The sequence below is a fragment of the Leptonotus elevatus genome, chromosome 17 (assembly GCF_054856555.1).
Source record: "Leptonotus elevatus isolate MCC_2025b chromosome 17, RoL_Lele_1.0, whole genome shotgun sequence".
NCBI classification, from domain to species: Eukaryota; Metazoa; Chordata; class Actinopteri; order Syngnathiformes; family Syngnathidae; genus Leptonotus; species Leptonotus elevatus.
Window position 1 is genome coordinate 11,353,186 of NC_141255.1, and position 71,422 is coordinate 11,424,607.

Below are 71,422 nucleotides of genomic sequence, written 5' to 3' on the forward strand. Positions count from 1 at the left end.
AAACTGGTTACACGTGCTTCATTCCAAGTCAACCTTCCCAAGCAAAGAGTCGGTACTGTCAAAACTGCAAAGATCAATTGTTTTGACTCATTTGCATTCACTTGGTGCTTTTGCCAAAAATAACTTGGATGATTTTGCACAACACCATGGATCATCTGCAAAAGCTCATATATTTCCCAAAAGAAATTTCTATGTCATACAAGTAGTCAGTGCCCCCACAATGCATCGTTCCTTTGGCATTGTGTGAGCACTGCAAGTCAAAATGATTAAATGTTGTTGTTGTTGTTTTTACAACAGCAGAGGTGCCACTAACAAAATACAATTACTTTATATATAAAAAATGAGGGGGGGAAAGGATTTCACAAGAGCAGTTTTCAAAGTTTGCGGTTTGACATACTCCGCTCACAGTCAAGGAAATTGCAACAGTTTTTATTCTCACAAAGTTATGTCCACATTAGAGTGCAACAAAAGAAAGTGTATGCCGAATTCTGTATATTCCTGAAAATTAAAAACTTGTAAATAAAGAACCAAATACTGTAAGACTTTCACTACACAGTACATTTTGTAGAGAACATTTGACTCTTAGAGTGGGACCAAATAGACTCCGTTTTAGAGTAATATTTACACTTGGAAGAGAGCAAAATAAAGAATTTTAAAAAATGAATAAAAGTCACTCATGAGGAACAAACCCACAACCTTCAGGTTGAGAGACCTACTCCCTGAGCCACACAATAATCTGTGTGAAGGGGGAAAATGGAAAGAAAGGGGGAAGAAGGGGGAAGAAAGGAAGGAGGAGAAGAAGGAGAAAATGGTTATTTTGACCACAGAACTTTCCTCCAGAAGGTCTTATCTTTGTCCATATGATCAGCAGCAACCTTCAGTTGCACTTTATTCTTGCAAACAATTGCTTGCACTGTTGGTCTTGGGACCTGCAGCTGCTTTGAAATGGCTCCAAGCAACTTTCCTCACTTGTTCAAGTCAATGATTTGCGTTTTCAGATCAGTTTTGACACTGTTGAGCTCCTTTGACTGTCCATTGTAGTGTTTGTGGGCATTGGTATGCGGCTATCTCTCTGCATGAAATTATACGGTGAAATACTGAACTGTATGGAATGCTTATGAAATAAGATGTAAACAATAAATGAAGCAAAATTGCAAAAAGGCAAGTTTGCTGGGGGTCAAAATGAGTTTTGAGGACCAAAATAAAAAACTATTTATCACTATACTGTATGCCATTTTGGTTGTTTACTTTTGCCTCAAACGCTTTCAGGTCGGAACTGGGAAAAACCAACTCGGATATATTCAACTTTCGACCATCCTCGAATGCAGCATAAGTATGGTACTGTCGAACATCCATTAACAGCACACAGTATCAAACCACAGTTTATACTTTCAACTCTTTAATTTAATTAATTAATTTATTTTTATTATGTGCAATGAAATGCAATGTATATTTGGTCAAACAAAACTTACTAAAAGTAGAACATTTGAAATATACTGTATCTAATTTAGTTTTACCTTTACGTTTGCACAGGGGGTCGCGAGGCCGCCATATTACCACTCCCAAGAAACGTTTCTCGGCATACGATCCTATTCATTTACAGTAACGAAATTGGAGAACATTTGAGACAGTACTTAGTAGAAACAGCAGGATTTATATACTAAGAGGCTACAAGCTGTATATGTCTAATCTTTACGTATACGTATAGTTTATACAGTAGTCTGCTCGCGAGATGGGAAAGGTAAGATGGCCGCCCTGTGGCTGATGCCTTTGATTGGCGAATGACAATGTAGCGCAATGGAAAGAACGCATTTTGGTTGGCTAATGACAATGGGCGAAGAGGCAGTTTGATTGGCTATTGACAATGGAGGAGGCAATTTGACTGGCTAATGACAATGGAACGAAATTGATCTAATTAGCTGAACGCAGGCAGTCTTGCGGCGGACAGCCGCTGAGCAGTTTGATTGGCTATTGACAATTGAACGAGGAGGCACTTTGATTGGCTAATGACAATGGTACAAAATGGATCTAATTGGCTGAATGTAGACAACCATTCAGTTGACACCAATTGTAAGGTGGTTCAGTTATATTTAAATCCACTGATTAAATAAAAATCAACATACATTCATCATATCAGTCACAACTACATTACAACTACATTACCCACAATTCATCGGTTCGAAAAGTCAATGTTTCTGCTTGTGCTTGGTTTAGGTTTATCCACAGTAAGCCTGATTTTTGAGGAGTTGTTGACTTTAATACAATCATGGACGAAGACGGTCTCAAAAAGCTAGTGAAACTAACCCAGGACGGACAGTTTTGCTCTCTGAAAAAACAGATGAAGACATGCGGACTAATGGAGGCTAGCCGAGACAAACACTTCGGCCGGTCCGGAGATACTCTTGTACACTACGCCGCCCGACATGGACACTTGGATATTTTAGATTATCTCATAAAAGAAGTTGGCACTGAAGTGGAAGTTTATAACAACGACTACAAGCGGCCGCTGCACGAATCTGCTTCCATGGGCCACCTAGCATGTGTTAGCTATCTGCTGCAAGAGGGAGCCAAAGTGGACAGTTTAAAGAAGGCGGATTGGTGAGACACAATAGTAGCCTATTAATATTCTTTGAAATATTAATATATTGTTTTTGCCTCACGGTTCCGACGGATGAATAATTATATAAAGTCGTGGTTAAACACATTCCTTCCAGCTCCCTTCGATAGCTCAGTTGGTAGAGCGGAGGACTGTAGAGGTGATTTCAGTGATCCTTAGGTCGCTGGTTCGAATCCGGCTCGAAGGAGTGAATTTTTATTTAAAAAAAACAATCATTTACATTTTAATTTGTATTATATAAAACTAAAAACCATAACTTCATTAAGACTGAGAGGATCGTAAAAATGAAAAGAAAAAGTTGACGTTAGTGTACACAAATTACATTACGGAAAACGGCAGCGATTGTGGAAAAAACTTTTATAAACTTCATGGGTATATCGTAGGCCTACAAGTAAATAATTTAGTTTTATGACTTATTTGTGTATATATTGTGTATTCAACCAAACAGCTCAACTTTTCTTTACAAAATCCTGCTGGCTTATAGACGCAAATCACAAACAACTACAAGTAATATTTCCAGAGCTCACTGAGCTGTTGTGACTGTTTCCTTCATGTATTTATGTATGTATTTGTATTCATTTCATGTATTCATTCACGTTTTTATTTATGTATTGTAGAATACATATGTATCCTACTGCCCCCTGGTGGCCAAGGGCCTCACGCCAAAAGGAGCAGCACAATGTCCACTGAATCATCATGAGCCATGAGGCACAAACTGTTGAATTCTTTGCAGTCTTTTTGTTGTTGTTTTTATAGGAATAGATGACCTGTTTAACTAAGTAGTAAAATACTCATTTCTTATTGGCATCTTTAGGTGTAAAAAGTAATCACTGTACTTTTTGGTGATATTTTGTATGCAATTGTCCCTCCCAGGACCCCTCTGATGATGGCCTGTACTAGGAGGAACCTGGACGTGATCCGAGAGCTGATGAAGTTCTCTGCGGACCCGCTCCTGAAAAACAAAGATGGCTGGAATGCCTTCCACATCGCCTGCAGGGAGGGCGATCCCTTGGTGGTCGGTTACCTCCTCGACGTCACTCCGGATGTGTGGAGAAGTGAAGGTAAGACGCGCAGGACACCTCTGCACACTGCGGGTGAGCTGTTTTCATGTCCCCTAATCGAGTTGCATTACATATGTATTTCATAATTTGATTCGTTTGCTTATTGTCTAGCCATGCATGGTTGTGAGGAGGTTGTTGGCATCTTGCTTGAGAGGTAAGTTGAGCACAATCCATTCATCCAAGATCCTAATACTGTAGCATTGGATCATCTTTAATTCGTCTTTCAATGTTACATTTAGCGGCTGCACAAGCTATGCGATAGATAGACAATACGTGTAGTTGTGATACTGTCAGAGAAGTATTAGTATAATACTGTATGTTTATTATTGTGGTTGTAGTTTGCAGTGGTGTAATGATTGGCAATAATGTTGTGTCAGTATTTTTTTTTTAAGTGTATTTATACAATATGAAGTTGGGTCATCCTTGACAGAGTTTTTTTTTTTTCAAGAAGAATGCATGAAAGATATAGAATCTCCAGTTTGTGATAATTCCATACTTATAACAGTACGTAAAACAGTCTCTCTAGTACATCTAAGATTACCAGAACAAGGCTAATTCAATATAGCCTACCGCCACTATTTAGACAGCAGTTCAAGTCTAATTGAACATGACTCAAAGTAAGTACAGATTTTGCTGGCAACATTCTATGGCTTGAAATGTCTGCCACAAATGCTGTCATAGTGTCATTTTGAGCTTAATGTGTTGCCCAGATGCGACTATACCCCAGATGACAAAGACAGCTGCGGGGTCACACCTTTCATGGATGCGGTGAGGAACGGACACATTTCATTGGCCAGGCTTCTTTTGGACAAACATCAGGTAGAATCAGTAGTTGCTTGCTCACATATACTGTTTGGCATATATATCACATATTTATATTTGAGTCAACTTGTATGTGAGTATGTACTGTGCTGTAGGCATCTCCAACTACAGCTGACATACTTGGGGTTCAGCCAGTGCACCAGGTGGCCGTCACTGGCCAGGAGGAGGCGCTGCGGTTCCTAGTAAGGGAGCTTCATGTTGACGTCCACCAGAGGGCCACTGGCTTGCAGCTCACCTCCTTGCATTATGCTGCCAAGGTAGGATTACAGTTCACATTTATAATTAGTCTGAAAATAGACATTTTTGCTCTTTTTTTTCATTGCTTCCAAATAGGATTAAATAAAGATTGTGCCGAAATAAATAAAGATGGCATGCAAATGTATTCAAGTCCAACGTTAAAGACATCTTAACTGAACATAGGCTGTGATACTGTCACATACAGCTAGAGGGAGCCGCGTGCCATACTTTGAGAATCACTGGTTTAGCGAATTCGCCAAACACAAATATCCCACGCCCGCCGGGTCGACACCTTGCCTAGCAATTCTGTATGCGCTGTTTATCAGAAGATATTGTTTAGCGGTTGTGTTTCTATGTGGGTTTTTAGGAAGGCCACGTTTCCACTATAAAGACGCTATTAGATCTGGGAGCAGATCTTCACGTTCGGGACAAAAAGGGAAGAACAGGTAAACAATTTATCAGACTCCATCCCCACATCCATTCATTTTTTTTTATTGCACTTGTCCTCACACGGAAGGCCTGAATGAGAACATCAAAAATGTGTGGCGGACATGCTAGCCACTTGACATGCTGCCATACCGTCCATTATCAGAATCCTCCATTCTAAAAAAATTTATTGTCTTGTAAATCTATTTAATTTCATATATAATTTTTCTCAGTTTTGTATTTTTTTTATTTTATATAAAAATTATTTATATGAAAATTAACTTCATAATGACTACAATGAACCTTAAAATTCATCCATCCATACGCTCCCAAAAAGTGGTATAATTTGGAGTTTAACAAAGTTTCTTGGAAAATCTTAATTTGATTTCAATACCATGATTGTGTGTGACAACCCGACTTACTTAGGGAAGAAAAGGATGCTGCTGTACTGCTCAGTACAATGCGATCAATATAATTTTTTTGCTAATATTACATACACATTTTCATTTTAGCAAGTAAATGCTAACAAAAAGGCTATATGACTAGGATGAAATGACCAACAAGGGTTGTTGTGACCAACAGAATTTTACTCCATCTTACTAGGGTTACAAAATTCTAGGAATTTGTAAAGTTGGAAATGTATGTGAGTGGTAGTTTAATGGAAAGGCATACATTCAAGCATAAATATTTCCCATCTTAAATTCCCACGGAAATTTACCAGAAATGTTCTATCCATGCTCCCTTGATAACGTATATCTTATTAGTTTTACTTAGTTTTAGTCTAATTGGTATAATAGAGTGGCTAACTTTTCTTTATATTTCAGTGGATTTACTTTAAGTTTTTTTGTCTACCACAAGCTCTCCACATGGCTTCCATCGGACAGCATGCGGAAGCTGCCAGGACGTTGCTGCAGCTCGGGCTCGAAGATTCCCAGGATGCATCTGGCACTATGGCATGGCAGCTTGCCCAAAAGTCTGACATAATGCAAGTCTTTGACTGCAGGTTATGAAATCTGCTTAAGGGCATTCTTATTCTAAGAGAATAAAGAAAGAAACACCAATATTTGTCTTATTTCCCCTAACCCCCCGTCATTATTTTTTCTCTTTTGAATCTTAAGTAGCTGAAACCCCCTTTCCAGGAACTTTTCGTTATTTGCACTTGTAGTTCATTGTTCCAGGTCATTTATATCAGTAATTCTTCCAGTGTGGTAGTGGTAATCAGGCCTTCCCTGGTAGCATGTGAAAAAAACATCTCTGGAAAATTATTTTGTGCATAAACTGTGCATAACTTTATAGTGAAACTTATTTTTAATCCAGTAGAGTGCTTTTTAAAATTACAGTTTGGTTGTACGGAATTTATATGTACAATACTTATGCTTATAATCTTTTAGAACGTTGTTTTCAAACCATTTATTCAGGCAAATTTCAATGAAAATGTGAAATTAAATGTAAGTCATTGATTTAATGCTTTCCTTCAGGGAACAAAAAATGAATTATTTTATTTATGATTTAATCGGTTATTTTACGTAGTCCTTGCTTGTACTGTAACTTATTTCTCAAGTCAAAATAAATGCTCAGTTTATTATTTCAACCGAAACAATGTTGAAACGATGGCCGAGATGATAAGAATAATGTTAGCCCGTGTGTTAACTTTGCTAACGTATTGTTGTCAACAAGTGATCGACAGTCACCAGGCCACGCCCACTCCGTTGTCACCTGACGCCACTGAGCTCTGCTGCGCCCTGAGCCCAGCCCCTTGCCACTTCAGCCCCGGGATCTCCATTTTCTTCTTTCCCTGCCAAGGAGCTCCGCCATCCAAATTTATTCGAGATGAATGACGAATACGACGTTATCGTCCTCGGCACTGGACTGACGGTGAGGAAATTCTTCAACGAGTTTCGAAGCGCTTTGCAACCTGTTAACCCTTCGGTTAGCTCTTTAGGCTAACGGGGCCTAATTAGCAACGGCTAGCGCTAAGTAACTCATTTAGCATTAGAAGCTGGCTAACTAAACCGTCACCAATAGTCAATAAACAAAATAGAAACGTCCTATTAACTATTCATTTCGAGTTAAAACGTTGTTGAAAGGCTTGTAAGACTCGAAAGTGTCGCAGGAAACCGGTTAGTTGGCAGTTTAGTGCTAGCACTGACTGATCACGTTAGTCGGGAGAAGATTAATCGTAGATTATTGGTGTGCTAACATTAGCCCATCTAATTTAGGGTAACTACAGCTGATAAACGACGATCAAACGTCTAGTTTAACTTGTGTGGTGTCATTGTAACATGTTTTCCTAATACTATTTCATATTCATTTATCATGAATGACAGCCAATGAAATAGAATGTAACCACTAAACTCAGCGGTAAAGTTTTAAACGTGTAGCCCACATAGCCGTAATCAAGTGGAAGCAGGTCAGTGACATTTCAAGTTTGATCACCATTTCCAAATTATTGCGTAACTAACTGTTGGTAGTGTAGAGTTGTTTCTAATGTCGAATCATGTAAATGCATGAATACCATTTGAATGGACTAGGACTACAAAATGCAGTGTAATAATTTCTGATTTCAATGTCCACCATTTCCAAAGTAGTATATTTTGGCTGGTTACTTGTATTTATATTGTCATTTTATTGAAGTTGATAATTGACAGCCAGAATGTAACAACAACACTAGTCACTATACAAATAATATACTCATAACAGAACAGATATGACATTTTTAGTTTGATTGCCAACTGTTTATTAGACCTTGAATAATTATTGATACATTAAATGGGTGCACTCATCTACTGACTTAACTTAAGCCCTTTCACGGTTAACTATAGGCATATTAAATCTTACCTTTGACACCATGGTGATGTAATAAAAAAAAAAGAAGGTAATATTAGGTATTTTGCTGGATATTTTTCCTAATGCCCGGTTCAGTATAACCCCGTCTCTCCCCGTGTGGTTGCTGCGCCCCTCTCGTTCTAAGACGTCTGCTGCGCGCGCCGCCCCTACAAAACTCTAGAGAACTGCGTTCAAGCACTCCTCCGCCACGTAAGACCTTGTAGTACAACATTCTAAAGATGTGGAAATTGGATGGATGTTCAATTTTTCATTAAACATTTGAAACAAAACAGATCCTTTGCCGCAAGAAATCGTAGTGGAGGAGGAGGGGTAGGGGCAAGAAAAAAAAATCCCTGAGTGGGACGCAAACCCGGGACCTTCTGCTTACAGGGTGAGCACAGGTTCAACAGTGCAGAAATTTTACTTGTAGTTAGACTAGTTTACACAAGTGTCAGCCAAAACCTATCTGGGAATTTAAGATGGACAATTGTCATTACAAATGTGAAGGATAATTGATTGCTCTGAATTCATTTGGACAGAATTTGTGCGAGCATGGAGGTCTCAGAAAAAGTGGGCGTGTGCTTAGTCCGCGGGGGTGGGTCCACACTTGATGATGTCATAGAGTTGCGCACCCGCTTGTTTTTTTGGGTTGGGAGGGGCTGGTGCTTGGAGAGCAAAATGACCTAGAATTTTTCATAAAGGGGTGAATGGAGGAAAACACCACTTTGCTGATGTTTTTGGTGAGGAATTATCATTTTACCTTGGCTAAAAGTTCCAAAAAGTTGATTTTTTTACGTCACTGTCCCTTTAAAGGCAGTGGTTATTTTGCTATGACAGTTAACTCTCCTGCTGGCGTTATTTTGCCGTGAGCGGTTCTGATTGGTCAATCGCTGGAGCAATATAGCCTTAGCCTGGCATAAACGTGTATTTTACCGTGATTACAGAAGGTTGGCCGTGATAGGTTATTTTAGCGTGACGCGGGGAACCGGTTATTTTGCTGTGGGTCGTGCACTGTGCGTGCTTACTGCCTGCTTCACCCCCTTCGGTCTCTTTTCACGAAGTTTTCATTTTGTCTTGCCACCAAACACAGGCTGCTTTCGGCATTACCATCCTAACCATAACCCTCACAATAACTTAAATTCCTCAATAAACATGTGAAACAAAACGTTTACAACTCCTGACTGGCTGCAAGAAATTGTAAACACAGTAAAAATAACAACAAAATTAATTAAAATGTATTTGAACCCGCAATCTAGCACCTTCAATGCGATCGCTCTACCCAGTATCCACTACTCCGCAAGCACACATTCACTGGCACAGAATTTGTACCTGTAGTTAGGGCTGGGCTATATGACAATATTTATCAGGAAGACGATTGGAAACAAATTATCGTGTCTTTTTCTTCCAATCATGTTTATCGTCATTTGTCACTTACAGCAAAAAGCAAACAAAACAAAAAAAGTGACAGAGAACGCTTGTTTGACAGACAAAGGCATTCGTTCTGCATGTTTGTTTCACACAGCTGTCACCAGGTGCCAGCCGGAGCAAGTTGACATGGCAGTGAATGATACATAGCCGTCATACATTGCAAGCTTATGGTGCCGAAGTAAACCTAACATCCATCCATTATCTGAACCGCTTGTAATCAATGAAAATTATTAGAATATGAGGCGGGTAGATTTAAATAGATAAATAGCAAACCCGTAATTATTAAATAACTTTTTTATTTTACATTTTTTTAAGCCCACTTCAAAGCATGCTGGGTACTCCTTTTGGCTCATTGAAATAGTGACAGCTGTGTGAAGCAGTTTGCGGGTCTAAATGTGCAGTTTTAGCATAATTAAAACACAGATTTTTAAGTTTTTCTGAAAATTGAACGGCGGAGAAAGCACCCGAAAGTAGGGGTTTATCTGCCCCGGTTTCCTTAGTTTTGGGGGATCGGCCGATTCCTTAAATATAAACCGATCTTTTCCACCGATCTCATCTCCCTCCTCAGAGGTCTGAAAAAGTCAGCCACTGTCCTCTTCTGCTGAGATGACTAGAAAAATACAACATTTGCAGTTAAAACAACCCGTTTATATTATTTCACAGATATTGTTCAATGTTTTCCAATTAAATAAGATTGGAACTCTTATGCTGCTTGTTATGAAAAAAACACGTTGCGCTTTCGCTCCTAAGTTAGTAAGCACAGCCTCCGTGGCGGCGTATAAGAAGCACTTCTTCAGTATCAAAGTTCTCACGAAGAGATTACAAGGCGTGATTGGCGAGGAAAAAACGTAGAAGCCTTGCTATGCTAACCAGCTAACATTATCGTGAAACAGACATTAATTTAAGTGCATAGGTGATACGCTTTTTATAAAGTTCTCGCTGATACCGCGTTAAGCAGAGCGTGTCAAACTTTTTAATAGAAAAACTTTTAGTAATTCTCTGGAGAGAAAACGCTACAAACTTAGCTAAACAGGAAGTGATGGGATGGGATTGTTACGGCGTCCCATATACGTCAAGCGGGAGAAGGAAGATTCAACAGGCTTGATAAGCACAATAGATGTTTTCAAAGCAACATTACAGTAGATCTCATCATTTTTTTTTTTAAACAATTTCTGTCTGAAACATTTTTTGTATCCCCTATTTAGATTCATAAATACATTTGTAAAATATATGTCAGTGGTTAATGTGCCTCTTTTGTGAACATTTGATAATTTTATTTAGCATTTCTCTTTTGATACAGATCTGTTTAATGTCACTTCAAAATAAAATAAAATAAACGGTCATAGTGTATTTTTTTTTTATAGAAAAATTGAAAAAATATTGTCGTATATCGTTATCGTGATATAACATAGTCTATTGACCTTTTGCACGTGACGTTACGGGACGCTGGACGGCAAAAGAGCCACTTGCCTCTATTGTAACCATTGAATCTCGTACAGCGTAAAGTCTTTTATCTAATAGATTATCTTATAAAATGGTAATATCTTGCTGTGCGGTCGGTTGTACAGACAGAATAACGAGTAAACCAAATGTTGCTTTTTATGGCACTAATGAAGTCGAATGACGTCGATTGATAGCAGCAATCAACAGAAAGGACTGGCAGCCCACAAAGTATTCACGGATTTGCAGCGATCATTTTTTGCGACGTTAGTAGATAAATGTTCATACATTTTACTCGTAAACGTACACTCTAACAAAGATTGTGACAGAGGTGTCGAATTGCGTGTTTCAAATCACATTAAGATGTAAATCAGCCCCGGTGTAAGGAGGAGAGACGGCATTGACTACATAATGATACAGGTCGTGCGCTGTGAATTCCGGCAAAGTCGGCGATTTGATTAACTTGGTAAAAACAGCAGGCAACAGAAGGTAAAGGGCTGTTTTCAAACTAGCGATCTCCAACTTAAGTAAATATCGCGCTCTGAGTCCCGACTAAATGCGCAAAGTCGACTAACAGTCGACCTTCGGTTGAAGTAATAGATTCCGTGGCTCTATGGGCAAAAATAACTTTTAATTTGTAAAATAACAGTCGCTAAGTCGCTCCGGGTCACGTCCACTTCCATTCAACAATCATTTTGTTCCGCCGTTTGCATAGGTCAGTCACGTGATCACGTGACTTCGGTGCAAATGGTCAATATCGTGATAGAAGTTTTTTTTCCCATATTGCCCAGCACTACCTGTAGTCTCGCCCGATTCTTGGCAAAATAACGTTGGGTAGCAGGTTGCTGGTCACAAGTGTTCCATGTAGTAAAAACTGTATTCAGTTTCTGTTCAAAGGTTGAAACATTCTTTTAAAATAGCAGAAAGGCCCAATTAGCTACTAAGAGCAGCATGTATTCGGCCTACAGTAACAGTATTCTATAACCAAATGAAATAGCTTGGTTTCTGTTAATGGGTGACACATGACAGGGCTAATCCCGTGATGACCGTGAGACCGGAGCAGTCTGAAGGGGCAGTTTTCTGTTGGAAAGGAGCAGTTGCTGGAGAATTGTCGGAAGAACAAAGAGCAGATTGCAACGCGGGTGTCAGCAGCTTGAAATCTGAACATGCCACAATTGTAGTCCCATTTGAAGGGTTTGCAGTGTAGGTTGTGTCCGACAGAAGAGTTTATTGCAGCATGCATTAGAAAACACGTTGGATAATCTGGAGGGTGAAGGCGGAGCAACACGTCACAAGTTAGTATTTGAAGAAAAAAAGCACACACAAACAAAATCGGCTTGGAGCCAGGAAGGTACTCTCAGCAAGTTTGACCTTCCTAAGCATTCACTAAACCTTACTGAAAGGAAGTGAAAGCATGCCGCGCTTCCTCTCTCACTGCAATGCATCGGGTGTGGCTGGTTTGAAGTGATCCCACGCAAGTGACAGTGCCGTAACTTAATACAAAGTGACATGGGTCATAGAGCAAAAGTTACATGGTGTAATGTGCTTTTTATTGGAGGGCAGTTGCTTTCCAGCCAGTTTGCTGCCGGTTTGTTAGTCTAATAACTGAAACTGAACATTTCCGGTGGTCTCAATGTTTCCACTGAAGCTACATTTGTGGCAGATTGTGTCACTCCTATCAGAATGGCCTAAAGGAGGGAAAAGTCGATGGCCGTTTCTCAATATGCATTCTTGTTTGTACTTGCGTCCTTGTGATGTCTTGAAACGTCATCAGTCGCCGCCCAAGTACTGTTCCAATTGCAAGTACGCAAAAAGCCACAGGGGTCGAGCAAAGAACAGACAGAATACCCGGATGTTATTCTCATTGCAAGCTTCCTGGTTCTGACGCATTGACGTAACTGTGTACCACGTAAATCATTATGTGTAATATATTAAACAAGTATTTGAAATTATACATTATATTATATTAGATTATATTGGAACAAAAAGTTCTGGAAAGACACCAATATGAGTTGCATGTTTTGATCTGATTCTCCTGAAATTGTGGTATGCCTATAAAAATGATCTTTGAATATATAGTAAATCATATTTGATATATATTAATATATTCATATATGATATTGTTAATTAATTAATAAAGTTGTACTTTTACATGTTAAATATTTCTTATTATTTACACTCATAAAAGGGGAGGAATACTTCCAAACGTGATGCTGGTGGGGGGCAGCAATGCACATGCCGTGCCTATTCTGACGGAAATTAAAATAGAAGATCAAACGTGATGCTCCTCTGTTGCCTTGAATTACGAAATGCATCTTGGGATATTTTCCCAGCCAAGCCTTCACCAAGCAACAACCGATAGATCCTTGGTTTAAGCTAGCAAAAAATAATGACATTGGAGGAATCCGTGTGGTCTTGGCTTTTGCATACTTCCAATTGGAACAGTACTTGGGCCAACACTGATGACGTCTCACAAAATCACAAGGACTTAAGTAAGGTTTTTAACCAATGCATGTTGTACAAACACATTTTGAAACATCAACATAGTAGTACAAATTGATTGAAAGCTAGTCACATGATAACACTGCGATGAATTACGGAAATACGCCTGAGAGATATGCGTACTTGGAAAGTACGTTCTTGAGACCGGGCTTACCAAGACCCGTTTCGTGACAAGAACGTACTCTGTGTTCTTGATATTGAGAAACGGACAATGTTTTGTTTCGCGATCAAGGAGTATACTCTTTTCGGGCCTGACCCATATGGATTTTTTGAGGCTGATGCCAATTTTTTGACAGACAAAAAAAGTTAGTCGTCTGATTAATAAAAAAATATATATAATGCCAAATTTTTTTGCATTCAATTAATGAAGTACTTCTTGTTTTATGTGTGTGTTTGTGTTACCAGTAGGGATGGGAGAAGACATAAATCCCACAAGATGAGATGTCACATGAGATTGAGTCCACGAGACGAGACGAAATTTGTAATATAAAATGTCTAGTATAAATTCACCAATTTTCAAAATGTTTTATTTTTATTGAGCAAACTGCAAGAAAATTCATGAAATAGCTCTAAATTGCAAATGTAAACATGTATGAACAGGTCTAGCGTTGCGTGCCGCAATATATTTTGGTATTCGTTAGGGCTGGGTATCGATTCTACATGAACGGCAGGACCCACTGTTTTTTAATTGTAAGTTCACATTATTTACATCATGTCTTTTTGTGCTTCCAACAGGAATGTATCTTGTCTGGAATCATGTCGGTGAAGGGGAAGAAGGTGCTGCACATGGACCGCAACTCTTACTATGGAGCTGAGAGCGCCTCCATCACGCCTTTGGACGATGTATGTTTATTTTTATTTTTTGGAGTCATCAGTAAACAATTAATTGAATGGCTTTTGGCTGTGTGTCCTTCCAGCTCTACACACGCTTCAACCTTCCTGGCAAAACTCCCGAGTCCATGGGAAAAGGTCGGGATTGGAACGTGGACCTGGTCCCTAAATTCCTAATGGCTAATGGTATGCGCATTTGTTAAGATAATGGCTTGTCCGATACAATGGTGGTTAAAATGTTTACAATTGTTTGTAGATGCCACAAAATAGTGGCAAAAAAACTAAAACGAGACTTATTATACCGGGTTTGAGTAGCGATGTAACATTGCATTTAGCCACAAATTGCTTTCAAAAGTAAGGTTCCACACAAACCATCAAAATCCCAACTAAGCCAATCCTTACTTCTTACTAGAGCTCATTTGACTTTGTCCTTTGAAAGCCTTTATTTAAATACACGTTGTGGACTTGGAAGTATACATACACACACACACCAAAGGCTGCTTTTCATTATAGACCCCCAGAACGATGTACTTATGATTGACAATGTACAGTATCTGACACCATGTGAAAATAGCCTGACTAATGCATGCTTTTCTCAGGTCAACTGGTCCGCATGCTGCTGATCACCCAGGTGACCCGCTACCTTGATTTCAAAGTGATCGAGGGCAGCTTTGTGTACAAGGGCGGCAAAATCCACAAAGTCCCTTCCACGGAGACTGAGGCTCTGAAGTCAGGTATGTCACGGTGGAATGACATGCATCATCAACCAGTTTTAGCTGTTCATGCCTAAGCTGCTAACCCGAACCCTGTAAATCTGTCAAGGTCTTATGGGGCTATTTGAGAAACGACGCTTCAAGAAATTCCTGGTCTTCATCGGCAACTTCGACGAAAATGACCCCAAAACTATGGAGGGCGTTGACCCCCACAAGACAACCATGAATGCTATTTTCGAGAAGTTTGACTTGGGCAAGGACGTCATCGACTTCACGGGCCACTCCCTCGCTCTCTACCGCACAGATGAGTCAGTAGTCTTTGCAACTGAGCACTCAGGCTTCATACATGTAAAATTATTAACATCATAGGTAGCTCCTTAACTTTTGATAAAGTGCTAAAAACTAACTTGTAAGGTCTACTTGCATTTAAGAAGTTGTGACTGTATACTTGTACTTGTCCTAATAACCATTCTCCCTGTTTAGTTACCTGAATGAGCCCTGCCTTGAAACAATAAATAGGATAAAGCTTTACAGCGAGTCCCTCGCCAGATATGGCAAGAGCCCATACCTCTACCCCCTGTACGGCTTGGGAGAACTGCCACAAGGCTTTGCCAGGTATGAGAGCCACCAATAGTAATAATAATTAAAAAAAAAAAAGCTTGAGCTTTGCACTTGAATGTGTTTTTATGGAAGTTACATACAGAAGATGTTAAGTATGGTTTGGTTATATTAAATGTGCATTACATGTCATGGGCTCTGACAATTCCAGGCTGAGTGCGATCTATGGTGGGACGTATATGTTAAACAAGCCCATTGAGGACATAGTGGTGGAGAACGGAAAGGTGGTTGGAGTAAAGTCGGAGGGGGAGGTAAGCGTGCTTCAGTTTTTGTTTTGTTTTTCTCCTCCATAAAGTGTATCTGAAGATCAATCACACAGCAGTGCAGTGGTGTATTTTTGTGTTGACGTTTTTCTTTAAGGGGGCTGTGGCATAGTGAGTGACGGATGCTAGCTATGGTTGACTGTTTTCCGTGTCTTCAGTTGTTAAGACAAGTGTTTTCATTTTGTATTTGTGTGTTTAACTGCTTGTCCCTTTTTAATAAACACCTGAAAGTGCGTTGTTAGAATGTAATTTGATTGGCATCTGTTTAAATAAATAAATAAATAAATACATAAAATACTGTCCTGAACTCTCATCTCCATGCTTGTTTGTTCCGCAGGTCGCCAGATGCAAGCAGCTGATTTGTGACCCCAGCTACTTTACGAGTCGTACCAACAAGGTGGGCCAGGTGATCAGGGCCATCTGCATCTTGAACCACCCCATCAGCAACACGGGCGACATCAACTCTTGCCAGATCATCATCCCCCAGAACCAGGTCAACAGGAAGCACGGTGTGTACTTAAGGAGTTGAACACACGATAAGATAGCAATATGGAGGCAAGCGGCTGCCGTGAACCCTTTTGTGTGTTTCAGGGTTCGTACGGGTGCTTGAAAACCTTGAGAGTGCTTGAATTTTAATGTAGTGTTTTTAAGGTTTGAAAAATGCTTGTAAATGCTTGAAAGTGTTCATTATATTTCTCGACAGTCTGACTCAATATATGCTAATTATAAAATGGGAAAAAATAATCTACGTTTCCTTAAAAAAAAGGAAAGCTACACGCCAGTGTTGTCACGATACCAACATTTTGACTTCGATACAATACCTACATAAAATATCTCGATACCGGTACTTCGACAAAAAGCAGCAAAATTAAATCTGACAAAAGAACTTCAAATTATTTTTATTTATTACTAATTCAAAATATTGGGATGTATACATGTTAATTTATGTACATACTGTATATATTTATGTTTATACTGTAAGTGCTTTCACATTGCATGCCATATTTTTTAAGTACTGTATTTGACTGCATTTGATGTCATCCGTTTTTAAATATTGGCAATACTTCGGCACGCCAAGGACTCAATGTCACGTTGCTTGAGTGTGCGTGCATGTCTCTGCTCGTCTCCATCTCCGCCAACATGCGTAGGCAATGCCAACGCTGTCGGGTGGCTTCCACTCTGCTTGCGTGCTCCCGTGTGGAGCCTTAATTAGCACGTCATACTAGCGAGCGCTTCAATGCGTGAAGCCATCTTCCTGCGCCGTCTCGCACACACGCTGAAAGAGGCGTGTCGCTTACTTAAGGCGTTTTCCACATATCGGTAGACAGGCGGTCATGCGTGTATGTGTACCTGCCTTTCGAACACAGTTGGCGGGCTGTCTTGTATTTATTTTTCTAAGTACCGGTACGAAGAAAAAATGATACCGAGCCGTTTTTGACGGCAAAACATCAAGGTGTACGGTACTGGTACCGGTATCCCGTGCAACACTACTACACTCTTGATCTGGTGGCTTTGCAAGCGCTTTTAGGCTGTTGTCATGACAGAGCCACAGCTCTGTGTCACATCGCCGCCCCCTAGAGGACAGCGGTCCATCATGCCTGTAGGCTGTCAATTTTAATGAACGTTGGCTCAATAACGAAAAATATAGACTTTGGATAATACGTGGGCCAAATCCACGTATAGCCTTTTGCAAAGTATGCAGAAAGGACATCCAGCTTTTCACAAATGGGAGCGTCTGCTCTCTCGAGCCATATGATAGGTAAGACAAAGCAATTACTAGCCCTACAGCTACAAGCTAACGAACAATGATTTTGGTACATACTAGACCTAAACTGCAATATGTCTATCAGCGCTAGATTACCTGTTAATTACGGACAGTTATCATGTGCTATGAAAGGAAAATAATGATACAATTGCCATAGTTGTGCGCCGACATGGACACGGCGAGATCGGCAATGTATTAGCAACACATCACTCGCTATAACGCACTGAAACAACATCATCGCCCTGTGAATGTCACATTGACCAGGAATAAAAGCAGCTTGTTACAAGCACAGATAGCAACAGCATTTAAATAGCCTTTAGTAAGTGATTCAGTGAACGGGGTTTCTGTAAACAAGATCTGTGCTTTCTGCAGAAAATGTGGATAAGTTCATCTTTCTAGCAAAAAACATTAAACTTGAATAGTGAAATTTATCATAAGTTAAATTAAAACATTTAACAATTAATTGTTCATATATATAAAAAAATATATAATTTCATATACATTTTAAAGTACTGTATTTTTTTCCATTATAAAAAGTGTCATATGTTCAATGATTTTGGTGCCAAATTTAAGATTTTTTTTTTGTTTGTAAGTGTTAATTATAGTGTAATTTATTAGAATATTACCAAAATGGGTCGTGTTTATTTATTTTCTAGAAATATTACTTGTTTACTTGTCATCTTTTCAAAATACACATAAAGAATATATAATTTTTTTGTACTGAAAATATGCCAAACTAAACAAAATGTGACTTGAGCGTGCCGTTACATCCCTAGTAAACAGAGTGCCATGGCTAGCCTACAGTTGCAAGGTTGTGAATGACTATAGAAAAGAAGTTGGCACTTACTATATCACATTACAAGAGGAAATATGTTGCGAATCAATCCGTGCTCTTCAATGTCATTGAGTGTTACAAGAAATTCGATAAAACACCACAAATGAAGACGGTTTGCAAACACCAATGACATTGAGTAGTATACAAAAACACTGCTTCATTTTCATGTAATGATAACACGCTGTTCAATGTGAGGCTTAGGTTTGAGTAGATTTTCTGTATTTTTCCTGTAGACAATATTTGGTGACCTCAAACATGGATGGATTCACACTGGTTTTCTTTATGAAAAAGGTGTTACAAACCCTGGTGTTTTTGCTTCCAGACATCTACGTTTGTATGATCTCCTCTGCTCACAACGTGGCGGCGCTGGGCAAGTACATTGCCATCGCCAGCACCACAGTGGAAACGAACGACCCCGAGAAAGAGATCAGGCCCGCCCTGGACCTAATGGAGCCCATCGAGCAGAAGTTTATCAGCATCAGTGACCAGTACGCTCCTACTGACATGGGCGAGGAAAGCCAGGTATAAACGGACTATTTTGGATACATTTATGTGATCTTCCTAAATTGTGGCATTCATTATCCATAAAAAACATACATCTGTTGTTCAAACGTAATAAAAATACTTAAGTTGCTATCAACGTACGTTATCTGTGCTTTAATGGGTAATTTCAACATCTTATGGCAAAGGAATCTTCTACGACACACCGAGTGTAAAATGTGAAATTTCCCCTATTTCACTTAGCAAGTGAGAAAGGTCATCTTTTGGCCTGAAGAAAAAAAGTTCCCAATTAAAATGCTACTTCCTCTGTTCTCCTCACATAGATCTTCATCTCCCGTTCGTACGACGCCACCACCCACTTTGAGACCACCTGTGACGACATCAAGGACATCTACCGGAGGATGATGGGCACGGACTTTGACTTTGCCGAGATGGAGCGCGGGAAGAAGGACATCTATGGCGACGCCGCCGAGTAGAAACCGTCGCTGTCGCAACACACTCCTCATTATCAAAGATGAACGCTGCCCATAACTGAAATCTTATATTCGATAGAAAGAATACCTACTCAAAAAAAAGCATTGTAATAATATGTGGTGGTCCTTGATCATCTAGAATGATCAAATAGTATTGCTGGATTAAGTTCAGAGAAGAAGCAACCCCCCTTCACACACCCCTCTTTTATTTTAAATCACTCTCAGATGGCTGAGGCACTGCACATTGGTTACTAGTATTTAATGATATCTTGTCGTTTGATGTCAAAAACGATGCAGAATCCAAAGATGCCAAATTAAGATCCAGTACATTATATTGTGTTTGTGTTTGTTGGCAGGGGGATTGTGCAGTCTTAAACTGTATTTGAAAGTGTTTCAGGTATTAGTCATATCAGGTTGGTTTGGTTGTTAAAAAATAGATGTTGTCAACATTGGCTTTAAGGTTTGTTTTTGTATATTCCCCACTGCAGCCATACACTACCATAAACCATAAAACTACCTGGACCTCTTTTCAACACCTTGTAAAATGATGTAATCGTGTTCCCGTTATGTACAAAATGAGGCAAGAACCGCTTAAGAAGGACCAAATGTGAACTGCGGCAGTATTTGATTCGAAAGTTCAGTGATTTGTCATCTTGTTTGAAACGACAAAAAAAAAAAAAAAAAAAACTTGGGCGCCACTGATTTCTGTACTGCAAAGTAAAAAAAACAACAACAAAACAAGTTTGTCAACACGTCTTGATTTCATTTTCAACAATTGGTGTTGGTAAGCATGTTAACAGAGCAGCTAATGCTTTAATGGCTCATAATTTCATCTAAAATTAAAGTTTGACTGATACACCAACCGCATCATGACGACACATGTTGGATTTTGTTATCAATTCAGAGACTTAAATTAATCTTCAAGTATTATACAGTATTGTACTTTTAGTTTTTATGACTCACACTTATAGAACTACAACTCCCATAATCCATCACGCTGCACGGTTCATTAACGCATAAATTACTTATTCCATCAAATTAGTAAAATTGTCGCAAATACATGTAATGTCTATTTTAATCCACGGAAACTTAAACTTGATACATATTTTAAAGTAAAGGTTTGCACATCACCCTGTAAGACTACAATTCCCATGTTTCTACGCGCCGCTCGCTTCGACTGATGGGCTGCCTGACAGATCGGTAAACAAGCAACATGGCGATGACACCAGCGCGAAGTTCATCTTCGCATGATTTAGGTTAATAAGTTTCACTTAAAATTAACTTAATTACATCTGCAGTTGTTTATAAGCAGGTGTAATCCTCTGACAATGTGTACCCTCGCCTTAATTTGTCCGAAAATGCCATGTAATGTGTAGTAAACTAAAGAGGTTGACTAGCATGTTAAGCTAGTTTCCTGTACAAACACAGATTTTTCAAATATTGAATGACGTGGCACCTTGCCACTTATCTCTATTTTGTGACATTTTTCTTTGGAACAAGGTTTGTGGGCGGACCGGACTGCCCTCCACGAAGCCGCATCTCACGGCAGGGCTTTACAGCTGATACGGTTGATAGAGAGTGAAGCGTCGGTCAACATAGTGACCGTGGACAACATCACGCCGCTGCACGATGCCTGCCTTCAAGCTCACCCGCACTGCGCCCGGCTGCTGTTGGAAGCTGGCGCCCAGGTTGTGCTCATGCATTAGATGCTATTGTCTGGCCCCGTTTTACAGTTATTTAGGTTATTATGGCAGTGAATTACTTGTTTGAAAAAAAAAAATTGTAATTAGATTTATTAATTAAGTCATATTGTTTATAGTTGTAGTTTTTAAGGAGACTAAATTGCTTATGCGTGTAAACCCTGTTAAGGACAAGCAGTTTAGAAAATGGGTGGCTATTGTTTTTCTTTCAGGTAGATGTGCGGACTATCCATGGCAGCACTCCCCTCTGCAATGCCTGTGCTTCCGGTAGCTTGGAGTGCGTCAAGCTCCTCTTGCAGTATGGCGCTCAAGTCAACCCGTCACTCACCGCTTTGACGGCATCCCCCCTCCACGAGGCCTGCATCCAAGGCAATATGCAGCACGCCGGCTACCCAATGATGTACATTTAGTATAACGCTACCTTCTCTCCTCAGGAAATCTTGAGATAGTAAGGCTGCTGATAGCAAATGGTGCCCAGCTGGAGGCGTATGACGTCCACTTTGGTCCGCCGCTGCACATTGCGTGTGCAAAGGCGCGAGTGGAATGCGTCAGGGAGCTTCTGCTTGCAGGTCAGGCAGTACATGTACAGGGGATATAAAAAGTCTACACACCCCTTCCAAATGCCAGGTCTTTTGTGAACAAGGTAATGACTTTAGAATCAAACAATCAAATGAAGATATTCTAAGATACTTGGCGTTTGAATGCGGGTGTGAAAACTATTTGTATCCACTGTATAGATTGTCATTGGTGAATTAATTGAAATGTCATAAGATTTAAAAATCTGCCTCATTTGAATTCAATTATGTGCAAACTGTCATTCTAATTAATTTGGTCGTATGGTATATTTTCATAATGTACAATTCTGTGAACCGTACATCCCTTGCAAATGTTCTCACACGGACGCAGGCGCTGACGTGAATTCGAGCAAGTTTCACGAGACAGCCTTGCACCATGCGGCTCGACTGGACACGCCGGACGTGATGGAGCTGCTGGTGGAGTTCGGAGCCAACACGCACTCTGTCGACAACTTGGGACGAAAGCCCGGCGACTACTCACCACCCGCCTCGCTGTCCTATGCCCGTATCAGGTTTTACGAAAGTGTGTCGGCACTGTAGCAGTCTGCTTGTTTGTGAAAGTGATAATTCATCAATATAGTACACTACATCTGTTTTTTTCGCTACAGGAAACCCTCTGAGCCTTCAGCAGCTATGTAGAATCACTGTGAGGAGGGCTCTTGGTACCTCGGCCTCTGCGGTCATCGGTTTGTTGGACACAGCCCGTCCCATTCGAAGCTATCTCCAGTTTTGTGATCACCCCACATCACTAGAACTCCATATGGATGTTTGATTTAATGCACAGTGAACCCCCGCTATTTGTGAAGGTTAGGGATCGTGTCCAGCAGAAATAGTGAACAATTGCAAAGGTTTATACTGTACTGTGATTGCCTATACATGTTACAAGATGGCGGAAAATGGCTACTTTTGTGTAAGTGAAGCTCCTCAACTCACTTTAAGTCGGAATGCCAAACAGTGAATGTGCAGCCGTTCACCGTTTTAAGCTATGCAGGAAAAAAGGATGACTAACTCTTGTGTTTGTCCACTAGCAACAAGATGGTGGTGGCCATGTTTGGATGGGACTACTAACATGTTATGCATGGTGGCTACATCAAAGGGCTAATAGCAACTACGATTAAAATGGCATTTTTTTTTTTTTTAACGTTAAAGATCTTGGAAGGTGAGTGGACGAACATCCTCATGACATACTACTACTACAACTAGACTGATTATCACTTCAGGGAACTATAATTATACTCTTAACTATCACTACTACTAATAGCCAGTGCAGTCTACATTGTTGTTACAATTTGCATGTATTCACTAACATTTATTTTGGTGTTAATGCCAAAAGGTGAGGTGAATGACTTAATCCTGTTTGTGTAAACTGCTGATGTGCATATTTGTGTGCCTACCTACCATGCGTGATGTTACATCAGTTGTGCTAGTGTATTCATTACGCTAGTAGCTAACACTATTGACGAGCCTCATGCGGAGGCAGTTTGTGTTACTTAACTTAATACAGCTGTTTATGTAACATGTGTTGGTACATAATATGCTGATTTTTTTTTGCTATTTGTGGCAAAGGTCGGCCCCTAGTCCCTGCAAATAGTTTGGGTTCACTCTAAGGATGATCTGGTTTGTACATTTTTGTCAATATCATTACAATCCACTAAATTATCATTAAAGCCGACGCTATATGAGCCACATCTGTTTCCCAGCTTTATTAATAGGTAATCAAAATGTTGCTGTACAAACATTTTTAAACTGCAGTTGGCCAACCGTTCTCCAACAACGTGACTTCTTCACCGTCACACGTGACCATCATGTCCACGGGCACAGCTGCTTTCAAGATTTTATACTTGCGGTGCGTATTTTCCAGGACCTGTTTCAACGTGTGCTCCCAGGTGTGTTGCCTCTCCCACGTTCTTCTTCTCAGCGAGATGATGGTCGGCTCGGACCAAGGTCGACCTTGGCGCAAAACAAGACGGCGTTTTTGCCTGCGTTGAAACAGTTTGCCAAGATAACGGCGCCTGGCAACAAGTTATTTAGGAAGCCGCTTTCCTCCAACATGTTCTCAGCAGCCATAAATCCATCACATCCTTTTGATACGAAACCAACAAATCCACTGAGCGCGGCAGCAATTAAATACTTAACAGCATAATCGCTGCAGACCCTTTGGTGGTGTTTGTGATGTGGCGGTCTTTGAGAAAACACTTTTAAACAGTCAATGATGGCAACGGCTTTGCGACCCAAGGCCTCAACAAACTGCTGAGGCGTCGTCCTTTGCAAAGTAAAGTCGGGCCACGTAATTGAAAGCCTCATTTTTGAGTACAGAAATGAAACGGTGCTTGTAGAGATGCTAAAAAGGTGGGCGAGGTGCTGGGCGGGCAAATCCAGCCGGAGGCGCATAAAAGTCAGCAGAAGGACTTGAAAAGGACTAAGTCTGCTCTCCTGTTTTTTATTATTTATTTTTTTCTTCTCTCTTTTTTTTTTTTCTAAAGTCTGCTCTCCTGAGCTGGCATGAGAGGTAACAAAAAAACAGAAAAAGGCCATGAAAGATCCCAGATTTGGTATACCGGTGTAATATTCTACTTTGACGTCATCGTCCTCAAAGAAGCCGTAGGGCATCTTGAAAGCGTCGAGCTCGCACCTGAGCAGTCTGTTTTTGTCCACCAGGCGGCTGACGTCCGCAGCCCTTTGAATGCAAAACTTGCATTCCGTCTGACCATCTGCTTGTTTGACCACTTTGATCAGCTCTTCTTGCTTGACTTCCTTTGTTCCAATTCCACAGCCAACTCCACTGCATTCTGTGTGCTCCGCTGATTTTAGTTTACATTTATCGATTGCATAGGGTTCCTCTTCCTGTTTGATGTTCCACATTTCCTTGCATTGCATTGGCTCCAACTCAGTTGACTCTTCCCCCGTCTGGATGTCCTCGCTTCATAGAGCCGACTTGTTTCTTTTCGACGAATGTGGGGCATCGCCGTGTTGGTTCTCTGTGTGGCCCATATTCAAGGACGACGCACAGTCTGGGCCATTCACCATCATTTCATACGCTGGTTTGACTGTAACGAGAATCACAATTGCACCTAAATACATCTTTAAAAATCAAACAGTTTTCCCCACTATTAAATGTAAATGATTGTTTATGTTGTCGTTGAATCGACATTCACTTAGAACTGTTTTTTAATTACTGTTACATGTGCCCTCTAGTGGTATGCAAAAAGTCTCACTAAATATAAACTGGAAAACACTGAAGTGGCTTCAACTTACTTTTTTTTTTTAATGGAATACAATTTGTTAGTTACAGGTTAGCTGCACTTAACTTTTACATACAGTATATTTGCATTTAATATATATATATATATAGATATATAAATATCTATATATATATATAAATATCTAAATATATATATTAATATGTATATATATTAATATATATATATATATTTATTATTATTTATGAAAGTGAATTGTTTACTCCAACCGCCAGGTCGCGGTAAAACGCTCGAACTGCCAGTTGCTCTAAAACCACAGAAGAAAACCCAGACAGAAACGTAGCAACAGAGCGTGTTGTTTTGTTTACAAACATCGTACCCCTCTTTACGGCGTGTTTCGCCACTGCCCTTGGCAATGGACTTGGAAAACATGCAACCATATTACTTCGGAGATATCAGTGGGTATAAAAGAGAACACCACAGTTTTGTGCTTGGTTGTGGAATAGCGGTAATCACGGTGAAGCTATTGTGCTAAAATTGTATGTTGCTGCATAGGGCAGTGTAGATTACGTTACAGGAATTTTTCAAGTTTCATTTGATTTGATGTAACAGTACTGTCACATACGGCGTGTAACCATAAATAATAAAGGTTGCATAATAGCAACTCTAAAATGCATCTTAATGCTATTTCAGATGCAGCTGAAGTCCCTAAAAAGTTTACGTTTCAAGAGCAACATTTTACATTTTTAGCTAAAAAGGTGTATATTTTTAAGAATACAAATTACAATATTGGAGATAAAGAAATCATGTTTTTAAGAAAAAGGATATGCTTAAGTACATTTTGATCAACCTTTCACGTTACAACCACCCTATTTCATTAATTTTTTTGACCTGTTTCCTACAGGCTGCTGGTCTGAGAGAACTGAGGTCCACAAGGCGGCGGCGCTTGGTCAGGCTTCCATTCTGCAGCACCTCATCGAGTGTGGCGCCTCTGTCAACATTGTGGCGGTGGACTCCATCACACCCCTGCATGAGGCCTGCGTCCGCGGAGAGACCCAGTGTGCCCGGCTGCTTCTGGACGCCGGAGCGCAGGTGACTACAAATCTCAGTGGCGAAGGCAAAAGGACAGGTGTGTCCATTCTTACGTCGTCTGATGGATATTAGGTGGATGCGAGGAACGTGGATGGCAGCACCCCACTGTGTGAAGCCTGCTCTGTGGGCAGTTTGGAGTGCGTGAGGCTCTTGTTGGAACGAGGTGCCAAAGCCAACCCTGCCCTCACTTCTCGCACTGCCTCACCCCTCCATGAGGCATGCATGGGAGGCAAGTGATTTCATTTTACTGTAGTCCTACGTACCCAAATTAAACACGTGGTGAAATATCTGCTTCTGTAGAAATCAGACGCTTCCAAATTTTAATAACGTTCTCTCTGTAGGAAACTCAGATTGTGTGAAGTTGCTGATTGCTGAGGGTGCTTGTCTGGAGGCATACGACCTTTACTATGGGACCCCACTGCATGTAGCCTGCGCTAACCAACACGCAGGCTGTGTGAAAGAGCTCCTCAATGCTGGTTAGCGTCACACAAGACACGTTTTAGACCCCATCATGAAGGAAATGGTCATAAATTACATGCAGACTTTTATACTTGTCACCATATAACCCACCTGATATCTTATCCTATTATTGTTATTATTATTATTTTAGTATACAGCAGAGATGTAAATTGAATTTTCTTTGAGGGATTATAATTAGAATAATACATTTTAGATTCCTTCTATCGACTGTTCTAATAATCCCACTTTCCGTGTAGGTGCCAAAGTGAACGCTGCCCGGCTGCACCAGACAGCGCTGCACCACGCCGCAAAGAGCGCGCAAGTTGAAATGATCGAGACCCTCGTGGAGTTCGGTGCCAACATTTACGCCCGGGATAAACACAACAAGAAACCCATCGACTGCGCCTCGCCGGCCTCTCCGAACGCAGCCTGTCTGAGTTTTTACGAAGGTATGACTCAAATGCATCAGAAGCCTTGTAATGGCGCAACGTTGCCAGGTGATGGTGCACAAGGATAATTTTTGATACAATATCTAACATTAAATAGATTTTAAATTAAAAAAGGAAGGTCATTGCAAACAGATTATTTTTGGTGGGCTAACATGTTACTGTTCTTTCCTGAAGCTGTTCCCTTGAGTCTGCAGCAGCTCAGCAGGTTGGCAGTGCGACGGAAGCTGGGTACGAGGGCTCTGAAGGTTGTAGCTCAACTCCAGATACCAAAGCTCATTATCAGGTATCTTTGCTATCAGTGATTTGAAGCCTGAAGAGGATTCAGACGATCGTTGTAACAAAGAAGAAAAAAAAAAGACTGGAAACTCAAGAAAAACAAAACACTAAAGACACTGCATTAATTCACTAGACACACATTCTAGTGAAACAATGTCTTAATATAATTTTGTTAAATTCACATTCATTGTGGACTGTGTCTTATAGAGGTATGTGTTGTTGTTTTTTTACATTTCTGTTTACTTGATTAATTTATCAGAAATGCACTTGTGTCTTAAAGAGGTATGTGTTTTTTAAAATTTCTGTTTACTTGATTAATTTATCAGAAATGCACTTAAAAAAAACAGATTTAGCTACATGCTAGTGCACATGAAAATACACAAAACATCGAACCAAAATCGAGAGGTATATGAGATGCGGGTGGTTAATTGGGGTGTGGTGTCTAGTAAAGGCGAGGCCTTCATTTCAGGAAGTAATCTTATACACATACTTGGAACACATGAAAACACATTTACTTTACTTCAGGCATTGTCAGCTGTCTGTTGGGGGTTTATAAATTGGTTTAAATGTGACATAATGACGCTTTATTGAATTATTTGAAGATTACGTACGCATGTTTAATTGGGGCATGGTCCATTTATACAAGTAAAACATGAAAACACAAGGTATCGCATATAATGTTTATTTTACGAGGCCTTTATAATTTCAATTGTATTTCTAAAGTTTGTTTGTGTGTGCAAATGATATGATATTTTAAAATGCCATTTAGGAAAACAGGTGTATTTGTATATATCCAAAATAAATGTGCCATCTTTCATCTACAGTATAGAATGGCAAAAGTTATGTACGCCAGTGTTGGACACGTAAATTATGAGCGCCTTGCCAAATAAGAGACAGCTGCTAGCCAGATACTTCCCTTTTGTTTAGTAAAGTATACTTGAACATGTGCAGTTAGCAGCCATGGGCCTATTTATGCTCGAAAAGACAACGAGGTGAACTAATTTTAGCATGGCACGCAGGAAGATGTTTACAAATTCTCCAAAGCGCCGGCGGACACATCTTGGTCATGGTCCTTGTTGACGTGACCTCCTTCAGGGTGTTTCATAACCGGCCCATCTAGGCCACGATTTATCATCGTGTTGAACTGGAAGACAAATTCAGGACACAAGATATTTGCTGGTATTTAGGTAATGGCGCTATGTTTAGCTCCAACTGTTTCTTCTCAGTTTAATCTTTTATTGTAGTCCGCCTGCCAAGTGACTTTAGGATTTAGGCGTATCTGATTGATTTACAATATTATGGGTTCAAGGCCCATGGATGCTTATTATTTGTGGTCTTACGTCGAGACAGAATATCAGTCAAAATGTCTCAAAACACAGTTCAATGAAATTAGTATTACATGCACTAGTTTGCAAATTCTCAAATGGTCATGTGTATAAAAGCACACCTTATCTCTGAATCATTTTCTCACCTTCCAGTCGATTGTCACGATAAAGTCAGGAAGTAGGTAACCTGGCAAGGTTAGGTATGTAGTAGGCCTTGTAGGCAGATGCCAAGGGTGCCACGGAATCCTGGGGGCACCGTAACAGGTGGGGGTGAAAAGGCTAGTAGGCCTATCCGTCCTCTGTACTTCACTCAGCTCAGCTGACCTCCCCAGGCTGATTGGCATCTTTGACCCACCTGACGGTGACCGAAGACGAACTTAACAAACTTGTTAAAAAGACGAAAAGCTTGGCAGAGCACAAGTAAGACAAAAAGAAGAAGAGCAAAAATAGGAAAAGAAGTGTAGGTAAAGTTAAGATACAGTGAAGTTTAGTATTTAGCATGCTTCTGAGCAATTAGCGTTAGTTAGCTTAAACATGGCATGCTAATCAGCAGGAAATGAACGGTTTTATTTTGTGTGTGTGTTTTAGCTTGTCCGCAAAGGAGGTCTTGAAATAATTTACAGATATTAAACATACTTAATATGGTGTTGACATTATATTGGCCTAATGTACGCTTTTGTCATTTGGTGATCACTTCATAGCATTTACATAGCGCAGGCTAACTTTTAGTCCTCTGCTAGTGAAAATGCTACGGTTGGATGCTGTGTTAGTTAATATAACCTAAAGCATGTTAATTGCTTTAAACGTATCACACATTATTATTATAATTATTTTCTGTGAAAAATTATATTAAATTGTTTTGTAAGTGTATGTATAATCACGGGCAGAGTGGGGGCGCCATAGAAAATCTTGCCTACGGTGCCACACAGACTCATAAAGGTAAGGGAGCTGATTCAAAAGTACACACAACAGAAAATTGCACAAAGTAACCATTAATTGCCGTCAGTCTAGAAGTCCATGCAAGAGTCTGTCAAGGGGAGTGAGCGTGATCCTGAAAAAGGTAAGGGAGCTGCCTCAAAATACAGAACAGGAATTTGCTCATCAGGACCCCATACCAAACAATTGGTACAATTTGGCATAGACTTGATCCAGTGTGTTTGGATGATGAAATAAATCTGAATTTGACCGACAGGACAACCCTCAAAGTCAAGTGCAAGTCTAATGCTATAACCTTCTAGAGCGTTTATCCAGTGACATTTACTGATGGTTAATTAGGACTGTGGACGGGTGCAAATTCAGTCAAGCTGTACCTCCAGAGCCCTTAAGACCTGTTATAACACAGAAAATCTGTGTGCTTCAAATTCGAGGCGGATAAGAGGGAAGGCATGCGAGGAATTCCAGTGGTCCAAGGTGAAAAATGGTCCTCACTTTAAAATTAGAGTGAGGACAGGCATTTTTGGGGGTTTACTTATGTCTTTGATTGATAAGGCCTCACAAGTCAGAGGTTATGGTTTCAAGTTTTGGCTCAAGCCTTTAAGGACTTTGTCCTCCCAGTTAAAAAAAAACCCATGCATTTTCAGTTTATTGATGACTAAAATATCCACAGGCTGTGAATATGAATATGAATTGTTTGTTTACATGTGATTGGTTGGTGATCACTCCACTACTTGCTAGTTTTAGAAGCAGGAGTCAAGAACATTCAGTCATATCATTTAAATAAAATTATATCTGAAACATTGATTAATTGATTACTTTTAATAGCTAGTCAAATGTCCATCTCACGTTTCTATTGTAATGTGTATTACTGACACCTGTCGGGCTGGAGTGGAACAGCATGATTAAAAAAACGTCATTTCTTTCCAAGTTTATGTTTTATGTACAGCTGTGATTGTTGTTAAAGGGCTCTATAAATAAAGTTGAGTTCAGACATGTATAGCATTGTTTTACCTCGCTAGACAGATGGAAGATATTAAGGAACTTGTATGTACACTAAACGCATTTAGTTTTACTAATCGGGTACATGTATATTAAGCCGAACTGCAGGCGGTCATGGTGGATTGTGCTGCCAAGTCAGTCTTGTAAACACGAAGACTGGAACATGATGCCCCAGGCACCCTGTGGGAGTGTACACAATCACGTACAGCAATTTAAAACACAATTTGAATGTGTGTCTTATAAAACCTTAACGAACGGTTGGCACAATTCAAACGTTTTCTTTTACATCCTGCATCTTGACTTCATTTCAAAGTGAGCTACTGTACTGTTTTTCTTGCAGGAGCCTGCTCTGCTTTGACAAGTAAGCGTGAAGTAAGTAGCAGTTATGTAATATTTACGTAACTACACGCACACCCAAGTCTTGTACCTTTAGGTTGCATACAATCATGCAATGGAGCTCACTGGCACATTAGAAGGGATTTTGTGCCCACATGTTCCCGCAAACTGTCATTTTGTGTTAGTGAGTGTTAAAAAAAAGAGAAAAGGAAAACACTACAGCATATAATTATCACTTTACAAAAAACATGATTATTTTAATTTCCACTATTCTCCACTACTAATCTACTACTACTACTAATGGATTCATATAGCACCTTTCAATGGAGACAGGAGGCTTTTGTATTTATGACTTTATCATAATATTGAGACTTGTGTCTGTTGTATAAACACAGTTGCAATGTTAATATGGCAGTATGAAGCCTTTTTTTCCTAAAAAAAAAAGAAGACACTATTCTTCTTATGTTCTCACTGCTACCCCGGTAAAAGTAAAAAAATAAAAATGAAAATATCATCTATTCATCCAGTTTTCGAACTGCGTATTTCCCTCAAGGGTCACATATTTCTAATCCTTTCCAGGATCAGGGTAAATTTTACCCTCTGACCACTTGGTAGCGCTACAGAAAAGTAAATCCCTGAAGCAGTAAGTGTCTAAAAAGCCAGCATGTGATCAGGCTCTAAGGGCAAAGCGAAACCAAGCTTCTGTAAAATGTGGTCACTCTACTTGCAGCCTGCTGATTTGACATGCAACTGTTTAGGAAACACAAGGCCTTCCTCAGCATCATAAATTGGGAAGGTAGGGTGGGGTGTGCGTGTGTGTGTGTGTGTGTGTGTGTGTGGGGGGGGGGGGGGGTGTGTTAGCCCTATCTTGGCAGAAAGCAAAGAGCAGATCGCTTGTGATGATTCAAGGCCCTGCACAGACAGGAACCGGGAGGCTTTTGTTTGGGAACCATGAGATAAACATTGAGCTAAATGCTGTGATGGTCCACTGCTATGCAGCAGCAACCCCCCCCCCCCCTCCTTGAAATGATCTGCAGATGTGAAAAACACACTTAAGCTACAGGAGTGACTCATTTTCATATACACGCTCTTACAGTTACCCGCAGAAGACATCCTAAAATGCACATGTTAGCCTAGTTGCCAAAGTTATGTTTGAATGTTTTCGGAAAACAACTACTACAAAAAAAACAACACAATAAATTTGTTAAACAAGAGTAGTCCTGATGCCTTGATTCAACCTTTGGGGATTACTGGAACCTGCAGATGACTGAAAATGTACACTGACAGACAAAGGAAAAAAGTCAACCATATTGGTATTTTTAATTGATATTGTGACAAAGTTAAAAATAACATGCCATTAATCCCAAATTTTACACGAATAAAGCTCTAACTTTTGGTGAACCAAAATTTTATGTTTTGAGAATATAGTCTATTTATCCATTTTTTTACTAAATGAAGGAATAACGAGAATGAAGTTGCAGTTTTCATATTCACGTATTAAAAGATGACTTTCTTCCTTAGTTAAAGACGGACTTTAATATCATATTATGACTTTATCTTGGAAAAATATGACTTTCTTTTCATAGGGTTGCCACTTTTTATACCGACAAAATACATCTTTGTTTTTGGAAAGATGCAACCTTTATTCTTAAAATAGAAAAAATCCCAGTATGTTATTGTCACTTTTTTGAGTTTTTTTCTCAACAACGTGCTCTTTCCCATGTTGTAGCTATGTTTAAATTGGTGTTAGGATTATTGAGCGTGTCCTTTGAAAAATGAAAAAGTTCAGAACCTCCTGGTCTTACTCACTAGTCTTCTTTTAATTCACGTGTGTCTTGTCTGGATGACAACGCCCCGGGGTTAGCGCACACACACGCACACACAGGGGACACACTGCTCGATGACTAAGCCATCTGGTTGTATTTTTTGAAGGGAGTCCCCCCGTTCCAGAGTTGGCCAATCTGCAGTGCAAATGAAAAAAGCCTTGAGAGAGAGAGAAATAAAAACAAACATCTCCGTCTGCAGACTCTTTCCATGTCTGTGTGTAGCGCTGTAGCGCTAGTGACGCATGCTGGCTCAGCAAGCCTGCTCGTTCTTATTGTCCCAGGACCGAACTTTTCTTGTTTTGTTCTTGTGAAATTGTCACCAAAAAATGTACTTAAATAATGGTTCAATTATGGTAAAAAGTTTTGCGCATTTAAGTTAAAAAAAAAACAAATCCCTAAATGAATGTTTCAAAACAAAGGTGAAATGCAAATGCAAAAAGCTATATGAAGGCTTGTTGTTAGAACAAGACATCAACTGATTTTTAACAATAAATGATGCATGGCAATTCAAGAGGATTTTTGCTCATTCTATTTCCGCCAACTACAATTTTCACCTGCTTTCTGCCTCTCTCTGAGTTTACGGATCTCTTGACTCCGAGGCAAACGTGCTAACCACAAGTGTCAGTGAGTCATTTGCCAGTTTGTCAGTCTCTGGCTCGGTTGCTTGGTTGATCTCGGTCTGTATGTCGGTTTGTATCTATTTCTGTCACGTGGGTCGGTCTGTGTTTGTATTTATACATAGATTATATCAGATGCAAACTTATCAGGCTTCAGTCACTCTGACTTTTATTACTATTTTAAATAGGGATGGATAAGTACAGATACCAGTTATCGGTATTGGGCTGATACCCGGCATATATATATGAAATCTAGGTCTTTCTTGAAAATTATCTGTCATTGTTTTCCAGGGGAAATTTTATGTACCGGTATGCAGGGCTCTAAATAAACACCGCCAACCCGCTAAATGCGGGTTAAAATTCATTTTGGAGGGTGGTCATAAATATTTACAAGCCAATTTTGACTGGTCATGTAAATTTCAAGGCTCGAAGTAAGATACAAGACGTGCATCCGTGTGCTCTTTTGCGGAAAACTAGCTCTAAAAATGTCATTTGCACACAGTTAGAGGCACTGTTGTTGTCGGACCTCTTCACAATTAAGATGTTTTGACCACTGAAATGTGTAGTAACTTTTATTTAGGAGGTGCCGCGGGAAGCGCTTCTTCCTTCTGGACCTTCACAATGAACATATGAGCATTTCAACCCCTTGCCTGGAAATCATTCGGGTTTGCTTTTGCTCTTTGACAAGAGTGACATTAATCAAAATAGCAGTAGATATTTGCAGAAAAACAGCCACCATAAGGAGCGATTTGTTGACAATTCTATTCCACCAAGAACCATTAACATCGCGACTTTACAAGCATCATGACAAAGACACTCGCCTAATGTAATTAACTCATTCACTGCCATCAATTCATTTGAACTATTTCTATTAGTTTAATTTTTTTTCCACTTTTGTTAACAAGAGTATGAAAACCTAGAATTTTTTTTAATTGTACATTTAGAACAGATGAAATTTGTGATTAATCGTGAGTTAACTCGTGAAGTCATTCGCCTGACGCCCCTAATGTTCAATAATCGATTCAAATTTGTAATTGCAATTAATCGCATGACTTCACTAGTTAACTCACAAATTTTATATCTGTTTTAAATGTACAATAACCAAAAAATCTAGGTTTTCATACTCTTGTTAAAAAAAAAAGTAATAGAAATAGTTCAAATGAATTTTTGACATCTATAACCGTCAATGGCAGTGAATGAGTTAATAGCGCCAACAACTGTATTTCTCTTATTTCACAAGTGCTAAACACGTGAAAATTACGTTAATCAATCATTAAACATGTCTTTAAATGTGTAGAATTATAAACTGAAGATATATCACCATAATCTCTTAATTGAAAGTGTACACAAATATGTTGAGTTGGAGAAGATGTTTTGAAATGCTCACCCAATCGGAAAAAAAAGAGCAGGCCTTTCACAGACCGTGTGGATGCGGGAGTAAGTAAATTAACTATAATGTTTCAGAATCGGTGTACAGTATTTAATACGACATAACATGCTGCCATAAACATACTGTTGTTACTTTATGTTTAGGTTAAAAAAAAAAAAAAATCGGAATATTTTCACTGGGAGAAAAAATTGGCTGGTTGAAATTGTGTTTGGCTAGTAACGTTAGAGAGTCACCAGCCACGTTAGCTGGTCATCAACAAAGTTAATTTAGTGTGTGCCCTGTCGCTATGTAGTCGTATCGGTACTTGGTGTCTACAAGTTGATTACTCGTCAACTGGTATTGCCCTGGAAAAATAAGATGCTCTTCTTGCAAACTAGCCTCTGCACTTAGTAACCCCCAGTGGCACTCTTTGAATGCATTGGGAGGTACATTGCTAAGTGAAAGTACAGAATGTTCTGCAGCTAGACCTGTTGTATGTGCTGGGATTCTTGCTCTGCTTACCTGATGGGAAAAATATCAAGTATGTTAGTAGAGGGAAGGGCGGGGATGTGGGTTGGTGTGTCAAGGTTGTAAAATCCTCAACCTGTTCATTAAATTACATAAAGCCTTGCTTAGTGTCCGATATGTTGCTTCTGATTGGCTAGTTGTGTGTCGAGACAAACACATAGTTTGAGTAAACACGATAATTAAGGCTTGCTATGCAATGTTTTACAATACGTGACAATACTTTTGCATGCAATCGTTAGATAACTTGGAAAGTTTTCCGATACGCAATAAATATGTCAGTGCCGTGCTTTCATTCCTCCTGTTGTTGACATTATGCAACGATGGAAAGTAATGTAGTACAAATAGTTACTGTGTTGAAGTAGATTTGTTTGGTATCTCTATATTACGTGAGCACAGTGATACCTTGTTTTATAGCTTCAGAACCCCCAAAATATGAATGACTGCTTTCTTATGAGCCATTTAATTGTTTTTATTTTGCTCGGTGATTTCTTGCTATTCACATGTTTTCAATGAATGTACAGTATTGTAAATGACAAAGCACTTAATAAACCTAGCAGCTTCAACTATTAACGATCACCACTGCCAGTAACAATCCGGCCCTTTCTGTGCATCATCTTGAGAAGTTTACCAACGTGCTTTCTCGCGCGACCCACTCAATTCACACTCCAGCTCTCAATCATTACAGTAAATGTCCATCCATCCAAGGGTCGCGGGGGGGTGGGGGTGCTGGAGCCTATCCCAGCTGGCTTTGGGCAGTAGGCGGGGTACACCCTGAACTGGTTGCCAGCCAATCGCAGGTACAGAAAATGTGTCTTTATAAAAATAAAAGCCGTACAAAAGTTGTTGAAAAGCTATTTATTTCACGGGTTAATCCCATGTTAAAAGACAGTCCTATATTCATTCAAGGTAATACGTCTATGAAAATATTGCATATAGGAACTGATTCAAATGATTACTGAGTCTAACTACACACAACAAAAATGCCCCCCCCCCGAAACCCACCCATTTCCTGAACCATATTGTTGAAATTATAGTACACAAAAAATAGGCTTAATATTTTTATAAATATTACGATCATAGCGATAAATTCATATTTCATGGGTGTGGTTGGGATGAGGACCTAAGTGCTGCAGGGAGGCAAGGTGTACTGAAGAAAAAAATGTATTAACAAAAACATTAGAGGGTACGAGGGGACAATTCTAAATTAAAAAGCAAAAATGAAAACAAACAAACAGCCATCATGCATTAAAGTGGGCTTTACATAGCTTTGCTGAAGCTTTAAATGACCCCTGCTCTCACAACTACTGTAATAATAGTTTGCAAAGTGGGGAGGGGGGGCAAGTGGGTAAGATTAGACCGCGCCTATCTGCCTGGCGCCTGAGTGGTGTTGACGGGAATACTTTTACACCTGTGGCTGTCTCACTCCTTCAACACTGCCGTTTGTAAGCTAACATTCACGTTGACAAGACAAAGCATCACTATGCCCTCCAAAACAAGCTTTCCCTCAATGCCCTGTGGTTCAGACAATAAAACATATATTTTTTAATACATTCATAATTATTTATAATAAGCAGACTATTGAGTGTATATCTTTTGAGAATGGTGTTTTGGATACAAAGTTATTGTAATAACTCGATTCACTCTTTTGTGATATCTTTGCAAATGATTTACCACTTAATGTGTTTTAGAGTCTGTACAAGGATGCCTACAGATTATCTGCAGTTCATCAGGTGCATATCACAGAAGCATGCGAGGTAAGGAACGCTTCTTATTATATAATCTAAGAATGTGCTCTACTGACAATAGTTGACATTGCTGCTGGTCACATAACTATTTGGCCTCGAGGTAGCGATCCGTAATTATTATTATTATTTTTTTGATTGACATGTCACGTATGTGGTTTTGTCGTAATGTGGCTATGTCTCACTAAGAAATGTTTTTATTACATTACAGTTTTTTGTTTTTGTTTTTTTAGCTGAATTTCATGTTGCTTAAAGGCTTAGTGAATTTTGTGATTAACATGATGGCAGTGTGACTGTACTGTATAAACAACCAAGATTGTAATAAAATGTCTTGTCATTAGGTACACCTATAGTCAAACAAAAGGGCTACATAAGAACCCCTATCAATATGGATTTCTCAAAGGCAGGAAGTGTCAACTTTGATAGATGTGAAATCACATTCATCAACCTGCTTTATTGTAAATATCACTTAAAATAATGTCGCCTAAAGCCAGGAGGGCTACACCATTATTCTTGGTTTGCTTAATTGATTTGATGAATTTTAGAGATTTGAGCTAATGATAATAATAATAGAAGGGGACTTAGATGTGATCCAAAAGGAATGCTACAGAGCACTTAAGCTACAAGGAAGCAATCATTTGTAACACCAGAATCCCCAACAAGATAACTGAATAAATGTTGCAAAATTCAAAATCATTTGCTGCTGCGATTTAATAGAAAATGTAACTAGCAACTAATACTGTAAATGTGGATTTAATTCAAACTAGAACTATAGTAGAACAGAAAGTAAAAACCTGTGTATACATGATCTGATCTGATTGATGTTGTGTTCTAGTATTAAAAACTTTTTATTTTTTATTTGAATGCTTTAAGTGATAAATGAGGGTGTTTTCAGAGATTGGAGCCAATTGGTGTGTCATTAATCACCTTCCACTCTGAACTGGCCTGAGACCTGAAGCTAAATGTAGCATCGCCAACTCAGTTGACACATCACTTTGGTTTCCTATCTCCTCTGTGCAATCTTCCCCGATTGTCTATTTCTAGTAGCAAAGCTGCAGATATGTATTTGATAGACACGCTTCCCAGAGGAAAACGCCTATTCACACTTTCCACACTGTGAAAATTGGAAAATCAGTGATGGATAAAAAGACTCTGCGATGGGAATAGGGATAAGTGTGATTACTGGAAGTGATCCATACTGCCGCAGCCAACCACTAGCCCACTTTTAGTACGATTCCAATGGCACATAGGTATTTGTGTGACGGCTCGAGGTGAAGGGGCACCAGGATAGCAGCGTGAGGTGAAAAGAGAGTTGGGGTCAGCCGGCTGGTGGCCGGGGTGGGGGTGTATGTGTGTGTGTGGGGGGTCTTATAGTCTTATTTCATTCATACGCATACACAGCACGGGGTGTGGAAATGTTTATCCGTAGTCAGGCTTGTGGGAATAGAGACATGTTCATAGAATATAATTTGTTATTTATTTATTTTATTTATTGTATTTTTTATTTTATTTTTTATTTTTTATTTTTTATTTTTTATTTTTTATTTTTTATTTTTTATTTTTTATTTTTTATTTATTTTTTTATTTTTTATTTTTTATTTTTTATTTTTTATTTTTTATTTTTTATTTTTTATTTTATTTGTTATTTGTTATTTGTTATTTTATTTTTTATTTTTTTATTTGTTATTTGTTGTTATTTATTTTTTTTTTTTTTAAATTTTGTATTTTTATTTATTTATTTTATTTATTTATTATTATTATTATTATTATTATTTTTTTAATTTTTTATAAAAAATTCTTTTTTATTTTTTTATTTTTTTTATTTTTATTTTTTATTATTATTTTATTATTATTTTATTATTATTTTATTATTATTTTATTATTATTTTATTATTATTTTATTTTTTTACTAGTTCCACGTGAAGAAATTCCATTGGAGAGTAGCTGCACGCTGGAGTTGGTGTATCAAAAATACATATTTATCAGCCAAAATTTGCCTTCTTGGAAAATTAAAAGACACTTTTTGAACACACGGATTTGAAAACGACATGCATAAAATGCAAAGAAAATGTCTGTTGTTCTGTACTAGAAGAGGCATTAATGCAATACAGTACACATGAAAGTTGATCACTTGCTTCTTCTGTGTTTCATCATCAAATCTCCGTGTAGTATATCTGGATGTATTACACGGCCCACTGGAGGCCAAAGCAAAAGACATTGCCACTGAGATGGCTCTTTGTTGTTTGGCGTGATAAACGTCCCCTGTGACTTCCACTGCAGACCTTGGCAGACCAGTAACACAACGTTTGCAATTAGCGTGTTTCTGCGAGAGGCGAGCACCCATCCCAGGTTCCTCGCTCAGGATATTTGGTAATGTCTGGATTTGGTGCATTGTGGGCCCGCTCCGTCTGCAAAGGCAATCGAGATGGCGCTGAAAGATATTCCAAAATATGGAATCGTGCAATGAATGGGCTGCAACTTTCCATTTGGGGTGGGTTGGAAGGGGGGGGGGGCGTGTTGGATGTCTGCGACAAGGAGCTGCGAGCTCGGAAAGCTGGCATGTGTAACAAGAGATGGCAAATGTGTGTTTTCATTTAGAAGTGCAATATGGATGACAGTCTGAGCTGCAGGGCTGTTTGCGTTTGAAGGGACCCTTGAAACGTAGAAAGCTCAGTCTAGACCAGTTTCCCGACCTTTGAGTCAAGGCTTGTATTTTACATGAAGGAGAATCTCACAACTATACAGATTTACATCATTTCTTCTTACAGAATAGTCTGTTTGCTTAATGCAACGCAACATGTTATCGACGGGCTGACAACTCTACACATCTGAAAGATGATTTGAGATTTGGGTGTTTTGATTTATGATTTGCACGATTTGAGATGTGAGTGTTTTGAGTTAAGAGTGTGGCCACAGAACGAATTGAATTAAACTTGTACCTCAAGGCACCACTGTACAATACAGTAGAGTACACATTCAACCCTGTGTTAAAAGGTGTTAGATAAAAAATAATAATAATAATAATAGTAATTTAATTTGACGATCCTGTAATGAAACCCAAATTTAAGTTCAGCTGTTCTAGTAGGCTTTGTGATTATGATTGGCTTTTGAATTTTAAGCACATTACCGGTTATAATTCACACTTTTACAACCACATTATCTCACTAGTATTTTTACTTCCCCTCTCGAACATATTTTGTTTTTTCAGTTGAAATCACACAAATTTGGCGGCGTTGCAGGGTGTGTAGACTTTTTCTACATCACTCTGTGTCGTGTTGTCTTTTTTGGACTTCTAATACAATACTGTGCGCCATTGTAGTTTTGTTACCTGACCTACTACTTTTTTTTTTTTTAATGTGCAGTAGAAAGAAACTATTGGATGGATTAGAATAGTGCTGCAAAGAGAGAGTGTCTGGCCAGCTGGAAGCATTTAAAAGTTGAAGATTTTAGTAGCACTCTCTGAAGAAAAACCTTCTATGAAAATATTACAAGACTATAAAAATTCTTCGGGGCTCCTCAAACGGATCACTTTCAAGATTTGCACATTAAGAAGTGTGAATGATAGCCTGGAAGTGTGTGTGTGTTTTTGGGTGGTGGGCAGGCAGGTGCCTCCTTCCTTGGGGCTGCCACAAGAGGTCAAAGGTGACATTCTGGGGGGGGGGGGGGGGGGGGCAGGCAGTTTGTCAGGCACATCCCGAAAACCACTTCTCGTATTTTCCAAAAACACACCGATCAGAGCCATTTTGGAAAACAGAATCTGCTTATGAAATCAGACGGCGAAAAACGAAGTGGAGATGGAATAATGTCATAAAACATTTGAGGTCAAGCAGGTTTTTTTTCCCTCCTCGCTTTAAGTGAGTGGCATATATGTAAATGACATATTAAATGTTCCCATTCTACACAAAATGCTTTTTCCACATTTGACCTTATGTAACAATGAGGCCTTCATGGTGTCTCCTTATGCTTCCTAATGGCTTTAAAGGGCCGGCAGATAGGGTTACATTGGACTTTGCTTTTCTGTCAACCGCATTCATCTTTTTTTTTTTTTTTTTTGTTTTACTTTGGTTACATAATTTTGTGGCAGACATTCACACACACCAAATGTCTGCTGTCCACTATTAAGGTCTATGGCTCCTATGCGCTCGTGTGTTTCTGATGCTTTTGACAGTATTGGGACTGTTGAGGTCATTTGAAAAGTGGTAAACAACTTATCGCAAGTTTTCCAAACTTCTTGGCAACAAGAAAAACTGTTTGCGACCATTAAAACTGTTGGTGAACATCTTTGCATCTGTTTGTGACCTTGAACAAAGCCTGAATAAAAATCAGCACTCGCCACCTTCACAAAAAATTTGCAAACCTTTGCCCGCTCAGTGGTATATGGGCTTTAATGTGGAAAAAACTATTTCCACAAAAGTGCACCAAAATGTATAAAAACAGTAAAATGGCTACCTTTTTTTAAATTGAGTGCAAATAATGCCCAAGCAATGGTAATGAACGTGGAAAAGATGTATCCAAAAGTGCACCAAACCTTAAAAAAGTCATTATAAGTCATGAATTAGTTACTAAAATTTGAAGAAAAATGGCCAATATATGGTCACACTATATAATAAGGAAATTGCAACAGAAAAAAAACTTGCAGTCAAAATGAAAAAAAACTCCAACAAAAGTCATTAAAATACATTTTTTTAATCAATCAATTGCGCAATTGAAAAAAAAAAAACGGAAATAAAAATGTTTTTTTGCCCTTGCTGTCTTCAGAGAAAAAAAAATCACATTCTAAGGTAAAATAAAATTTTAAATTCATGAAAAATACAAATGTTGGCAAATAAAAACGTGAACATATATCGCGGAAGAAATACAAAAGTGCCCCCCCCCCCAAAATAAATAAATACAAAACCTAAAATAATGATTGACCAAGATGAAGAACATGTGAGGAATGAAACATTTTAAGAAAGTATCCAGTTCGATATTCAGGCGTATTGCTCACATACTGTAGACTATGTATTATTGCTCCCAATGTACCATTCGTATTGTCCTTTTTTATTTGCATGATTAAGAGTTTTTCTTGGTAAAGGTAAGGAAGCAGAAGCAGCAGCAGCAGCAGCAGCCATGTGGAACCAACTCTGTAATCAAAGTATTTTTATTTAGTCGTTTTCCAGATAATTGCACGCTGCTTTGCTTCATGTCACCCTCGGAGGATGCAAAAAAGCCGCCTTCCTGGACAACCGATCCTCTGGCCACAGACTGCGTAATGAGCTTCATAAATCAAACAGTAATTACTTAAAGACTGGGAGTGCAAACTGATTAAAGGCTGGCACTTTTTTTCCCCCTCTAAACTTGTGTGCAGAGCTACCGTCAAAATCTTTAATCAATCCCCTTCCCTCTCTTCTACACATCAGTTTTCATCAAACCTCTGCGGGGAAACCTTTCCCCATGTATGATGGACTGTTTCCATAGTTGAATCGGACCATTTTTCAGCAAGTCTCAATGTTCCTGAGGGAAAACGGCTGCCGGATTTCCCAGCATCCATTAGCTTTTTTTTAGACAGACCTCACCTGCTACTTTTACATGCTTTGCACAGTCTGGACGGAAACAATGACACAACGCAGACTGATCCAGTGTTCTTCACTGGCACTTTGATCCCTGATTTAGCACCCCAAACGCGAGACGTGTGCGCTCTGTAATTTATAGGTCCGGGTCAAGGTTTCCTCGTTACTCTGGCGCTTTTATTTTGCAAGCTCATACGCATGAAAGGAGAATAAAGGCCCAGAGGCAATCGGCAATGAGCGCCGTGATGGGAAAATGGACGTCACTTTTTGGCGAGCACGAGCATGTCTCGCGCCATAACGACAATTTCGAGCAATTTCTCGCACGCTTTGTCCAACACGAGCATTGGCAAAAAGCTTAATTCCATTTGTTATGTCAGACGCGCCGTTCGATTTCCAGGCGAAACATTACTCTGAGAGACAAAGGAGGCTTCTTATAGCGGCAGCTGTTTGAACCTTTGATTGTCTTAATGCTTGTCAATTGTGAAGTTTGAATACGATTTTCTGGAGAAAAAAAAAAGTTTGTTGCTTGCCTTTTTGGACCACGATGGCGTAGTCATCACAGTCAGGAGTTAGGGGTTGAATGTCTCAAGATTTTTTTTTGTAGTCAGCTATTATGTGATGAAAGTCGAGTAGGAGTCGATTAACAGATGAGGTCATCGATTTTTTTTCAGCCATACCATGCCTATCACTCAAAGGTTTCTGCTTTTTTTCATTGATGAAGGATTTGGATCTTCTGTGACTTGTGCGGTGCATTTGAGTCCCGTAGTATTTGCGCAATACACTAGACACAAAAGAACAACCAAATCGCATAGTACAGTTATTAATAAACTTTTTACACCAAGCACCACTTGGAATTTTTTTTTATTTGGGTGTCTTAGTCCCACCTTCATGACCGACATTAAAAATACATTTCTGTCGTACAAACAAGTAGTTTGTCGCTGCTGTGTGAAAAACACTGGCGGCGTGATTGCATTGTAGTCAACGGACTGCAGCCGCGTTTCCGGCCAGCATTTCGCTACTTCTCCCATTTTGTCGCCGTTGGCTGAATTGAACTTTTGGCGCCATCGCAAAACAAATCCCATTGGAGAACCCCGCGAACAAACACATGCGAGACCAGTCTAGCATCACGATATTTTTCGGTTCGTCTGAACGTAGCATTATGCCCATTTTTGTATTTTTTTATTTTGTAATTTTGTAATTTTTGGGATGTCTGCATTTCAGTTTCATCCCCAAAACATTAAAATGTAAAAAATGGACATAAGTGTTTTTCGCATAGCGGTGACGAGTTGTTCAAGATTAAATGCAAATGTATTGAACGTCAAAGTTAAATAAAACTGAACTGTATATAGTCATTGGTTCTTTCATGTATCACTAGAGGGGGGGGCACATTTTGAGGATCACTGATTGCCGGATTAAGTGCAAGTGTATGGCGAAGGAATTGTGCTTGCTTCCTCAGCAAATTCATGGCAGTGCTTTCAAAGCGACCGGTTTGATAGGATTGGTATTTGTAGTCCTTAACTAAACTTGAAATCATGTTTAGTGTGAGTTGTTATTAAGGTGCACCCAGTTGCCACGTCAATTGTCTACTGTGTTTGTATTTGTATGTTCCGTTTCCACCGATGACTCATTGATAAAGAGCCTCAGACAAAACTCCCGTTTACCTGACGACAAAATGTATCTTGAAGTTCATCATGGTGTGATGTTTTAGGCAATTGTCTCCAAAGACGGGAAATAAACTTGCTCGACCTGTTCAAATTTGACTTGTCAACACCATTATTGTCAGTGTTGCTTGCTGTCGTGTTGAAAAAGAGACAATTGAGAAACTTTTTGCGTCGTGAGAAAAAAAAAAAAGGTTCTTGAGAGAATGATGCAATCTGTGTGGTTAAGGTTGAAAATAATTGTGGTAAAAGACTAATTGCCTTTTAGCTTGCATTTCCCTTTGTAGTAACCGGATGGTTTCTTTTATTGTCTCCGACTGACTGTAGAGACTCTCGTCAGTCATTGGCTGGTCTACATGTCACGTTATCATTACATCATTGATCAGTCATGTCCTCACTCGTTCGTTATTGCTCCAGTTTACTTTAAAAGTTGGACTTTTTTTGTTTAAGTCCCGCGCTCTTGCATGGTTTGACTGTAACGTCATAAATTCCCTTTTGCGCATACTACAGGTCAATCCTGATTGGACATGATGTCACTCGATAGTGCGTCCATGTCAATCATTACAATTCAAGAACCACCGTATTGGGGTGTTGAAATTGTTTCAAAGGTTCCTTGAAACTTCCTTGTTGTTGACCGAAAGCTGTATGAGTCACGACCTAAAAGAACTCAACCACTTAAAGCAACATTGATGCCCCCAAATGGAGACCAACAAAAAAAAAACTTCAAACAGAGGTTGACTGGTCTTGTTTAGATGCGTGTTGACAGAAGTTGGACCACTTAACCTACAAAGATACTTGACTCTCTGAAGGAGTTTTCTGCTGTCATAATGATGTCATCATTCACCTGGCATTAGGGACTACACGTTAAAAGCATACACTTTGATTATGGAAGCTTTAGTGGAGTTTTAAATTAAAAAAATAACATTCAAATTGAGTAACAAAAAAAGCACAATTGTATGTTGAACTCTTTTTGCACCGAATGAAATTAATTTTTTTATATATTTTTTAATTAAAAAATTTTTTTTTTCTTCTTCCTTCTTTTTTTTCTTTTTCTTTCTATAAAGAGCTCAGTATTGTTCATTCGGAAATGTCATCATCATTGCTCTTTTTTATTTTTTATTTTTATATATATATATATATATATATATATATATATATATATATATATAATATATATATATTTTTTTGTATGTGTATGTGCGTGCGTGCGTGCGTGCGTGTATTTTATAACAGCACTTCACACTAGTCCAGCGTAACTCCTACCTCAACCCATAAAACCCAAGTGGAAATCCAAAAGGCAAAGTAGGCCACTTTTCTCATGAACGTAACACATATGTTTACTTTCCCACAAGCTTGTTGAAAATGACCACATCATACATTACATACTGTGGTTAGATTGTAAAACTTGTGCATTTCAGAGTTTGTCATACATGTGCGTATTATATCGAACTTGGACGCAACGCATGGAAAAAGAAACCCGCTGGCAAAGAAACCCAATCACTCTTAGCGGTCATTGTGGTGCGACACATAATCGCCACATATACATGTAAAAACAGGCTGCGTCTATGGGTGAGAATGTGCATTTGCCAGATCCGCGGGTCCATTTTTCTGCCCTCAGAGGAGCAGGAAACTAAATAGCTGTCCCACGTTAGACTGCCCGGGCCTCTAAAACCGTCTGCTATATGCATTACAAAAAAGGGGCCTAATAAATAGTGTAATTATGCATGTTTGTGTGTTGGGCAGTGCTAAACAAGCCCACATTTTCAAGGCTAAGCATAATTTCAATACTGAGGTAACACAATTAAGTAAGAGGATCTTAAGAAGGAAATTAGTCCAAGCCAATGAAATGTGATTCGAAGCCATGAAAAGACACCATTGAGTGTCTGGTAGCGCATGCGAAATGAAAGGCCAATTAAATAGCGCTGTGTCAGCCTTATTAGTGCAGACTGCAGTGTGTTTATCCAAGCAGCATTGAGGAGAAAGGAAAACACTACTCTCAGGCGTCAGCACACGGGCACTTTATACATTTGACATTCAGAAAAAGGACACCGCTTATTAGTCATAGTGGTCTTTGTATAAAAATATTAACTGAAGAACAAATTCACGCTTCTTTTCCAAAATAATTCCCAAAAGTTACACCTCAACGCAATCCATTTTAAACGAACACAATGTGGTACTGACTGACATAAGACTAACCAATTTGTATTTTTTTCTTTCTTTTTCAAAAATAGCTCAGTATTGTTCATTCGGTAATGTCATCATCATTGCTCTTTTTTTTTTTTTTAACCAATTTTATTGTGAAGGACTGACCAAATGCTGGCCAATAAAGGGTCAGTTATGGCCGACCTAGCTTGAGTCCTATCAATAGAGACGAGGGCGTTAAAGCTAAAGCTCGTATCTCACTGACCGACGGGCGCAGGCTTGCGAGGGTGCGCGCACATAAGCAAGTGTTACCTTTTTTGGGAGGTTCCGTTCAGTGTTGTAAAACGTCGCAAAGACACTTGCCGCGTTCTCTTAAACCCTCTTTATACTCTCAAACAGTTTTTCTTGTCGCAATCCATGTTTAACGTCTCTCTGCCTATAGCAAATAAGTTGCAATGGCAGTTTAACCTGTGAGCTGTAAAGAGCAGAATAAATCCTACAATTGCCATTTCTTGTTTGTGGTTGATGATGTAGCCCCCCCCCCCCCCCCCACTGTCTCCTGGGACCACTCGCTCAACAATCGTCGAGGGATCTTATTGGGCTTCTACAAACAGTTCTTGCCAAACAAAGCCACAAACGAGCGGAACATTCCAGCCACAAAGCGTCATCCCTGTGGTCGCGTTGGACCGAGTGTCTTCTGCCGAATTTCAGGCGAAATGTTTGGGGACAAGGTTTTCATTTCGGAAAAATGACGTGACAAAAAATGCCTGCTGGGATTTCTCCATATACCGTAATTACAGCTTCACGGTATGCCGGAACGTTTTGGATGCCAGCATTTGTTCAGCATAATCTATAAATGAGGATTATTATGATGGCTAGATTCCACTGAGACCCCGTTTCATTAATCTGGTGATTATTTGAAACTCACAGTGATGCTTGGAAGACTTTGGATGAAGGCAAGGCCTCCAAGAACATGGTTGCTGCATGTTTCAGATTACATCCAGTTTTCTGCTTTGGGAGATTCGGAGACGTCGAGAGCTGCCAACAGTCACAAATGAGTATTTTCGCTCACTTAAATACACATCATTTGACTTTGACAAGTAGATTTGAGGATTTTTGGCGTTACCGGTGGGCTCGAACAAACTGAGCACAGAAACATGAGAACGGAATGAACACATAGTGAGTTAAAAAATGTTTTTTGGAAAACCATAAAAGTGGATATTGCCAATTAGCTTCCAAGCATGCGTCACAAAATATTTAAGCGCACAACCAGCATATTATCAGGAATACTGTATGTATTGCAAAGTACTCTTCAGCAAGCATTTTTTTTTAAATGGAAAAATTGCATCGCGACTATAAAAGCATAACGGCATGCAACTATTTTCCAGTGTTAACATTAAACTTTTGTAGAAGAACAAGAATGATGCCGTACATTTTTCTGTGAGAACAGCAAGGCATCACCAACGAAACTTCAGCTAGTTTGGCAAACTCATTCTTCCAAATTGGCTTAAAATGAACATTTTCATTTTATTGCAGCCGTTCCTAAAAAGTCCAGTAGACCTTTTTGTTGCGTGCACTGTGGAAGTTTCCACCAAACTAAATAGCAAAATTGTCAAAACTGATTTACTGAAAATAGATACCATATCCTTTTTATTTTTCTATCTTATTGTATTTTATTTTATTTTATTTATTTTGCAAGGATAAATGGTCACATTCTCTCCTAAAATAGTCAAACAAGTGACATTAAAGTCTTTAAATGTTCTATATAGTTATTACACTGCAACCTGCTTTTTCATATTGTCCCTGCCGGTCAGAAATATATGATAAATTTAACATTGTTTTCACATTGATGCTGTTGGTCAATATGTTTTTTTTTTTACTAAATATAAAAAAAATTAAGTGTTGAAAATAGCTTGAACTTTAACAAGACAATATGCAATCCACCCTATGTGACTATTGTAAATTAGAATTTATTTAATAATTTCTTAATGATGGGATGAAGGACATTTGTGTGTACAAAGACACGACAAATGGGGCGAGGCAGTCTTTAGATTCCGTCGGCCTGGTTGCGCAGCGGTCACTTTACCCAGCTGCAGCCACGTCCGACAGCTCGAGTGCGCACGTGACAGAGAGAAATAGACGCTTCCAAAATGTACAAAAATCCCAAAATTACAGAGTTGAGGTTGACCGGATCGCGGCTGCCAAACGCATGACTGGCTGCTGCAGAGGAGAAGAAGATAGGACGAGCCAAAGGAGTGTTAAGGAACTGGAAAAAGTGTAAACTTTTAAGTGACACGATGCTCTGCAGTGAGCTAAGTCAAAACAGAAAGTTGCGTGTCTGAATTTATCGACTGGAAGTTGGGTGTTGTAAACGCTGGACTTCAGTGATTACAGGGGTCTCTAAGTACATGAATTTAGTTAAAACCCAAAGGCAAGCCCAAATTTTTTTTATAAATGAGCTGGGTTCGAACATGTCTGAGTTTGCACAAGCAGTACACACAACCCTGCTAACAGTCGCTCGTGCTAAAACAACAGGAGAGGTGTCTGGGCTGGTCCACGAATATTATGGACCCAGAGGGTTGGTGTATACTTAATACTTAATATTTTGCTAATTTTTTAGTTTTTAGTATTTTTCGTTAGTATGTGTTGATGCAGTGCTGATGGGCACCTTGATCAGATTTTTGGACGCATGGATTTTCTCAAACAAATAGGAGGAGTCTTAAGGAAAGCCACTGTGTACAAACAACCAAGTAGTGTTTTTTTATTATTATTATTTGTATGGTTTTACTCAAGTATCTGTACTTCTACTCAAGTACAGTGTGTGAGTACTTGTTGCCGGCTCTGATATAGTGGGAGCTGTTGTGTGTATGATTATGATCCGGAACAGTAGTTCGCAAACTTTCTACACAATGTACCGCCTAAATAAAACACGTGTAGTACCTTTTTCTAGTACTTGTAGGTTCTTATTGTTTTGACTATTTTAGTATAATAGTAATATAGTTTATTGCTACAAAAATGTTTCATTCATTTTCCCCTTTGTTTAGGTTTAAAAATAAATCATACATTTCATTGGTGACTGTTATCTTCACCAGGGGCTTAATGTGTTATCTCATCAGGTCATCACTGAGTTTCCTACATTCGACCTATGGCCTTCAGAGAACAGATTATATTTCTGTATAACTCTAAATGACAAAGACAGAGTGGACATGCGGAGAATAATGGGACCGTATGAAGAAAAGGCAGACGAAAGTGTTCATTATTTTTGCAGTCATGGGGTTTTGCGGTGAGAACTGGGTCAAGGGGCCCCCAGCCTGCTGCTGTGCACACTTAACTCACCCCTGAGCTTCTCTTCAGGAAGCACATGAAGGGAAAGGAGGGCATGTCGACTTTTTGGATGAAGTGCTGATTGACTCCTGCGGTGAGTGACCATATTTCCCCCAAAAAACACTATGACAGTCCTGCTCGTTCACCAGGTCGCAGGCTGGATGCGCAGGTTATATACAATGACTGCGTATAGGAGCAGAAGCCAGAGAGCAAGACTTTTAGCGAGGGTCTTAGTGAAAGTGCTGAAAGAGCGTTTTTTTTCTTAAGCCCGCAGCAACGTTCAAATTCGGGACACTTCTCATATGTCCGCAGTCTCAGGGTCTCACACTTTTGTTCCCATGCGTCAAAAGAGCAAAGTCCGATTGCAACTGTTGATGTGGGCTTTATTATTGACTTGATCATTTTAGACAAGTGTGATTGAGCGTATTGTATTACACTTAAAAACTTAGTGTAATAACATAATCAAATGTCAAGAATTAAATAGTTGGTGCATCATTCAGTGGGCATTGTCTTTGTTTTATGTTTAGTTGTACAGTAAAGTTTACCCGGGGAGGCCAAAAAAAAAACGCTTGAAGCAGGCACTTTTCCTCTTTTAAGAATTTTTATTTTTTATTTTTTTTGCTGAGAGAGCTCAGTATTGTGCATTCGGTAATCTTACCGATTCGACATGTCATCATCATTGCTCTCTTTTTTTTCTTCTCTTTGTCTTTTTTTTTATATTTGTGTGAGTGTGTGCTCATTAATTCACCTAAAACCTATTAAAAATCGCATACCGTTCACCTAAACCGAATACTTCAGAATCCAGCTAGAGTCGTGAAGTTGTCAGGAGACCCGAGGAAGGATCAAAGAAAATAAAGAAAAGTGACATCCAGAATCTTTCACCAACCCCAGAAACATCTAAATTCCAACAAATTAGGGAAACCTCAAGAGACCAAAGGAAAGAATGAGGAAAGGAAAGATAGATGAAGCAGAGTGAGATCCACAACGACCAGAGGAAGAAGCAGATTGTGTTTGAATTTCGGTAGATGCTGGTGTGGTGGATCTGGCATGCATGAAAACCTCCACCAAAGAGGGGAGCCGTCAAACCTGGCCAGGACAGAGCAAGCACAACACCCCCCCCCCCCCCGCCCGGGTCCCCTCGGGCCCCCCAAGCTGCAGCAGCGCCAAGGCACAACCCCCGGACCCCGCAGGGGCCACTTGCCGGAGAGCAAACCCAGGAGCCAGGAGCTCCCCCCACCCCAATACAGCCCACGCCCCAAGCCCAACGCAGCAGAACGGGGCACGGCAGGCCCACCAAGGCACCCCATTGGCCCACAGCCCACCCCCCCCACCCCCACACTCGTTATGCCAAACTACTATTCATTGTGATGTTTGCTGCCACCGCAGCTAACGCTGATAATCTAAGATTTTGCTCACAACTCAAGACAAAAAAAATTGACTGAGTGACAGATCATATTTCAAAGAACTTGTCAGTCATTGCATAGTGCTTGTCCACATTAAAATTGCGGATGAGCTGAAGCCTATCCCAGCTGACTTTAGGAGAGTTGACATACACCGTGGACTGGTCGAAAGGTATACACACAAACAGCCATTTACAGTTCAATTCAAACCTATGGGCAATTTAGAGTACCCAATTACTCAAACGTGGGAGGAAGCCGGAGTAGGCTCAGAGAAAACCCACACAGGATGGACTGAGCCGACCGAGTTCAAACCCACAACCTCAGAACCGTGATGTGCTGACGTAATTTGTCATCACAACTTCAATGAATGGTGGTTTGCATGAGGACTAAAAGGGGAATACCATTTCTATGAATCCGCATGTGAGATCAACATCCCGAGGAATTCCAATTTAAACCGTATTTGTAGTTTATACATCTCCACATTCTTCAAATAAAACCTTTTTACAGAGCTCTTCCTCCTCCAGCTTTGTTTATAAGATCAAATGGATCAAGGTGGGCCCTTCTGCATGGGTGGCTTCACGTTTGACTGCATGCAACCTTGACAAGGGGTGTAGTTGAGGGGCGCTTTGGTCCCCATTTCCATCACCCCCTCCTGTGAGCACCACCCTCACCTTTCAACTACACTCGAGCCCCGCGTGTTTGTCTTTTGACCCACTTTGACAGAAAATCAAAGGCGAGCTTTTGCTGTGTCAACACAACCGCCAGCAGTCGTATCATTGTTAGTGCTGGACTCGGATGGAAAAGAATGAGCCAGGAAATAAAAGCAGAGGTCCTGTGTCGGAGCCATTAGCCCCCCCCCCCCCCACACACACACACTGAAATCACGGTTCACTGAACACAAAGAAATGTGTGCAATTGGGATTTTATTGGGCATTACCTTTAAGCAGGTAGATTCAGTTTTCTTGGTGAGGATTTCTTGACTCTATTTGAAGACGATGCTTTTTCAATGGATGTGAACGTTTTGGTTCAGGACGTAGACTAGTTTAATTTTATAAACCATTGGTGGAGCTTTGTGGGTTTGGTACTGGTAGGCACAGTTGCCTTGGGGCACCAAATTTTGTGGCGCATACTCAAATGAGGAAAAAAAAAAGTCTTAATTTTGCTCAAGAGCTCGTCATAACCGTCTCCAGCTTCGAGGTCTCAGATGTCCACACTTGTTATTTTTACCTTCTTGTACAGCTGTTTGTATTATTTACAATTACATAAACATGATACGGCTTGTTCCATGATAAGTCCTAGAGCAGGCGTTTTTGCAAAGCCAGGATGTGTATATCAAGACGAGCTGCACTGAAACTCGGCATAAAACAAAAAAGGTTCGGAGAGTGACAAAGCTTACCTGAACCGATTTCAGGTTAATCAGACTTCAAGCGAAAAATGTATAATGCTTTACTCAAACAAACTTCAGGTTCAGCATCATAATCTTCCGCTCGAAGTGCAAGTAAAGCTTTAACATTCCCGAGCATCTACAGAATTAAGCTTATGTTGATGCCAAGATCCAGGGCAGTCCTCTAGGATAGACTTTAACTGGCTTTGCACAAAGGCCTGCTCTAGGTGTTCTTGTCAAGAACATATCCTGTTTCAAAAAACGTACCATGGGTAGCGTAAATTGCACGATGCGTTGCAGCAGTGTGACGGCCATAAAGCATCCCAAACTGCTTTTAACTGCAGTCGGAGACAGAAAAACTTCTTGCCAGGTTACAATTTTGCTCATGTTGATTGGCAAGCCATGGGCATGGGAATGATAAAGTCTCTATCCCTAAACAGGATGCTGAAAATGGCTAACAACAGATTTGATGCTCAGATTGAACTAACAGTCTTGCTGCCGTGTGCTCAACCTGTACACGAATCGCATAATGAGAACGAAAGATAACACAAAAATCGGAGGCGTAAACAAACGTGGATGCCATTGCTCTCGGTCATCGCAGCATGCTGTGAAACTTGTTAGCCTTTGGCCCAGTGAGATAAGAACCTGCAATGTCAGTTTCAACTCTCAAAAGCCGAAACTCATTTTCTCCACCTCCTCTCCAAAATGGCTTCACAAACTCGTAACTTGTCAAGGGTGCATTGCACACACTTTTGATTGTTTAAGAATGAAACCTGCTGCCTCACAGCCACACATTGCTAATGACAAGGAGGGCGGTTGCATTATTTACGATGAGCGTGGCATGTCATTGTCTTTATGTTATCCGCTAAATCTGCATGTCATCTTGTGCTTTTCAGTCTTTTACTTTGGTTTGTTTGTTACTCTGGCCGCCTTGTTGCCATGTGCGTGAGGGACGTGCTGATCTGAACATGCTGCCTATAGTCATAAACACGGGCAATGTGGGACAAATTGTATTACAACATAGTATTTGACTGTATTGTCATGTTACCATGGTCTTAATTGTCTGTTTGAGATCATGTAAAAAAAAAATTATCGTGTTTGTATGTCTGCTAGGAGGTAGTTCAATGTACAGTAATTACGCTTTATAAAACACGTTTCTTCCTCTCGATTTTTAAAAATGTTTTATTGTGTTTTTTTTCTATACAATGTTTTACTTGTATAGTACGGAAGCGTATTTCATTCCCTTGAAAAAAAAACAACTCCTGTTTTTCTGACTATTTTTTTGGGGGGAGCTTTGTTTTTTTGAGTATGTGTTTCTTATTTTCTGTTTTTCTGAATATTTTTTTTACTGTTTTACTGAATATTTTTTTCGGTCAAAAAAATTTCAGAATTTTTTTCCCAGAAAAACGAGGAAAAATTACTCAAAAAAACAGGGGAACAAATATTTAAAAAAACAGATTTTTTTTCTTCAAAAATACAGATTTTTTTTCTCTCCAAAAAACAGATCTTGTGTACTTTTTTTAACCTCTGAACTCCAAGTGACTTGTTGCAGACTCGCTAATAGCGGAATCGAACACTTTCCTGTATACCTCCATATGCAATAACATGGTCATGTTTACTCACTGGCTCTCAGTAAAGGAATGAATGTGTATACTGTATTGTGGTTTGTTCTCTAATCTCTGAGGGGAAAAAAACCTTTTAACAAAAAAAAATATTCCGAAAAACTGAAAAATAATTAATTTATAAAACAGGGAAAAATTACTCCGAAAAACAGAAAAAAAAAATTCAGAAAAACAGAGGAAAATAGAATTTTTTTTAAACAGAAAAAAATACTCAAAAACAGGGAAAAAATATTCAATAAAACTGAAAAAACCCTCAAAAAAACAAAGCTCCCCCCAAAAATTTGTCAGAAAAACAGGACTTTGTTTTTTTTCAAGTGAATGCAATATGCTTCCGTAATATAGAAACGTGTATGTTATACTTTATAAAAACATAAAATAATATGAAATAGAATCTAAAGACTAGGCAATGCTTTGTTAAAAATATCCATATATTATATTATAAATGCAATGGTGTAACATGAAGATGCTACTGAACTTTAACACGAGACATTTTCACCTTATTCAGTAGCCATGAATGCATTCCCCGACAATCCAAGCGATCTGTTCGAGTACCGTTTTGTGTTCAGATGCTCGACATGCCTCAACTGGGAAACGCGTTGACCGCCACGCGACCCGGCCCGATTTGCCTCGTTACCCTGGCCTTCCAAAGTGAGAAGTGACTAAGTGACAACACAGCCGCTCTCGCTCCCCTGCCGCCTTGATGAACGACACGGCAAAGCGGTGATATATGGCCCGCTGGAAGGCCACATGTGCAGTCAATTCACTCTGCTCACATGATCCACGCAGGGAGACGTGTGCAAATGTGTTTGCCCGGCCACAAAAGAGCCTTTGTCGCCCTAATACAGTGCAGGTGAATGACATCACTGTAATATGTGTGTGTTGACTATTTTCCCATGAGAAAGATGTCAAAGCTCCACATCACCTCCATCAGTAAATTGATAATCTGCCACTTTATAATCATGTCAGTGAATGTGTGATTTCACAACATAACTGTGACTCAATGCATCGCGTTGTGTAGCCCACTGTAATCGGAGCAGCTCCAATTTACCGGCTCAAATCATCAAAACATGATCTTCTCTGAAGCTCTGGCTTCATATCAAATGCTCTTGCGATATTTAATTTGTAATGTACGTACAGCAGCTTGTGCAAGTGAAGTTTACTCAACGTGGCCTAATTAATGTGTTCAACTCGACACAAACACTTATTGGGTGTGTTTCAGCTCTGGCAGTGCGTCATTCGCAGCAGGTCAGCAACAGGCCAACCATGCAAACGGAAGTCAACAATAGCACACCTTTTGATTATAATTATTTAGTACATAGCTTATATACTCCATTTACAGTAAGTATGAGTATACATGAACTGTACAGTTTTTTTTGTGTGCTTAGGTCAGATCAGTATGCTCAAAGTAAACTTTAACTCATTCACTGCCATTGACGGCTATAGACGTCAAAAATTAATTTGAACTATTTTCATTAGTTTTCCACTTTTTCCACTTTTGTTAATAAGAGTATGAAAACCTAAAACTTTTTTTTTAACATTTAGAGCAGATATAACATTTTTGATTAATTATAATTTAAAAAAGTAATCGCCTGACGCAATTTAAAAAAAAAAAGAAGAGAAAAGATTATTAAAAATTAGGGGCACCAGGCGATAATTTTTTTAAATTGTAATTAATCGCATGAATTCACTAGTTAACTCACGATTAATCACCAATTTTATACAGTGCAGTGTAGTATTTTGTTCTAAATGTACAATAAAAAAAAAATTCTAGGTTTTCACAATCTTGTTAACAAAAGTGGAAAAAATATGTTAAACTAATAGAAATAGTTCAAATGAATTTTTGACGTCTTTAGCCGTCAATGGCAGTGAATGAGTTAAGGAGTATTTAGTGACACATTTTTACTTCAATAAACTTCTCAGGGTTCTCAAGAAATCTGAACAGTACGGTACCAATTAATACATTTTGTTGTTTTAATATAGGCGGAAAGTAAGAATATGTTAATTTTTATTTTTATTTGACCTTTTAGTGTATAGGGTTTGCTGTTGTTTTGATAATACCCAAAAATCTGAGGAATGTCATTTGAGAAAGCTAGAGTGCCGACTAGAAAAACTTAGATGGAGACATGCACAAAACTTTTCAGTAGTAGTTGATGTTGATTGTTTTAACAACGTTGTTTATGAAGTTGTTTCACCTGAAAGTTTCAATATGACGCAATGTTGCTCGAGTACTGACTAGAAATCTCAATAGAAACAAATTTGCAGTAGTCATCATAGCACTAGTTGTAATTGTGTTCTTTTATATATATTTTTACCGTTTACTGTGTAGTGCTGCTGTTTTGATGTTGCCTGTTTTTTTTGTTGAAGGTTATTTCAATTTCAGAATGTTAGAGCGCTGACTGGAAAACCTTTTGGGAGACAGATGCACACTTTTTCTGTTTTCGTAATATACAGTAGTTTGTTTGTTTGTTTGTTTAGATCAATTGAACAGACAACTATAAACCCCCGGCAAAGTCTAATGATTACGACAACATCTAGGAATGTTGCCCCACTCAGGTTACTATGAAAACATGACCTTGTGTGTAAAACACACTTTTGCAAACACCAATAGGTACATTGTGTCTTTACTGGGAAGCGATGCGCTCCATTAAAGCGCCTGATGAGCAAAGCAGCTGCTGTTCCCACCCCTTCGGGACCCCGTGGACCCCAACACAGCCGGGTTCGCGAACTAATCCCACATCAAAGCGCACCCATTCACTTCAATCGACAGTGGTAGAGTCTCGTTTAGGACATAAAAATGTCCCAAACAATGGAGCCCAAGTGCCCTTAATCAGGCTAAAACCAAGAGATTATCCAGTGTTACGACACCGGTTCAGGTACTCAAAATCAGTGGTTCTCTAGTGAGTACCCAAACATATGATTGTTAAATAAAAAAAGATTGTATTTAATTTCCTTAATTTGAACGTTTAATTCTTAGGCATTGTCTTCCATCTAACTCAAATTAAACAGAAATAAATGTTGCTTTGGGGAAAAAAATGAATTCAAGTATTTTTAATGACACTTTGAAAAGTTTAAAGCAAGTAAAGAGGATTGATTGGTTATTGAGTTGAACTGCTTCAGATGATCTGGGGAAAAAAAGCAGTTCATCTTTGTTAGGGACTCGCTCGCCCTGGCTCTTTTGACGGCATCCAGACCTGAAATTCTTGGTTGGCAGCGGCCTACGATTCTCCTGCACATTCAGTTCTCAACACGGTCGCCTCTTCTCCTGGTAACACTGGATCTACAGTAAGGCCACAAAGAAACTGCAATATGTCTTTTTTTCTGTCAAGGTTGTCACATTTCGACGCATGATTTGCCCTCAAGTCTATGACCAATTTCAAATGAAAATGAGATATACATCAAATGTATATGGACTACAGCAGAGTCATTTCTGGCATAGAGATGCACAAAGCTGTTTTAAATATTTGTAAATATTTTTATTTTATAAAAACATACAGTTTTTGTAATTTGTAAAGAATTCAACTGTTTGTGCATCATTATGAATTTATTCATTAATTGTGGTTGTACAGCTCCTTGTGGTGGCCTTTGACCCCTGGGGGCGGTACAGATGTAGATGGGAGACGCTCACCACTCCTCAGGAACATGCAGTAACATTAGTCATTTTTAATCTGTCATTTGTTTAGTTTGCCAGTAAACCTTAGTTGGGAATGGCATTAAACAGCTTGACGTCTCAACACCCCCCCCCCCCCCCAAAAAAAAGAACTGTAAACTATCTTGTAAACTGCTGCTTGGTTTTTAAGTGAGTTGTTGGGTCCTTAAGATGCCACTGTATTTTATCCGTAAAGTGTACATTTAATACAACCTGCACAAGACAGTGTCGAAGTAGAGATCTCAGACCAAATGTTTTTGTGAGTACCATCTACTGTGCTTACCTCCTTTTTTTTTTTTCCCCCCATAATGCAATCACTTACCATAGTAACACTCGTCTTTTCACCGTCACCCCCTTCAAGCATTCTGCTATCGATATGCACAAGCTGACGCAACTTGGATGACATCACCCGGGTCGCTCGCTTTGTAACCTGAAACTGTCGCCGCAGGTTGCGTCTCTTCCAGCGATTTAAGTAGCTGGAGTGACGATAATAAACCAAATACATGCATCTGTTTTTGTCTTTAATGGGTGAGCGCAGGCGATAGTTGTGTTGTGGCTTCCTCTTCTGCACTCGGCGCTGGCTGAAGGCCGGCTACCTGCAGCGGGAACCGAAGCAGCTGTGGGTTTCTTTGTTGAGTGGCAGACAGCGGAACCAAAAGTAGGCTTGACAAGAGACAGCAGGGGAAAAACATTTTGACGGGTGATGGCAGAGGGACAACATGGCAAAAATAAACCCATTTATAAAAAACGCTTTGTTGTTAGTGTGGTTGGACGTGTTAAACGCCACATGATCACACAGACTTTTAAAAGAATGTCATAAATGCTGTATAAAAAAATAAATAATGTTTCCGGAATAAAGCATGAATGCAGACATAATGTATGACAAGATTAGCTTGACACTGTCATAGAAGCGATTTATCAACCATACCTTGTTTTAATTTTGAAAGATATAAAACATTACAACATAGATGAACTGTCAACAAAATGTCCAATATCCAATCCCCCCCCCAAAAGTAATACACATACAACATCTAGCGGGATCATTCTTTGTGACATGAAAGTTGCATTTGAGCGACTTTTGAGCTCAAATGAAAGCAAAATAAGCGGCGGGATTGCGGCATATAACTGGTCCGAGCGCTGTTCAATATACAGCAGGAAGGACGTTAACCTGCGGGCGCAGTTCTTCATCCCGCAGATTTTGTTCTTGCTTTGATGGCACGACCTTGATAGGAAAAAGCTTTACACTGTAAACCGCGCAATAAAAATGTATTTGAGAGGAATTGGAGTGGGGAGGTCGGAAAATCCAAACCTTTTTTTTTTTTATCTGAATTTTGCTTGTTTGGCTCCCATAATAGGTACAATTGAAATAATTTACATTTTCAACTTCTTACAGCACTTATTAAGACGTGCATGAATTGTAATAGCAAAAGTAGGACTATTCAGAGTGGGTCGGCCAAAGTATCATTATTATGTATCTGGGCAGTTTTGATAATAAAATGAGTCACGTGTTTCAGGGTTGTTGTCATTCATTTATGTGTCACTTCATATTGCGGCTGTATAGTCTTCTGCTGTATTTCATGCTCTGCAAGTCAGGTGTCAATTAGTGACTAACACTGAAATGACATTCAGACTATTCTGATCCGGTTGAACTATGATGAAGCTAGCAATAAAACATATAATAAAGTTGTATCAATAGGAATGAATGACCGGAACCGGTAGGGAAAAGGCATACGTGTGTATGTGTCACGGGTGCTAGCATAAGTTCATATTGTGCCTCATGCCTCCTCCTTAAAATGCCAGAAGATTCGAGACTGACTCACAATCCGGCCCACTGCAGGAGCTTACAACTGAAATGCAAGTTGTTGCACAACTGAAGATTGCATGCGGACTGGGGCACTTTTAAAGTCCAGCAGGCACTATGTCTTTTGGAGGTCCCAAAGAGTGAACATCTGGTCACAACAGTAGTACTAACAAAAGCAATTATGGGAAAAGCAGGAATGTGATAAAAAAAAACTGCACACATACATTTTTTTGTCATCGATAGAATTGTCGTGATAGAATAAGCTAAAAAAAACTTTTTGGGGGGCCAAAAACTAGTTTCATCCTATCTCATGTCTCAAAACATTGTTAAAGTTTGTTTCTGAAAAATATTTAAATTTTAATTTAAAAAAAAAATGGCTGACTTAACCCGGCCAGATTGGAGTTAATCACCCAACCGAAACTACTGTTTGGGGCTGATGAACCCAGTTAATGACACAAAGCGTGACGCGACGGAACACTTGCGTTTGCTCTCGAACCTGAAGTCAAATAAATATTTGACTTGGCCACTGACCACCGGTGACCCTCAATGGAGTGAACGGGGATGTGGGGCGCTACCTTTTGCAGAAGCCACTGATGACCTTTCTAACATGCAGGTGCCATCTCCTGGTAGACGTCACAGTCCTCATGTTTAACCAGAGGCACGCCAGTGATTTGGGGCCATGAGAAAAAAAAAATGCTTTGGGTCCTACCACTTCACTGACGCAAATTGAAAATACCGAAGGGTCGTTCCAAAATAGGCGCATACTTTGACACATTTTCCTTCTTTTTACAATATTAATTTGACCGTTTTTGCTTAAGAGTGCATAGTTGTGTTAGCTGCTAACAAACTTAGCTTGCGGTATTTATCATACAAAAAAAGCACAATTTTGACATTAGTAACAGAGTTCAATGGGTTGCGTGACACACTTTACAAACTTAAGACTGTTGGTTGGTGCAAATATATGTATTATTCCTTTACATAGTGACTGCCAACTAGTGGCCTGGCATGAATATTGCAGCATTTTCTGTTGACATGTAAGCAACTTAAAAGGGGCTTATAGGACTGTGGGTACTTTGCTCAGGAACAATCCATTATACTTCCATTATAATTTTGAAACTTCTGTTTATATCACAGCATTACTGTACATAGCCACATCCCTAGTTATAAGTATAAGAAGATGTGCACACTTATGATTTAGTTACAAGCTCTTTTGTAACGGCATATTTAGATTTTTCCCCTCTGGGGTTCCATTTCTGCACACTGAGGGGGGCTATGCAAGGACCTGGAAAGCAACTTTCATTACCTAATGTAACCGCCACTGAAGCAGACAGCGCAGTCTGCCGCCCGACAACGGGCCTGCCGAAGGCAGCAAGCTCATATCCCTCGACTGACTCAACAGTGTGTGTGGATAAGCAAAGCCAGACTTGCTCGTGTAATCACTCAAAGCACGCTTTTACAGATTAACTCATTCACTGCCATTGACGGCTATAGACGTCAAAAAATCATTTGAACTATTTCTATTAGTTAAATATTTTTTGCCACTTTTGTTAATTTCTTTTTTTAGAATATTTTCTCTCTTCTTTTTTTTTAAAAATAAGAAAAGAAAATATTAAAAATTAGGGGCGTCAGGTGATTCAAATTTGTATTTTAATTGTAATTAATCGCATGACTTCACTAGCTAACTCACGATTAATCACAAATTTTATATCTCTTCTAAATACAAATACGTGCAAATATCAGACCGCCATGGTTTTGTTGACACATCAGCGCCATGTGCAGGTGTTCTTTAACATGTGTCTCCAAGCTGCATTGGACATGACTTGGATGGAAAACCACGCCACCTGCAAGTCAGTTGCAGTGCTTATATGGTGGCTATAAAAAGTCTTCACGCACAAAAAAGGCATTTGGACAGGGGTGTGTACACTGTATAGACTTTTCAAATCCATCATGTCAAATTTGTAGGAGGGAAAGAGAGGCATAATTGAGCTTTTCTAATTGGGTGAAGGCTAACGAGCATTGGTCAGTAACTCAGCTGTTAGGCATTTAGCAGTTAGGAGGTGAAGTCACCTCTTTTAGTCCAGCTATGAAATGTATTAAGTTAACTTTTTTTTTTTTTTTTTATAAAGCAAGTATATGCATAAAAGACATTATTGTTACTCTGTGATATTCATTCTTATTTCAGTTTTTCCCCCCATTTAATTGATCTTTGTTAAAAAATTTAATAAAATAAAGACAGAATTAAAATAACATAATATTGAGTTTGCTTGTACCGGTATTCTTCCACTGCCTTGTGGCTTGCGCTTCTGGTTAAGTCCCACCTCCTTTGCTGACTGTGTGATCATTGGTCGACTTTTTCATCACCGTTCACGCAATCATACGGTGGTCTAATATGTCATTTGCGAAGCACAAAGGATGTGCCAGGAGATACGTTTCCCACTTTCTGATATGATTAATCTCACAAATTTTATATCTCTTCTAAATGTACAATAAAACAAACATTTCTAGGTTTTCATACTCTTGTTAACAAAAGTGGGAAAAAAAACTAATAGCAATAGTTCAAATGATTTTTGGACGTCTATAGCCGTCAATGGCAGTGAATGAGTTAATGAAAGTAATTTGTAGTTACACAACATTTGCACAAAGATGTATGTATAGAATATAAGAAACATTTAAACTACTGTATATGATTATGAGTTTTGAATGAATTTTACAGAATGCATAGTTTGAAACTAGTCTAGTTAATCTCACCAGGGGTGGGGGGGGGGGGGGGTGACTGAAATAAAATACAAGCCGCTGCCAAGCAAATTGGTTCTGCCGGCCAGTCAGACAGGAAGTGCTTTAATCATGGCTTCCTGCGTTTACCTTGTTTCGTCTGCACGCCGAGACAGGGGTGAGAGAGATATGTTTTGCATCTGTTCAGCAAATAGTGGAAAAAAAGTGATTAAAACTTGATCTCTCCACCCCCATTTTTTATTTTATTTTTAAATCGTGTGTCAGCTCGCCACTTGTTTTGCTAGCTCACGTGCGCTCGATGGGGGCACATTCCAACACATGGTAGCGATGTCGCGATAACGGTCCACGCTCGCTTTGACAATTTGTTTTGGGAGATCCTCGCTGGATCATGTTTTTGCTACCAAGGCTTATTATTATTAGAGCAGAATATCTCACCTCACTTGCAAGGGGACAGTCCAGACAACACAATACGTGCATTGTTGTACTCACTAATCGCCCGTTTAGGTACAGTACATAAAACCGGTTTGTTGGCTATATCCAAGTACATTCTCTACTTATTGCTCTCAGTCTAGCAGAGCTTGGCCGTTCAATGACACTAATAAAATGTACACAGCGTAGGCTATCACTAACCTATGGTAACACAGTAGTAAAATCATAATTACGGTTAATATTTACGCGGAAAATACTTTCAGGCCATACATATACAGCGGAACTTGAACGTAGAAGTTTAGCTAGTTAGCTTAGTTTCTTAGTTAGCGACATTAGGAGTTGTTGTTAAATCTTTCCGTGAGGATCTGGGCATGCGAGAGTGTTCTTATTTTGTATTTGTTTGATGGTAGCTGAAGCCACTGCAGCTTGAAGCACTGTTTAAACATTTAATTCCGTATATATATATTTTTTGTGTACCACTGGAAGCCCACTCCAATGCGCTAGTCATACTACACTAACCCTCACTTTCCCTTCTTGAGGATTTCTTTGGAAATAGGGTCAAAAGAAAGTGAAAGAAAAAGCAAAAAGACTCAAATGTGTCGATACTTGTCGTGCGCTTCGCCACATGTTCATCCTAGCAAAGGCTTTGTAAACATAAAAAGTGTAATAACCGTATAATCATTCCCTACAGGATGGCCATTATCGGCTAATCCCGCAGAGTGCTGTGGTCGCAAAGCGGCCAGTGTGACGCAGGGTGGGAGACGGGGAATGAGGACATTTCACTCGTAGTCGGTAACTTCCACACACGTCATCGTCTTCTCGGCCTCGCGCGCGGATCAGATTTTGCGGCTAGTCTTAAGGCCGTTAATGTGTTTGACATTATAAGCTGCGCGCACAGTCTGCATGGATAATTCATATTTGAGCATCGGTTTGAAACCTATCCCGACGCTCACAGCGTATGTTGTCCTAACTGATATTATTCTCGCTTTATGGGAAGTTCATAAAGTTTAAGGTTATTTGACCAAATAAGGTTGTGGGTACCGATAGCGTGTTTGGAAATTTTGGTTCTCAAAATTAGCACAAAATGTTATGGTCAATTGGTTAACACTTTGCACTTTGCCTTTTTTCCCCCCAACCAGACTGAAATTTTAAAAGCTCATCCTTACATGGGAAAATACAGCATGAACGTTCTGCACTGTGAGAAAAGTGTTTATCTTATCTAGTCATGTCGAGGCTGCGGCCTTCTAATGTCTCCTTGTTGCCCTTTCTGCTTTTTGTTGTGTCTCGGCGTTTCTGTTTCACACCGCCGCGTGTCCTTCTGTCGAGCAGTGTATTTATTTATTTAAACCCATTTAAAAACTGCGTCATAATGACATCATATGGGCTTGGAAGTCTCATTTTGAAGGTTGCGCGTGATGACGACGCGTGGTGCACGTGCAAGCCTCTTTTGCGCGTACGTGTATTTTTGTATTTATTTTTTCATTGTTGCAGCTGATGACATTTTGGATACTGAGAAAGCTTCCCACAGCATTCTGAGAAAAATCCGCAGCATGAAAATGTCAGACCGCCATGGTTTTGTTGACACATCAGCGCCATGTGCAGGTGTTCTTTAACATGTGTCTCCAAGCTGCATTGGACATGACTTGGATGGAAAACCACGCCACCTGCAAGTCAGTTGCGGTGCTTATATGGTGGCTATAAAAAGTCTTCACGCACAAAAAAAGGCATTTGGACAGGGGTGTGTACACCGTACGAGCATTAGTCAGTAACTCAGCTGTTAGGCCTTTAGCGGTTAGGAGGTGAAGTCATGAAATGTATTAAGTAAATTATTATTTATTTTTTTATAAAACAAGTATATGCATAAAAGACATTATTGTTACTCTGTGATATTCATTCTTATTTCAGTTTTTCCCCCCCATTTATTTGATCTTTGTTAAAAATTTAATAAAATAAAGACCGAATTAAAATAACATAATATTGAGTTTGCTTGTACCGGTATTCTTCCACTGCCTTGTGGCTTGCGCTTCTGGTTAAGTCCCACCTCCTTTGCTGACTGTGTGATCATTGGTCGACTTTTTCATCACCGTTCACGCAATCACACGGTGGTCTAATATGTCATTTACGAAGCACAAAGGATGTGCCAGGAGATACGTTTTCCAACTTTCTGATATGGTTTTGCTCTATTGCCATTGGTTGGCTTTTCACTCACCGTTTACAACCGCACGGATGACGGTATTTAGTCTGCATGTATTCTTCTTCTGCCTAATAGCTGATGCCTCTGTTAGTCATCCATTAAAGGCAGTGCAACTATCAGGCGCAGTTATACAACAACTGTATCTATTCCTTCCAGATAACATATCTGCATTCAACAACAGACCTGGGAACCAATCCCAGTGGAAGAGGCGAGGGCGAGCGCTCTTATCCACAAAATGAGATACATTCACACAGATCCACCTCCACTGTGAGTGTCGGCTGCACACATCAGTCACCGTTCAAATGCTGGCAGATCCGCGTGACATCCATCGAGGTGATACTGATACCTGACACACATGCTTACCTCACACTGTGCATAAACAGAGGAAGTCAATAAACACAAGCGAACACAGAGCTAACACTAGAATAAAATTGTCTCACAGGGAACTTTGCACCATCACATGTGAGGCGGTATATTTAAAAAAAAAATGGTGTTCATCACGAGGGGATTCGTTGGACACCTCACAATTTGATTCCAATTACCATTCTCGCAACCTTGAGGTTGTGGGTTCGATCCCAGGCCACTGTGACCCCGTTTGAAGTATCCTTCCTGAGCAAAATGCTGAACCCCCAGTTGCTCCTGATGTTGCGTCAGTAGTAGATGAATGAGTCGCCGGACTTTTGCCTTTCAATCAGCTGCTTTCTCTTCAGGTTTACAAGTTGATTATCTGGTAGACTTTGGAAGGATGTACCCGTGGAATACACATAACCTTATCAGTCATATCGATCATCGGTCCATATGTTTACAAAGACCAATGTGATGAGCAGGAAGTTTCTGGCAAAAAAGCGGAATGGAAGCCAGCGATGTGCACGAGACGTTAGTTAGTGGTAGTTTTATTGTTATTATTATTAAGAAAAATTGCAGATGTTGTACCGACTTTCCATTAGACATTTATTTTGGATGAAATGCAATAGAAAAATCCCCACTTGTTCTACACACTTAATTTGAAGATACATGATTTAATGGGGGGAAAAAAAGAAGAAAATTGGATATGTGGTTTTCATGAGATATTTGTTTCAGACAAAAATGACAGTTCTAGCATGTCAAATCACACCAAATTAGATGTGCTTTTTAATGGACATTTATTTAAAATGAGTTGCATGCTTTTCGCTTGACATTTATATCATCCAAAAAGCCTACGAAAAATTGGAAATGCATGCTTTTGATTACATTTGTTTGTCTGCTAAAAGGAAACAATAATTAGAGACGTACGACAAAATTAGAGATGCAGGTTTTTCCCATTACATTTCTTCTTTCAGATAAAAATCCGATAGCTGTTTTTCAGAATGCATGCTGAAATCCGTAAATTGTCCAATTGGATTGTGGCCATCTAAGTTGATCGCTTCCATTTTGGGGGCTTTCTTCTGGCGCACCACTGAGCGCTTGGATTCCTAATCTCCGTTTTGTATCTCCCCTTCTGCTGCTTACCCCGTCACCTCTCCACAAACGACACAAAGGACATGTTGTCAAAGCCACGGCACAGAAACATGCAGGCGCACAAAAGGAGGGCTTAGTTTTCTGACAAGCTGCTCAGTTTATAAGGCCACCGAAATGCAACCTGAGCCAGGTGTGTGTGCAGCTACTGCGAGCCTAGGGACAGTTTGGTGAGTTCATCGTAGTGAGGCTTTGAACTTCCCTCCTGTGATATCACGCGCAGATGATGACCTCACAGCCATCAGGGAATGCATGAAAACCATTTGAAAAAGGCCAATTTGAATTATCGTTCTTTTTTGCTGCGGCTGTCAACATTTAAGCACCTTTCCATATATGGCAATGTTTACATTTCACTGGGATGAAGTAAAAAGGTACTTCTGTTTTGTTTTTTTAAGATAATAATCCCATCATGTAAGCATAACTCCCATACGTGACACATAATGCGCCTGCTTATCAAAACCGACACACGCATTTGTTTGCGTGATCTCGATGAATCCAGCGCAACATATAATTACTGGTAGCCTGATTAAAGTCTGACTGTCGTTGCAAAAGTCCAGTCAAGTCTCGTTGCTTGGAAGTCGAGTGTCAAAGGGATACTTCAACAGCCTAAATAGGCCCCGGTTGCGGTAGACCACGCCATAATGACCTCATCTATTTTTCACAAGCTTTAAAAATAAATAAAAAAAAAAAGCATCAAAGCTAAATGTCTGTCTCACTCTCGGTTTGAAAATCACTTTGTGTCCAAAATTCCAATCCAAATTCAGAGAGAGGTGCTTTTCATTGGACATCTGAAGATCCCTATGTATGGAGCATTCAAGCGTCTTTGAATATACAGTATATATTTTTTTAATAAAAGGGGGAAAAAAACATTCCAATGCTTTATGCACACCTTTGAAATGTGGTGCTGTTATCCAATAATGTTTTTTTTGTCATTTGCTCAGTGATTGCCCTCAATCAGAGCAGAGCTTTGCGTGCGTTGATCACTGCAGGTCTGGAAGAGGTGTGTTTGTTGGCAGGCGTCTACTTTTGCTGTCTTGTGTGAAAACGGGACAGAGGTGTGAGTAATCCGGCACCGGGGCTGAGTAATGGCTTGAATAACACAGCGCATTCCCTCAGGTGGTGGATGAGGCTCAGATGGTTGGCGAGGGGTCGACTTGACACGCAAACATACTGACTCGAGGGACAGAGGTGTTTGGTTCCGGGGAGGCCAGACGCCGCAAATCAGCTGGGACCTTGCTGGCATGCTGGCAGCTTCCCAACTGTGCGGAACGACAAATTATCGACGCAATTCTTAAGATTGTTATACCCCGTTTGGTTCATTAGTGCAGGAGGCATCTCTGGTGTTGTTGCTTCTGAAACATATTGAGGCGGGGGACCACTGATGGAAGAATCCGACTTCAGAATTACCAGGAAAACATTTATTACAAGATATGATGCTGCACAATGTTATTTAAATCAGTGTGAGTGTACATTAAATAAAATAAAGTGCCCACACGCACATACACATACACATACTCACCCACATACAAAAAATAAAAAAAAATAAAAAGAGCAATGATGATGACATTACCGAATGAACAATACTGAGCTCTTTTTGAAAAAATAAATAAATAAATAAAAAATAATAATAATAATAAATAAAAAAAATATTTTAAAAAAATAATAAAATAAATAAAAAATAAATAAAATAAAGTGCCACATGTAGATGCCTGCGGGGAGGTGGAACTCCTCAGTTCTTGTCCCCGTCACTCGATACAGAATCCTTACAACAGCTGCCAAACTTTGCTCATCAGGAGGAGTAGCGGCAGTAAAGCGGGTCAAAAACCAGATGTCAGGGGTTGAATCAGAGAGAGAGAGAGAGAGAGAGAGAGAGACAAGTTGCATACTAGGAAGAGTCACAGAAAGGCGCATGTGTGGATGTTTTGGAAATTTTCATGGATCAAATACCTGTTGTGAGTTTTACCAATCAGACAATGTTAACTCATTCAATGCCATTGACGGCTATAGATGTCAAAAATTCATTTGAACTATTTCTATTTGTTTAACATTTATGAGTATGAAAGCCTAGATTTTTTTTATTGTATATTTAGAACAGATAGAAAATGAGTGAGATTAATCATGAGTTAACTAGTGAAGTCATGCAATTAATTCCGATTAAAAAATGTAATCGCCCGATGCCCCTAATTTTTTATACATATTTTTTAATCGCGTCAGGCGGTTAATTTTTTCAAATTGTAATTAATCGCATGACTTCAATAGTTAACGATTAATCACAAATTTTATGTAAACATTTTTTTTCATACTCTTGTTAACAAAAGTGGAAAAAAAATTTAATTACTAGAAATAGTTTAAATGAATTTTTTTACGTCTATAGCCGTCAATGGCTATAGATTGAGTTAAATTGTGCAAAAAATAGTGAAACATTCAACAATTGGACATTCCAAAGGTCTAGAGTGGGTTAAAATATTTTCCTCTGTAAAGGTTGGAGTGCATTCTAAATTCGAACTTAAACCAACTCCTCCAGTGGAATTCAGCCATTGCATTGAGATTGTCTCGGCAGGTGGATCATGATAAATTGCAACATAGAACGTCGGTAGCAATTTGTATTCTGATTTTATGCTATACATTTTTTTATATCAATATTCTATCAATTCTCAGGTGCTGGGTTACAAAACAGTTAACTGCTTAATCCAGGTGGGGTTTCCCCGCTTTATATCAAGTTTGTAACGGGATCCTGAGGCGACAATGTAGGGTGCGTCACGGTCACGGCCAAGCTGTGTAAGCCAAAGGACAATTTGTTGACGCACAATTGAGCATTCAGACCGTTCTCACAGCAAGGCCATTTCTCTGTATTCTCGACTATACACTTATTCTGCCGGTTTGCGTTTTTGTTTTGTTTCTAATCTTTCTGTCGGCTGTCAAAAGGAATATTTCCCGAGTGGCGTAATAAAGAGCAATACGGTGATGTATCGGCATCCAATTTCCAGTAAAGGCGCTCCCCCCTTCACCTGTGAACTTAGCCCCGTGACATGTGGCGGCCACCTGCGTGTTGAATACTACAAAAAGCAATCCTTCAAACGGAATTTTATGTGCAGCTGTGATTTAGGACATACAGTTCAGGGATCAGGCAGACAAGGGTTAAGGTTTGTCAGGTAACCTATGGCCCGCCGGAGTATTTGTGATGCGAGGCTCAACAATGGATAGGACCTCAGAGGAACTGTTATAAAAAAAAGCCCCAAAACAAATACATAATAAACCGTCCAGTTGAGTTTAAGTGTGTTTTCTCTCTCTCTCTCTCTGGTACATGAGACGCACGTGCGAGATAAAGTTTTAGATTTCACTTTCTGATCAGTGTTTTGCGTTCTCATCATACTCATCCAACCAATGTGATTATGGCTTTTTGATGGGTGGGAAAGAAGAAGAAAGACAGCACAGATTATAACCATAGTCAATTAGCCTTTTGTTTACAAACATTATGAACTGGTCTAAACCTCTCACTAAAAACAAAACATCTTTGATAGGACGTCTCTGAGGTTGTGCAGGTATACTCAAAAGAAGTCTGCGTCCAAATGTCCCGACATGACTCCCAGGCTCTTGCTAAGCTGCACTGAAAGAACCTTTTGGTGTCTTGCACCCTTGAGAGTGAGTATGACGACTCGCATGGCGGATTAGTTTCCCCTGCTGGGGGGAGGCCTCAGACGTCACCTTCCCATGTTTTTATGGAGGATTAGCAGTCATTGCAAAGCAGAGCCAGTGTTCCCTATGAAAAGGGACTCTGGCTGACTTTGATGTCCGATGCCTGGGCGTCTGTCTGGAAATGGATTAAGACTTCGCGCAACCTGCTTGACCTTGTTTAGCATTTTTAGCAGGAAAGGGCAGAAACGCGGGCCCCGGGCGCCATTGACTGAAGGCACGATTGAGTGGTTTGATCTTAACAAAAAGTGAAAATATGTCTTGAGTTTTGTCTTTGTCTTTGTTTTCTTTTTGTTGCTGTTAAGTAACAATAACTCTGTGATATGATCAGTTCAACGCCTTGACTTTCATGTCACCAAAAAAGCCGTGTGAGCATAATATGCTCTTTTGTCCTCACCGGTAGGACAAGTTTGGCATACTAAATTCAGGGGTGGCCAACCAGTCTTAGGCTAAGAGCCGCAATTTTTTTTACTGTGTTATTGCAAAGAGACACATCACACACATAAACTGCCCCCCCGTCCCGTCCCCTCAGTGCCGAGCGCTCTTTTGCAGCGTTTGATGAACTCCCCTTCATTGCATGGCTATTCAGCCTGTGCATTGTTAAACTAGTATTAAGCAAGGGCAACTTTACAACTCCTGGGGCAGGATTTCAAGTGACTTTTTTTGTTTCAATATGTGACAAAAGCAGCAGGGGATCAGGTCGAGTTGTTGAATTTGATTATGAGCCATTGTTTTGGTCTGGAAGGCTGTTTTGTGGGGGAGTCGACCACACATCCAGACGGAATTCTCGTAACAGAGGTTCCGATAAGGATCATATCATATTGTATGTCCTTTCTTCTTTTATTACAACATCCCCTGTTTAAAGTTTGACCTTGCCTTGCTTAAATAGTAAGACATTGGCTAAAACGGCAAATCCATCCCACATATTGCTTTTGGACGGTAAAACGCAGGATTAGATTTAAATACAGACATCTTATAGAATATACATTGAAAGGTAGATTCATTTCAGTTATGCAGCACTGTAAATCTTCAAGTTTTTTTTTTGTTTTTTTTTAAAGCATACTTTAAGACACACGTAACTGTCACTCAAAATGATATATAACACTGCAAATGCTATTTTATTAGCCTCGGTCCTGGCATATTTCCTCCTAAGACTCCTTACATAACGTTTCAGTGTGATGGCTGAAGGTATGCTGACGCCGAACTCCTGCCAAGACGCTGAATGCAGCAGCTCCGAACGACAACCTGTAATTGGCTCATAAATTCGTTTGACAATCAGGTCATCCGATTATTCAACGTGGGGTTATGTCATAAAGGAAAGATGCTAAATATTGTGTTTACATGGCAAGTGTTTGGGGCGTGATGCTAGTGATTCGATTTGAAGTGAGTTCATCATGAGCCCGTTGGCGAGTCGACGTTGCTCACTGCGCTTTTTAAAGTTGTATATCTGCAAATGAATGATCATTTTTGCCATCAAAAGCTGTTTCTCAGTCTTGTTTTTATTTTCGTATCGTTTGAGGTCTCACAAAACCAACAAATAATGGCGTCAAAGTCAATTGTCATGTT

At 39.6% G+C, this 71,422-nt stretch overlaps 4 protein-coding genes, 1 non-coding gene and 1 pseudogene across 7 annotated transcripts; 5 read left to right on the forward strand and 1 right to left on the reverse strand.

Moving 5' to 3' along the window:
- The first annotated feature begins 2,164 nt into the window (after window positions 1-2,164).
- On the forward strand, window positions 2,165-6,234 carry ankrd16 (ankyrin repeat domain 16). Of its 2 annotated transcripts, none has more exons than XM_086059707.1 (7): window positions 2,165-2,598; window positions 3,491-3,711; window positions 3,790-3,832; window positions 4,389-4,497; window positions 4,596-4,757; window positions 5,105-5,183; window positions 6,022-6,234. In XM_086059707.1, the coding sequence occupies exons 1-7, from the start codon at window positions 2,267-2,269 to the stop codon at window positions 6,171-6,173; spliced, it is 1,098 nt and encodes a 365-aa protein (XP_085915833.1). In that variant the 5' UTR covers window positions 2,165-2,266; the 3' UTR covers window positions 6,174-6,234. The 2 variants fall into 2 exon arrangements, with proteins under 2 accessions (XP_085915833.1, XP_085915834.1); XM_086059708.1 differs by having other exon boundaries at window positions 3,491-3,678.
- trnay-gua (transfer RNA tyrosine (anticodon GUA)) lies at window positions 2,718-2,804 on the forward strand. The gene is given in 2 exon segments: window positions 2,718-2,754; window positions 2,769-2,804. It is a non-coding gene; the product is annotated as a tRNA-Tyr (tRNA).
- Window positions 6,235-6,870: 636 nt separating the features above from the next.
- gdi2 (GDP dissociation inhibitor 2) lies at window positions 6,871-20,225 on the forward strand. The gene is made up of 10 exons (XM_086059979.1): window positions 6,871-7,038; window positions 14,095-14,202; window positions 14,277-14,376; window positions 14,790-14,924; window positions 15,013-15,211; window positions 15,387-15,518; window positions 15,673-15,772; window positions 16,122-16,293; window positions 18,707-18,906; window positions 19,209-20,225. The coding sequence occupies exons 1-10, from the start codon at window positions 6,994-6,996 to the stop codon at window positions 19,359-19,361; spliced, it is 1,344 nt and encodes a 447-aa protein (XP_085916105.1). The 5' UTR covers window positions 6,871-6,993; the 3' UTR covers window positions 19,362-20,225.
- Window positions 20,226-20,520: 295 nt separating this feature from the next.
- On the forward strand, window positions 20,521-23,321 carry asb13a.1 (ankyrin repeat and SOCS box containing 13a, tandem duplicate 1). Its single transcript, XM_086059653.1, has 6 exons — window positions 20,521-20,614; window positions 20,859-21,046; window positions 21,271-21,427; window positions 21,493-21,627; window positions 21,965-22,156; window positions 22,242-23,321. The coding sequence occupies exons 1-6, from the start codon at window positions 20,572-20,574 to the stop codon at window positions 22,403-22,405; spliced, it is 879 nt and encodes a 292-aa protein (XP_085915779.1). The 5' UTR covers window positions 20,521-20,571; the 3' UTR covers window positions 22,406-23,321.
- On the forward strand, window positions 22,644-27,956 carry asb13a.2 (ankyrin repeat and SOCS box containing 13a, tandem duplicate 2). Of its 2 annotated transcripts, XM_086059652.1 has the most exons (7): window positions 22,656-22,792; window positions 23,495-25,291; window positions 25,738-25,925; window positions 25,998-26,154; window positions 26,267-26,401; window positions 26,642-26,833; window positions 27,008-27,956. In XM_086059652.1, the coding sequence occupies exons 2-7, from the start codon at window positions 25,249-25,251 to the stop codon at window positions 27,133-27,135; spliced, it is 843 nt and encodes a 280-aa protein (XP_085915778.1). In that variant the 5' UTR covers window positions 22,656-22,792; window positions 23,495-25,248; the 3' UTR covers window positions 27,136-27,956. The 2 variants fall into 2 exon arrangements, with proteins under 2 accessions (XP_085915777.1, XP_085915778.1); XM_086059651.1 differs by lacking the exon at window positions 23,495-25,291 and having other exon boundaries at window positions 22,644-22,792.
- Window positions 23,375-24,714, reverse strand: LOC147159816 (uncharacterized; annotated as a pseudogene).
- Window positions 27,957-71,422: the final 43,466 nt, after the last annotated feature.

Bases quoted from the DNA above. Each gene is read 5' to 3' on its own strand.
- ankrd16 (XM_086059707.1), top strand. From the start codon at position 2,267: ATGGACGAAGACGGTCTCAAAAAGCTAGTGAAACTAACCCAGGACGGA. The intron at 4,498-4,595 runs GTAGAATCAGTA...ACTGTGCTGTAG, and splicing joins TTCTTTTGGACAAACATCAG to GCATCTCCAACTACAGCTGA. The intron at 4,758-5,104 runs GTAGGATTACAG...GTGGGTTTTTAG, and splicing joins CCTTGCATTATGCTGCCAAG to GAAGGCCACGTTTCCACTAT.
- gdi2 (XM_086059979.1), top strand. From the start codon at position 6,994: ATGAATGACGAATACGACGTTATCGTCCTCGGCACTGGACTGACG. The intron at 15,212-15,386 runs GTCAGTAGTCTT...CTCCCTGTTTAG, and splicing joins GCTCTCTACCGCACAGATGA to TTACCTGAATGAGCCCTGCC. The intron at 16,294-18,706 runs GTGTGTACTTAA...TTTTGCTTCCAG, and splicing joins CCAGGTCAACAGGAAGCACG to ACATCTACGTTTGTATGATC.
- asb13a.1 (XM_086059653.1), top strand. From the start codon at position 20,572: ATGGCGATGACACCAGCGCGAAGTTCATCTTCGCATGATTTAG. The intron at 21,047-21,270 runs GTTGTGCTCATG...TTTTTCTTTCAG, and splicing joins TGTTGGAAGCTGGCGCCCAG to GTAGATGTGCGGACTATCCA. The intron at 22,157-22,241 runs GTGTGTCGGCAC...TTTTCGCTACAG, and splicing joins CCGTATCAGGTTTTACGAAA to GAAACCCTCTGAGCCTTCAG.
- asb13a.2 (XM_086059651.1), top strand. From the start codon at position 22,708: ATGCATGGTGGCTACATCAAAGGGCTAATAGCAACTACGATTAAAATG. The intron at 22,793-25,737 runs GTGAGTGGACGA...TGTTTCCTACAG, and splicing joins AACGTTAAAGATCTTGGAAG to GCTGCTGGTCTGAGAGAACT. The intron at 26,834-27,007 runs GTATGACTCAAA...TCTTTCCTGAAG, and splicing joins CTGTCTGAGTTTTTACGAAG to CTGTTCCCTTGAGTCTGCAG.